The 72,089-nt window shown below is 45.2% G+C and overlaps 2 protein-coding genes across 2 annotated transcripts; both read right to left on the minus strand.

Annotated features, from left to right (window-relative positions):
• Positions 1 to 10,764: 10,764 nt before the first annotated feature.
• On the minus strand, positions 10,765 to 27,311 carry LOC125525419 (uncharacterized). Its single transcript, XM_087516299.1, is given in 5 exon segments — positions 10,765 to 10,817; positions 23,766 to 23,793; positions 24,590 to 26,893; positions 26,896 to 27,170; positions 27,173 to 27,311. Coding segments are annotated over 5 exon segments (2,799 nt in total).
• Positions 27,312 to 40,327: 13,016 nt separating this feature from the next.
• LOC125550262 (pumilio homolog 1) lies at positions 40,328 to 47,180 on the minus strand. Its single transcript, XM_048713221.2, has 9 exons — positions 46,478 to 47,180; positions 43,615 to 44,852; positions 43,281 to 43,422; positions 43,099 to 43,206; positions 42,385 to 42,597; positions 42,195 to 42,305; positions 41,208 to 41,402; positions 40,884 to 41,058; positions 40,328 to 40,790 (listed from the first exon to the last, which is right to left on the minus strand). The coding sequence occupies exons 1-9, from the start codon at positions 46,895 to 46,897 to the stop codon at positions 40,744 to 40,746; spliced, it is 2,649 nt and encodes an 882-aa protein (XP_048569178.1). The 5' UTR covers positions 46,898 to 47,180; the 3' UTR covers positions 40,328 to 40,743.
• Between the last annotated feature and the right edge of the window lie 24,909 nt (positions 47,181 to 72,089).

Genomic DNA, 72,089 nt, shown 5'->3' on the forward strand with positions numbered 1-72,089 from the left:
ACCCCAGTACGAGCTGTTCAAATCAAGGATCACCTCTTCCACCTCGAGATATTGGGCAGCAGTACACATCCCTCCCGTAAAATCAAACCAAGACCCAACAGAGGTCTCCTTCGTGGGGAAATCTATGCCAACCTCACAGATGGCCATAGAAGCTGTTGCATACGAAGCGCTTGCTCGCCTTTGATTCGCGGTACCCTATGCCAGCGAACGAGGGTATTATTACTTTCCGAGCCGTGCAGCACCCGGAGGAGTGACATCTTTTCCCGGTGGACGCATTGAGAGAGACCCAGTCCTGGCCAACCTTGTCCAGTACGTCATCGCTCAAGAGCATTTATCCCAACGTGTGATGGGTTATCTTCAGAGCCTCGCAGATGTAAATCCTCAGATCGCCATCGGCAGAGCACTAAGGCCCGACCAGGAGAGACACGTGCATCGACTGGTCAATCCACTTCCCCAGATAGAAGAGGAGTGTATCCCAGTACCAGAGACGTTTTCTAGGGACCCCATCCAGTTACCGTTTCCATTTTAGACGTTGCTACGGTGTTCATTATTGCGACATTTATTTATGTGTGTGACTTATGCATGATACCTTGAGTTTGTACGACAAGTCAATTAATTGGTTTCTACTAATGTGTGTAGTTTTTGTTGTGGTTTATACTCCTTTAAATTAACTATTTTTCCCTCGCAAAATTCTGGAGTGAGATTTCTTTTCCCTGAGTTGCTACATCTACACTTTCTCATGGCGTGGATTTATTAATTTCACACAGCACCACGGCAGCAGACTCACAACCATAATCTTTCGGACACCTACACTGTTTGCAAAACTTTGCAACAGTGTTACATCCAGCTAATCACCCCCTAACAACAGTTAGCACCCGGCACACCCCATCTACTCCTCGTGATCACCACTACCGCGGAGAGCCAACACCCGAGCAGCAGCGTCGCGACGATCGTCGAGGATCATCGTGCACAGGAGCACGGAGAGCCCCAGTAGTGTCGCCAGCCCTACGTATATCAGGATCGCAAACCAGTCCGGCATCGCCTCCGCCATTAGAGCCTCACCCGAGCTTCTGTAAGCAGTAATGGAGGGAGAAGGAGGAGGAGAAGTGAGGCCAGGTGTGAGGAAGAAGAGAGAGGCACCCCAGCCGTTTTATAGCTCGAGCTCGGTGTACGGTGGGCGAAGTCCACCAATGCCGCTCGTCGCCGATCGCCGGTGTTCGGAGTCGAATCCGCGAGCAGTGCCGACAGCGCACTGGCCCGCGAAGTGAGTGCATGCTGCACCGGCAGCTAGCACGCCACGCACTACCACGGTACGGCCTAGATGCCCTACACGCTAGGCGTCGCCGGTGGAGAAAGCGCGCGGGAGAGAGGAAGAAGAGAGAACCAGAGGGAGAAGAAGAGACTGACAGTGGACCCCGGGTCCACCTGTCAGCCAGAGAGAGCACTGTGCTCTCGGGTACGACCAGCGTATATTTAAATTTAGAAGTTATTCTAAATTTATATCTAGCATAGAATCTCACGATTTTATCCCGAACCATAGACTTTTCCACGCAGCACCAGTATTCACACTGTGGTTTTTTCACCACTTATTGCCCTCTCACTGTAGCCACATTTTTACTGCTTATTGTTCTTCTTAACACAGCTTTTATCAAATCTCGAGGACGAGATTTTTCTTAAGGGGGGTAGTGTTGTGACACCCCAAAAATTTGGCCTTGTTTTAATGAATTAAAAAATTTGCCAGGAATTAAAACTTTGAATTTCTGAGCTCCATTTTGATTTTTAAATCATTCCCTTCCCTGTTATGATGAGTTTTTCCCAAAGAGAAAACTTTTCAATTATGTTATTGGACTTGTTTAACCTCTCAAGAAAAAAATTTCCCTTTTATCAGTATAACTAATTACATAATTAAATTGCTTAATCTTTATTTTCTTGAAAAATGGTTTTTCAAGGTTATATGGCCATATTTGAACTACAACCATTTGATAAATTCACCTAATATTCCAACCAAAATTTGGAGATGTCATGTGATGTTATTCAATAACTTTTGTACAAAAATATCTTTTATTCATGTTATATTTTGAGCCCTACACTCAATTTTTCTTCTCTGGTCCAGAGTGCAATTTGCACTACAACCCATTTAAATAATTCTTTCTAGTCTCCACCAAAATTATGGGATATTGGTAATAGCCTATGGTTCAACTTTATGCAAAAACCTAGTGCTGTTCTTTGAAAAATTTGAGTGAATCAACCTCATTTTCATTCTGGTCCAGCCTTGTGATTTCTACTGCAACCCTATTTAATTTTGCTCCAATGATCTTGTGCTTTCTCCTACTTGTAGACGGCCCTACCAAACCCCTATGTCCAGGAGAATGCACCCATTGGATTAATTTTGGTTCATGAAAAAATGTCATTTATTTCCTGTCCAGAATTGATGTTTTGCAAAACTTGCACTAACAAGTTTCTGCTTTTGGCCAGCTAACCTCACCACTCTCTTGCATCTAAAGAGACCACCATCTGGAGTTTTTGGCCACTCCAAGACCTGCCTAAGTGCCCTTAGCATTTTGTCAAACACCTTATGGGCAGGATCTGTTTTGGCATGAATTTTTGGTTTGCACTGTGAACCTGATCCCCTGACCAAACCAGCATGTCCACTAGACTCCCTGTTACTCCTAACCTAGTCCTGTTTCTTCCCAGCCTCAACCTCGACCTCTAGCACGCTCTGGCATTGCGTCGAGCACGTCCCGCGCACGCCCGGAGCGCGAGCAGAGCGCGCGTATTGCACGACCCGCGCCCGAGCCGACACGCTGGCCCCACGGCTTTGGCTCGCTCCGCGGCATCACACCACGCACTCCCCTTCTCACAGCTATGCGCCAAGCCGCCCCTCGCCGCGCCCGGCAGGCCAAGCGCTAGCCGCCGCCGCCGCCCGACAGCCTCTGCCCATGTCGGCGCCGCCGAACCTTCCTCCGCTCGCCACCTGGCCCCTGGAACAGCGCGTGCTCATCCGCGAGTGTGTCCACTAGCGCTCGTCGCCGCCACGTCGCCCTGGCTACAGAGAGGCGGTTCGCCGGAGGGCTTATCCACGGCCGCCGCGGAACCAACCTCGACGAGCTATAAAAGGAGCCCCCCGAGCTTCCCCGAGCACACAGGCAACCTTAGAATGCTCCCCTAGTTCTCCCGTGGCAGCCAATTGATCCGAAGAGGTCTCCTTCCTCATCTCCGGCAACTGCAGCCACCGCCACTGCCCCGGCCAATTCGGCACCACCAGGACCTCCCACTCTCCGTTCTCTCCACCAAGAGCTTCCTCATCTTCCTGTGAATCATTCCCACTACTCGATGTTGATCAGGAATCACCATAGCCCCAATCACACTCTGCTCCCGAAGCTCCCCTCCGCCGCGAAGCTCACCGCCGACGACCCCGTCCACCCCCGAGACCATAACACCCACCGGCGGGACCGCCTCGACCCCCTGAGCCCGTGGATGGCTTCGGTTTCTCGAACAGAGCCGCCAATCGCCGGCGGCGATCGCCGGAGCTCCGCCTCCGCTCGGGACAGAGAAAGGAGACTGGTCAAACCTGACCAGTGGGCCCTCTGGACCCACTGTCAGCGACCCCGTGCCTGTCCACGTGGGATTAAGTGAAGGCGTAATCCCCCCAGTACGTTTTCCCCGCTCCGAAAGCGTATTCCCCTCCGAAACGTTTTCTTTTCTGTTTTAATTTTAAAAACAGATTTTTACCACAACTTTGACTGGCTATAACTTTTTAAATATAACTCCAAATGAATTAATTCTTTTTCCCACATCTCTCAAATATTGTCTAGTTTATTTTAAGATTTATTTGAAAATTTTCCAAACAACTTTTTTGTACTGTTTTTGAAATGTGTGTTAATTCAAATATATTTCAAAATAGGATTTTGGAGAGAGAAGAAACTTTCAAAAAAATTGGAGAGCACCCCACCTCTCCACACCATTAAAGGCAAGCATTCTGAACCCTGGCATAATGTTTTTGGTGTGTTTTTTGACACGTTTATAACACCACCTTATTTCAGAGGTCTTGTTATTTCATGTGACATGATCATTTGCATGGAGGCATATTAGTGATTTCCTTGCTGTTGGAATGAATATACTTGTGATGGTAATCACCCTCATGTGCCTTGCATGCATGCCGGAAAGGAATCCGGGAAAGCCTCTGCCTTGGGTAGGAGTGAGCTTGTCGCCGGTCCCCGTCGGGACGGTTATGTCCTGTATGGCATGGTAAGGTATATTGAGTGGTGATTTTGTTGATTGAAATATATTTGTTTACATGTCATGCAGGGAACTTATAAACCTCCTGAGTCGACCGTAGACCGAGTCTTGTTTCCAGTAACCCCCATACTTGCTATGTACTACCACTTGTCCCTGCTGCAGATAGGGTATGGTTCAGTAAGTCGTCAACCCCTTTCAAGCACACACCGTGCAGAGAGGCCATGGTGGAAGATATCGGTTGTAGCCGGTAGGCATGCCACCTGGTCCGGGGGCATGGGTGTTTCCGGTTGAGACCGAGAGGGGAGGCCACCCCTTAGAGCGCGCGATATAAATTTGATCCCATGCTACGCGAGGTTGTAGCCTCCCCACTTAGAGTTTGCTTGACAGGTGCCGTGGGTGATTCCAGACACCGGTGAGTTGAGCTGGTGTGTGCAAGTTAGGCGTGTTTTCAACTAAAAGACCGTAGACGGAATTAGTCCCGATGGACTAAAGGAATCCGTTACTCGTGGGTAAAGAGTACACCCTCTGCAGAGATTAAACCTATTCGAATAGCCGTGTCCATGGTTAAGGATTACAGTCTGGGATGGGTCAAGTGTTGGTCTTAGTGTCGGTCTTCGGAGGAGAGATTGTTAAACCAGAACTTGGACCATGACTTGTGACTTGTGAGAACCATGATTATTATTTTATGATGGACTAACCCGTTGCATTATTGTATTATCGAGTATCCCTGGGATGGTTCTACCTCCTGGATATTCATTGTAATTATTTATTTTCAAGCCCTTTATGTGGTGTCGCTAAGACGCCCGACTGTGGCATTTCTTTTAAGCCCTTTATGTGGCGTCGCTTAGATGCCCGACTGTGGCATTTCTTTTTAAGCCCTTTATGTGGTGTCGCTTAGACGCCCGACTGTGGCATTTCTTTTTAAGCCCTTTATGTGGTGTCGCTCAGACGCCCGACTGTGGCATTTCTTTTAAGCCCTTTATGTGGCGTCGCTTAGACGCCCGACTGTGGCTTTTCTTTTTAAGCCCTTTATGTGGTGTCGCTCAGACGCCCGACTGTGGCAATTCTTTTAAGCCCTTTCTGTGGTGTCGCTCAGACGCCCGACTGCGGCATTTTATTTCCCACTCCATTATTGCTTATTCATGTTGCATATAAATAACCTGCTTGCATGCATAAAAGATATTTTATTTGTGACTGACGATGTGATCTTAGAATATTTCAGTGCATGATTATCAATTATATTATCCCAGTGTTCATAATGTTTGCGAGTACATTCAAAGTACTCACTGGCTTGTCCCTGGCTATTGTCTTGGCCAGATTGCTTGCTTGGAGAGGAGCGTGGCGATGACAGCCTCGAGACCTAAGCAACGGTGATAGCAGCCTCGCGAAGATAGGAGTTAACCTGGTCAGCTGTTCCCGTGGGAAATGGAGTCCCATACACTGATGATTCACAAACCGCTTCCGCCATCGACCACTAGAAAACCACTTGTTGTACTCACAGGCCAGAATGGTCTTGTACTACATATTTTTGTACTTTTGCTTGGAATTTCTGTAACAAGTTGGTGCCTCATCAGCTAACAGTAATCCTGGGGCTGGTGAGCACAACGGCCATTTTCTGGAATTTTATGTCCGGAAAACCGGTCGTGACACAATCGAGAAAGAGGTGTTTGATATTTTCGTTATGATCGCAAAAGCTACACCTGGATGAGCCCATCCAGTTGCGTTTTGCCAGGTTATCCTTAGTCAAAATGACTTGTTTATGCACAAACCACATAAACACTTTGATGCGTAAGGGGACCTTAACTCTCCAAACATGGATCGAGGAAGGGAAAATGCTAGAGTTAATGACATCAAGATACATAGACTTAACCGAGAACACACCGTTCTTAGTAAGTTTCCAATACAGCTGATCTGGTTGCTGGGTCAGCCGAACCTCCATTAAACGTCAACAAGGTGTAGCCAAGCCTCCCAACGATTTCCAACAAGCGTCCTCTGAAAACTAATATTGAGGGGAGTGGATTGTAAAACAAATGCAACGTAGGCTTCTCTACGTCGCACAATGTTGTACAAAGTAGGATATTGAAGTGCAAGGGGAGTCTCCCCAAGCCACGTGTCCTCCCAAAACCTCGTAGTGGCTCCATTCCCGACAATAAATCTTGACTTGTTGAAAAAAAGTTGTTTGACTCTCATCAAACCCTTCCAAAAAGGTGAGTCGGAAGGCCTCACATTTACCTGGGCCAAGGTTTTAGCATAAAGATACTTATTACGCAAAATCTGTGCCCAAGTAGCTTCCGTCTCAGACGATAGTTTAAAGAGCCACTTGCTAAGGAGACAGATGTTTTTGACTTCCAAATTTTCTATGCCTAGACCCCCTTGGTCCTTCGGCCTACAGATTATATCCCACTTAGCAAGCCTATACTTTCGTTTGAGGTCATCATTCTGCCAAAAGAATCGAGATTGGTAGAAATCTAACCTTTTCCTGACTCCCACCGGAACCTGGAAAAAGGATAAGAGAAACATAGGCATACTGGTAAGGACCGAATTAATCAGAATCAATCGTCCTCCGTATGACATGAGCTTCCATTTCCAACAGCTCAGTTTCTTTTCAAAGCGATCCTCGATGCATTTCCACTCACTGTTAGTCAGCTTACGATGATGAATGGGTATACCTAAGTACGTAAATGGTAAGGAACCCAATTCACATCTGAAAAATTGTTTATATGTGTCCTGGTCCTCCTTTGCTCTTCCAAAGCAAAACAATTCGCTCTTGTGGAAGTTAATTTTGAGGCCAGATAATTGTTCAAATAAGCATAACAGCAGCTTCATGTTTCTTGCTTTCGCCAAGTCGTGCTCCATAAAGATGATAGTATCATCAGCATACTGAAGAATGGAAATCCCTCCGTCAACTAGATGTGGGACCAGGCCACCTACCTGCCCTGCATCCTTTGCCCGACCTATTAAGATAGTGAGCATATCAGCCACTATGTTGAACAGAATCGGTGAATCGGGTCTCCTTGCCTTAGCCCCTTGTGTGTTTGGAAATAGTGACCTATGTTGTCATTCACTTTAATCCCTACACTCCCTTTTTGCGTAAAGGAATCAATCTGGTTTCTCCAGGCCGGATCAAAACCTTTCATACGCAAAGCTTGTTGAAGGAAAGGCCATTTAACTTTATCATATGCTTTTTCAAAATCCACTTTAAAAACTACGCCATCATGTTTTTTTGAGTGGATTTCATGGAGCGTTTCATGCAAGACAACAACCCCTTCGAGGATGTTTCGATCAGGCATGAAAGCAGTCTGGGACAGATGAACCACAGAGTGCGCAATCTGCGTAAGTCTGTTTGTCCCGACCTTGGTGAAGATTTTGAAACTCACATTAAGCAGACATATAGGTCTGAACTGCTCAATGCGAACCGCGTCTGTCTTCTCAGGAAGAAGAGTTATCGTTCCAAAATTCAGCTTAAACAACTGTAGATGTCCCTCAAAAAACTCCTGGAACATGGGCATCAAATCACCCTTAATAAAAGGCCAGCACTTTTTGTAGAACTCCGCCGGAAACCCATCCGGTCCTGGAGCCTTATTATTCTCCATCTGTGCAATGGCTTCAAACACCTCTTTCTCAGAGAAAGGAGCAGTCAGGAGCTCATTCTCGGCATTCTCCAGTTGAGGAACATCCTCAATCCTAGACTCATCTAAGGACACAAAATTCTCTTCCGGGGGACCAAACAACTGCTTATAATAATTGGTAATGTAGACTTTCAGATTTTCTTGACCAACTATCGTCCCTTCGTCTTGTTCTAGCTGGAAAATTCTCTTTTTACGATGCTTCCCATTAGCAATCATATGAAAGAATTGAGTATTGTCCTCTCCTTGTATTATCTTGTGAACCTTAGCTCACAACGCCCACTTCAATTCCTCCTCGCGAAGAAGCTGTTTAAGTCGCATCTCCGCCTCTATCTTTGTTTCCAACTCACTGGAATCCAAGATAGAAGTTTCAGCTTTAACTTCAAGGTTTTGAATAAGTAGAAGAAGTCTCTCCTTCTCCGCCTTATAAATACCATGCGTGTGCTTAGCCCATCCTCGAAGGAACCTTCGGAGATGACGAATCTTACATTGCCATCGCTCGATAGGCGTCCTTCCTCCTGAGTCTTTAGCCCACTCCCGAGCTATCAACTCAAGGAAACCTTCTCTTTCAAACCAGGCAAGTTCAAACGAGAAAATGTTCTTGTTGCCAAAAGTTTGAACTCCTGAATCAACTAGTAACGGTGTATGATCAGAGACACCCCTTGTCAATGCCTGCACGGTTACCAGAGGAAACTTCTGTCCCCATTCGACACTTGCTAGGACATGGTCAAGTTTCTCAAACGTCGGTACCGGTAACGAATTAGCCCAAGTGAATTTCCTACCCGAAAGCTCTATCTCTCTGAGATCCAAACTTTTGATAATAGTGTTGAACATAAACGACCATCGGTCGTCAAAATTGTCATTATTCTTCTCCTCCTTCCTACGGATGATGTTGAAATCCCCCCCCCCCCCCACTAAGAGGGGAAGCTGTTCGTTACCACAAAAACGAACCAGATCCGCCAAAAAATCTGGCTTGAGCTCGGGTTGCGCAGCTCCGTACACCGCCACCAAAGCCCAATCAAACCCATCTGCCTTAGTTCGAACTTGAAACTTGACGGCAAAATCCCCCAAAACGACACTCCGAACTTCCAACGTTTCGCACTTAACCCCAAGTAAAACCCCACCGGATCTTCCTCGAGGGGGGAGGCAATGCCAATGAAAATCTACCCCCCCCCCCCCCCGACAAAGTGGCAAGAAATTGAGAAGTGAAGTTGCTTCTTCCAGTCTCAGACAATGCAATAAAATCTAACTGATGTTCAAGAGAAGCCTCCGCTAGAAATCTTCTTTTAGCCAAGTCTCTAAGACCTCTGCTATTCCAGAAAATGCCTCTCATAATTCATCATGAAATTTTTTTGCAGTGCGGATCCTGGCACTCCTACGTGCTGTCGAGATGGGATAAACCTTCCGTTTCCACGTCCGCTTTGGCTTAAGGTGACCATCAGCCTGGTCAGCACAGTCATTCTCTGCCTCTATCGCCTCGGGCTCATCTACATAAAGAGACACCTCAGGAATGGTATCCTCCTCTGTCTCGGGTAGTGCCGGGTCAAGATCGGCACACAAGCCATCAAGAACCCTAACCCCAAGCGCATCTATCTCCGAGTCGTTCATAGGTTTAATAGCAGCAAAGTGACGGATCATATCTACCGCACGATCAGCTTCCAAATCAAGAATGTCATTAACCGACCTAGAGACCTCAATATCATTTTTACCAAGCGAAACTCCTATTTGATTTGCATTATGAATAATTTCAACATCAGTAAAATGCAAAATGGAATTCGATTGATTAACCGACATACCAGTGGAGGTATCGACATCGCGCAGCTTGGTAGCTCTCAAAGCACACCTCAGCTGCATGTCATCAACGTCCGGCTGCTCCTGCAGCCTCCCGCTGACCCGCCTCCCCTGGGAGACCGGGTCCAGGATACCGCCAAAGGCGGTGACCTCCTCGCGTGAAGCTCTGCTAGGGGAAAGGCCTCCTGCCCATCCCCCAACAGCGGCACCCCGGGCCTTAGCCAGCGGAGCGGGAGAGCAACATGGAGACGACTCCCGCTGCCTATCCACGGGCGAGCCGCCGGTAGCAGGAGCCGGGGAGACCCACGCACGGTGCCCCGGAGAGGAAACCGGGGAGACAGGCGCGCCACCTGACCCGCCCGCGTGAAGGACGCCGCCGCTCTCTTCCGTTGTGCCACGCGGTGTGCAAGCAGTGGCACGCTCTCATCACCGAACCCTCTTTCCTCCGGCACCGCTGGCCAGCGGATGCCTCCTGCGCCTTGGTTGGCCTCTTTATCCAGGAAAGTCGAACCTGGGAAGAAGTGCAGCATAGAAGACGGCCTTATATTTTCTGGGAGCATTGCTTTGTCCCGGCGCCACGGTCGCCTTTGGGCCCGGGCCGCCGCACTCTCAGCTCCTTCGTGTCCAATGCCCGTGCTAGCCTCTTTGACCATGCAGTGCCGCTCGTCTCGCGCCATGGCCTCGTCGTCGTGCTTCTTCCAGTGCATGACACCCATGGAGACCGGGACAACTCCATCCACCAGTTGGCGGTATGCAACTTCCTGGTCGGCAGTTGTGACATGCTCCCTCCTCTAAAAGTCGGCTCGACCTTTAGTGCTTGCAACTCGAATGGCTATGCTATTCTAACTGGCACGGACTGTCCCTCCAAATATGAGTTGTCGCCACCCCCGACCAATTCGACTTTCTTCAAAGTGGCGATCATCAGCTGCGAAAAAAATGAATATAAGTATAATCTTCATGTGTTCTTGTCCGACAATGTAACCTGGAGCGTGCACACTCGTTGCTTCGGCAGTGATGCGCAATCTCTCAGCTACGGGCAGTTTACCGATGCCGTTGTGTGCCATGGCATGGTACACTAGGTATATCGTCATTATGTAGAACTGTACTGTTACATCATTAATCTGAACTCACAAACAGGATACATCTCCTGGACGAACCTCCCTGTTAGAAATATAATTGGGTTTAAGTTAGAGATAAGGAGATAGAGATAGAATTAGTTTAAACCACATGTAACTTGTCTTGTACTCCAAGTCTCTAACCCACCATGTACTATATATAATTCCCCACGAGGGTTTGATCAATACAACACAATATTCTAGGCATCCTACAATTTCTACATGGTATCAGAGCGGTTAGTCTCACGATGCCGATCCTAAGTTCCTCTACCACTTCCGCAGCGCACCGCCTCTGGGGAGATTAATCTTCTCTCCCCGGGGGCGTGGCATCCGATCTGATCAAAGATTAGATTGGTTCTTTAGATTAGTTTAGAATCAATTCTTCAAATTTCAAATTTCTAGTAGTGTGATAGATCAAATTATATTAGGTTGATTTCTTTCTGTGTGCCAAATAAATTCTTATTAGATTGACCCCAACTAGTGAAGAAAATCCAGCAGATCGATGCGGCGGCTGCACCGCCAACCTACCTCGACTCGGACGATGCATCGCCAAGCTGTACAAGCAACCATGAGCCGTTCGACCGCCCGAGTCTTCCTCGATCCGATACTGCGAGCGTCGTCGAGCAGGCCAGAATCACGTAGCTTCTTGGCGGCTCGATGTGGGTACGATGGTGTGTTTCCAGAGCAGCCACGCACCGAGCCCAGGCGCTGGAGCAGCCGGCTTCAATCAGGCGACGCCGCGCGCGGCACGGGGCTCCTTTCAGCCCAGTCGCACGTCGACTTCGATCAGCCAGGCAACAACAGCGTGCAACCCATCCACCACTAGACGTGGACCAAAGAAGATCAGGAGATTTCATGTTTGCATGCAGGTTATTTCATCGATACTCGACGCCGCTCTATGACGCACGCACGCTCTATGACGGCGAGCTCAAATGAGTGACACACGGGGCGACGCTCACATGAGTGACACACAGGGCGATGCGCTGGGCGGCGCGCCCGACGAGAGATGGCGCGTACTCTAAGCCGCCGATCTGCAGATGTGTTCGCTCACGTTCTATGACGGCGAGCTGATTCTCCGGCGAGATGCTCTCTGAGGGAGTCCTGGATTAGGGGGTGTTCGGATAGCCGGACTATACCTTCAGCCGGACTCCTGGACTATGAAGATACAAGATTGAAGACTTCGTCCCGTGTCCGGATGGGACTTTCCTTGGCGTGGAAGGCAAGCTTGGCGATGCGGATATTCAAGATCTCCTACCGTTGTAACCGACTCTATGTAACCCTAACCCTATCCGATGTCTATATAAACCGGAGGGTTGTAGTCCGTAGGACAGAATCAACTCCATACACAACAATCATACCATAGGCTAGCTTCTAGGGTTTAGCCTCCTTGATCTCGTGGTAGATCTACTCTTGTACTACCCATATCATCAATATTAATCAAGCAGGACGTAGGGTTTTACCTCCATCAAGAGGGCCCGAACCTGGGTAAAACATCGTGTTCCCTGCCTCCTGTTACCATCCGGCCTAGACGCACAGTTCGGGACCCCCTACCCGAGATCCGCCGGTTTTGACACCGACATTGGTGCTTTCATTGAGAGTTCCTCTGTGCCGTCGTAATCAGGAAGGATGCCTTCTCCCGTCTTCAAAGACGGCGCCCTTGCTAAGGGAGCCTTGGCTGTTGGCCAAACCCTCCGGCTAGGTGGTTTCCTCATGACCGCCTGTTCGGCTGTTGCGCCAACGGTGACCTCTCGGGTCATCAAAAGCAATCTACACGTCAGCTCGAAGCTCGTCGAGCAGTTAGATCCAATGGAGCTCTCTTCCGTAAACGAGCTCTTGGATCGCATCGCCGCCCTGGGGGTCGCCACGGATTACGACCAGGTTGGGCTTAAACCCGATCTAAGAGAAATTAACTCTCCCCAAGTCACCCACCATGTTGCCGTGGTAGAGGCGTGGTGCGGCGACCCTTCATCTATTTTAAGGACTAGTTACGTCCGAATTCCCGATCCCTCCAAGCCGGATACCAGCGGAGGGGAGGATGTAACTCAAGACCTGAGCTTAGAATCAGGCAACGGGCCGAATTCGTTGGATAACGTCCAGGAATCCGAACTTCAGAATTCGGAAACTCTTCGGCCTCCGAATCTCGGATTGGGTGAGGTTTCAGATTCAACGACACCCACCCACCCGAACATAAGCGATCTCTCCCAAGTCAGGAAGAGGCCCGACGAAACAGTACATCATTACTGGGCCAGATTCCTCCTGGTTATGAACAGGATAAAAGATTACCGCGAGGGAGACGCGATATCAATTTTCTGCAGTAATTGCACGGACGAGGGAATCCTTAACGCCGTAAGTCGTCGTGATATTACACGCTTCGCTGACTTGGCGTCCATAGTACAAAAATACTGTGCGATGGAAAGTGCTGGGAAAACCGAAACGAAATTTTGGGATAATCCGGCCTTGAATAGTAATCCTGTCCGAACTAAGAGGGTGCATCATCATAAGACACCCGGGATAAATAGCAAAAAGCCAAAACCCTTTGCAGGGCATGGAACTGTACTGGAAAGGTGGCTTGATGGACCCTGTAGAATTCATAGTACAGAGGACGCCACACCAACTCACAGCCTTAGAGCATGTTGGATACTCCGGCAGGTAGCCAAAATTGGCGAGGACCTCTTAAATCGGGAGGCCGCAGAAAGCCAGCCCGAGGACACCAGTACCGTTCTCACAGTCTTCGAGACTTTCGCATCAAACAATATGCGAAAAAGAACACTCCGCAACCTCGCCGAAGTCTATCAAGTTGCAACAATAAATCCATGGAGCGACACTGCCATTACTTTCAACGCAAGTGATGAACCTAGATTCCGAACAGCCCGAGCACCAGCCGCATTGGTCCTCAGTCCCATAGTGGACGGCTTTCGCCTTACCAAGGTGCTCATGGATGGAGGCAGCGGACTGAACCTCATTTATGAGGAGACCCTTCAAAAAATGGAAATAGACTGGAACCGCGTCGAGCGAAGCAGCACAACCTTTAGAGGAATAATCCCCAGTCGGGAAGTGCGCTGCACGGGAAAAATCACACTAGATGTGGTGTTCGGCACACCGGATAATTACAGGTCCGAAGAAGTCACGTTTCAGGTGGCCCCATTTAAAAGCGGACATCACGCCTTACTAGGGCGGGAAGTATTCACAATCTTCCAAGCAATACCCCATTACGGGTACATGAAGCTCAAGATGCCCGGGCCGAATGAAATTATCACTCTAGCTAGTGATCCGGACATAGCACTCCGCGCCGAAAACAAAACGGCCGCATTAGCCCTTGAGGCACTATCCGAAGCCTTAGCGGCCGAGGAACTGACGGCGCTGCGCTCCACGGTTAACGGGGATGATGTGATACTCGACAAAAGATCTAAATCCACATCCTTCAAGCCAGCAGACGAAATAATCAAATTCCACGTCCATCCAACGGACCCCAATAAAACAGCTTCCATTAGGGCACGACTGAACCCCGATGTAGACGCCGCACTACGAGAATTCCTACAAGAAAATTGGGACATTTTCGCCTAGCACCCTTCAGACATGCCAGGGATCCCACGCAGGCTGGTCGAACACAGCCTAAATATCCTAAAAGGATTCAAACCGGTCAAACAAGCCCTTCGGCGTTTTTCCGAACCCAAGAGACAGGCTATGGGAGAAGAGCTAGCCAAGCTATTAGAGGTCGGATTCATTAGAGACATAAAACATCCGGACTGGCTAGCAAACCTGGTGATGGTACCAACGAAAGACAAATCCTGGCGCCTGTGTGTCGATTTTAAAGACCTTAACAAGGCTTGCCCGAAGGATCCCTTCCCCCTCCCCCGTATCGATCAAATTATCGATGCCACCGCAGGACACGACTCGTTGTGTTTCCTCGGCGCATACTCCGGTTACCATCAAATCAAGATGGCAGAATCAGACCAAGCTGCAACAGCATTCATCACACCATACGGCCCATTCTGCTTCAACACAATGCCCTTCGGGCTAAAAAACGCCGGCGCAACATATCAGCGCATGATCCAGACATGTCTGGCAAAACAGTGGAGGCATACGTGGATGATGTGGTCATCAAATCAAGACATGTCGAATCTCTAGTAGACGACTTGAGGCTCACATTCGATAACCTCCGAAAATACGACATCAAGCTCAACCCGGAAAAATGCGTCTTCGGCGTTCCAGCCGGAAAGCTCTTGGGCTTCATTGTATCCGGTAGAGGAATTGAAGCAAATCCAGCCAAGATCCGAGCTTTGTCACAATTGGATATCCCAAAGGACCTCAAACAAATACAAAAATTAACCGGATGCGTGGCGGCTCTAAGCCGCTTCATCTCCCGCTTGGGAGAAAAGGCACTGCCCCTTTATCGCCTACTCCGGCGCACCGAACACTTCGAGTGGACGGATGCCGCCACGGCCGGACTCGATGAAATAAAAGCCATATTGGAAACAAACCCAGTCCTGGCCGCGCCTAACACGGCGAACCAATGCTATTGTACATTGCAGCAACACATCAAGTTGTCAGCGCAGTGCTCGTTGTCGAGCGGGAAACGGACGAACACAAATTCCCCCTTCAAAGGCCGGTCTACTACGTGTCCACTGTCCTCACTCCATGCAAATCACGGTACCCGCATTATCAAAAAATTGCATACGCGATATTCATGGCATCCCAAAAGCTACGACACTACTTTCAAGAGTGCTCCATAACAGTAGCCTCGGAAGTACCACTTAACGATATTATCAACAACCGCGATGCAACGGGCCGGATCGCAAAATGGGCCATCGAGCTCCTCCCGTTCGATATAACCTATAAGCCACGGCGAGCTATCAAATCGCAAGTTTTGGCCGACTTCGTCGTAGAATGGACGGAGGCCGAACTCCCTAAAGAGTACGGCACATACTCAAACTGGATCATGCATTTCAACGGCTCCAAAATGTTGGCCGGACTGGAGGCTGGCATCGTTTTGATGTCCCCAACAGAGACACAGTCCAGTATGTACTCCAAATTATGTACATGGACTCCAACAACGCAGCCGAATACAAGGCCCTTCTACATGGCCTCCGGATGGCAGTATCCATGGGCAGTCAACGCCTAGAGGTACGCGGGGATTCGAACCTCGCGATATCCCAAATAAATGGCGACTTCGACGCCAAGGACCCAAAAATGGCAGCTTACCGCAACGCCATCCTAAAAATGTCAGCTCGGTTCGAAGGGCTGGAGTTTCACCATATAGCCCGAGAAAACAATCAAGCAGCGGACGTCCTGGCACGCATCGGAGCAAAACGCGATGCAGTCCCCCCCCCCCCCAACATCTTTTTAGAAAGATTGTTCAAGCCATCCGTAGCATGGGAGGGGGAACCCGCAAATAACAGCCCGGACCCAGCCGCACCACCTAATGCCGAACAATCTAACACAATTGGAGGTTCTGCCAATGAAATTACACCTTTAGCCCACGTAATAATGGCGATCATCGCCCCGTGGACAGAACCATTCCTAGCCTACCTTACTAGGCAGGAACTCCCGGAGGACCAAAACGAGGCCCGCTGCATCGTGCGGCGATCTAAAGCCTACAGAGTCCATGAGGGAGAGCTTTATAAGAAAAGCACTACCGGAGTCCTTCAAAGGTGCATCTCCGAAGAGGAAGGGCGGAACCTTCTGGCTGAAATTCATGCCGGACTCGGTGGTCACCATGCCGCTGCTCAGTCCCTTGTTAGCAAGGCTTTCCGTACAGGCTTTTATTGGCCGACGTCCCGGGCAGACGCTCAGGACTTAGTCCAACGATGCGCTGGTTGCCAACTTTTTGCCAACCAAAGCCATATGCCACCCACCGCACTCCAAACTATACCAATCACCTGGCCTTTTGCGGTCTGGGGGCTTGACATGGTCGGACCTCTTAAAGGCGGGACCGATAGAAAGAAATACTTACTGGTCATGGTGGATAAATTCACCAAATGGATAGAAGCCAAGCCTGTTAAAACGGCCGAATCCGGACCTGTGATAGACTTCATATCCGGTGTTGTACACCGTTATGGCGTCCCCCACAACATCATAACTGATACCGGCACGAACTTTACCGCAGACGAGGTAAAACTCTGGTGCAAAAACATAGGCATCAAGCTCGATTATGCTTCCGTCTATCACCCACAAACCAACGGCCAGGTCGAACGTGCAAACGGTCTTATTATGAGCGGCATCAAACCCAGATTAGTGCGGTCCCTTAAGGAATCTAATACGCACTGGGTAGAGGAGCTCGACTCCGTACTCTGGGGACTGCGGACCACGCCAAATCGCACCACCGGATACACACCATTTTTTATGGTGTACGGCGCAGAGGCAGTTCTGCCCTGCGATATAATTCATGACTCACCTAGAGTGCGCATGTACGAAGAAAGAGAAGTCGAGCTCGATCGGCAGGACAACTTGGACGCCTTGGAGGAGGAGCGTGACGTGGCAAAAGCCCGTTCCGCATTTTATCAACAGCAGGCACGAGGATATCAAAGCAGAGAAGTACGGGCCAAAAACTACAATGTTGGCAAACTCGTTCTACGCCTGCCGGATAAGAAAAAGGACAAAGTCAAGCCCAAGTGGGAAGGTCCATTTATAATCGACCAAGTCCTGACTGGCGAGGCGTACCGCCTGCGAGATGCGTCGGATAACCGACTCGAGCCGAACCCGTGGAACGCCACCCGTCTCCGAAGATTCTACGCCTAGCGCCGAACTCTGTGTTCGTCTCCTTCCTCTGTCCATTTTTTGTATTTTTCTGTCTTACATTTCTCTCTTTCCCCTATTTTCTTTTACAGCCCTTAAAGGCTTATCTAGTGCCGCGCCACTCGCGCTCATTAAACCCGGGGGCTTCTTTAACAGAAGCTTATTTATACGGGCTTCATGCCCAACGCATGCGTCAAACTTCCGCATGTACCTTTTTTCACCATTATATGCATCGATATGACTTAAGTTTTGGCCAAGCTGGGTTGCCTGGCTCCTGTGCTTACCCCTACGTTCCCGATTGTTCGGCTAGGAGGTAAAGGGAGCACCTCTGCGATTGTTACTGCCGGGTCAGCCGGATGTGTACCTCAGACTGGGTGAAGCCGAAAGCTAGCATTCTTAAGGGAATATTCGGTCGGTGAGACAAAAGACGATCTTTTTACCCATTTTATGCGCCCCCAGATGCCTTTTTCTGCGTCCTTTTACGCAGTCCGGACATGCACTTTAGGGCATGCCTCCCAGCGAAAGGAACCCCTAACGGAACTATTCTCTCTGGAAGATGTTTCTTACTAACCATGTAATATAACATAACTAGTTGGGCACTTGTCTGATAAAGCACTAATGACCCCTACGCCTGGTCTCCACGCATACCACGGTTCTTATATAACCGCTATGGTATTCGGACACACTCCAGACCGTCAGGTCCCGAGGTTGAAGAGGAAAGGTCGGCAACGACAAACGATCTACAATCCGACTAGAAGGCATTACACATGTCAATTCAAAATTACATAGTCATTCTGACTGATTGTATTCCTCTTCTATACCATCTAACAGGCTGTCTAATTTACAGTCCTGCTGGGAATACTTCGTGGCCAACTCTACTTGGCCGTATACTAAGCTCACAGGGATCTCCTTCCCGTCAGGCCCCACCGGTCCAACCTCGGCCATGTGGTTTGGGTCAGACTTCGTAAAACGGGTCTTCACCATGGCCCAGGCTTCTCGAGCGCCTTGTCGGCAGGCCGATATCTTCCACAAACGGAAGCGCCGCCGAGCTCCCTTCAGCTTCTCCGCAAGCTCTCCAAGGCCCTCGGGCACGGAGTGGGCAGGCCATAAGGCTCGGGCAATGCCTCGCATCGCCTGCCGAACTCGCTCGTGCAGTTGCATGAGTTCGGGAATAAGGTCACCCGTAGAACCGGGCATCTCCTTTGCAGGACGACCTATGAGCACACCTACAGACATTACTCTGTTAGTCGACTTCCTCGCCGAACTCTTTTTTTTCAAAGTTCGTTCAAGCACTTACTAAAAATGCCGCGTCGAAGCCGCTGATTCTCCTTCGAGGAGTCCAAAAGCTGGCCACGAACATCTTTAAGTTCAACATCCAGCTTGGTGTTGGCATCCTGAAGATCATTCCTCTCTCGCCTCACCCTCGTCAACATACTCTCACCGGCCTTTAGCTGGCGTAAGAGTTGTTGCTTGTCCGGATCGAGTCCGGCGCCATCTGCAATCTGGTCTGTCAGATTTACACCCACACCGCACAATACTAATCTTTCGGAGTGTATTTTACCTAAGGGGGTCCCTTTGGGTTCCCCTGCTGCGGCTAGTGCGGCCTCTAGTTGGGCCTTGCACTTTTCCAGCTCCTGGGACAGTACAGTATTCTTATTTGTAAGAACCTGCATATTAAATGATCCTTAAATCAGTTGCTCTAACTGTTTCAAGTCTCGGGGGCTACTGGCATATATATATAATTAACCAAAATTTTCTTACCCGTATGTCTTTCACATACTGCTCCGTGGCTCTGGCTAAACCATTTTGAGCGGCACGAAGGTACGCATCTCCCGAATTAAAGGCATCTAAAGCCTCTTGGGAGAAACAAGCGTCGCGTAGAATTGTCCGGCGACGCCTGTGGTTCATGGCACTCTCCACTTCTGAATTTGTGGCGGACAGCCTGTCCACATCCTCTGTCGGAGGAACGTCCGGTGCGCGCCTTGTACTCACCTCCGCTTCCTGGCTAGACGTTGGAGCCTGACTGGTGGAGGCGCGATTGGCAACCTCTCCGGATGTAGTCCGGCGAGGTCTCTTCGTCCTGAAGATAGCACGGGCGTTAATATGCCCGGATAGAATAACTCCAGGGAAACAGAGGGTGCACTATACCTTTGCGCCGGCATTTCAGTCTGGACTTCATTCCTTTTTGCCCTGCGGGGCTCTGCGGCCCCTCGTTGGCTGGTCGCCGTAGGTTCGTCCTCCTGCCTCGGAAATCTCCCCTGCAAAACACGGTTGACGTCAGAAACACCGAAATACACGAAAGTGGAATCCCTCTCAAGGGAATGAGACTCCGGTTTCCGTCACCTGGGAGGCTGGGATTAACCCTGGGTAATCAGCCATGATGGCTACCAAGGTATTGTCCTTGCTTAGCTGATAAAACACCCCGTCGATAAGCTCCACCGATATGTCCGGATCCTCTTCGAAGTCCGGATCGAGGAACCGTTCTGGGTCCTTGGGCTGTGGAGGGTGGCTGCTTATATTCTTTACCCCCTGTCGCAGTTCCTGCAGTAAAGTCGTTAGACTACCTATCTAACCACGGGAGTATCAAACAAACGGGCAAGCATAATTGTTCACTTACCCAACTTGGGGGATCGTACATACTAAATCCGGCCTGCGGGTTGACGCGGAGGAACTCCTCCTTTTCTCCCTTGTACAGAGAGGATAAGATCTTTTATAGAGCAGCCGCTGAGTCCGGCCCTTTACGACCGTAACGGGTGGCGTCATCCTCCCCGTTGAATTCCCACATTGGGTGGCCTCTATATTGAAGCGGCTGCACCCCCCGCATAATGCATGCGGCCATGACTCCAATCATGGTTAGTCCGGAATGAGCCAACAATCTTATCCGGCCCATCAAGTAAAGGACGTCTCTGTCGCTTTCTCTCTGAGAGCTCCGCGCACGCCAGCTCAAGCGTTTCTTTAATGGAGCACTGTTGAACTCAGGGAGACCGACCCGGATGGGGTCCGGTAGCGGGACGTCATCTATATAAAACCATTCCGAGGTCCAGTCCTCGGATGCTTCCTTTGGGGTTCCGGATAGGTATCCGGTCCCAGCGATGCGCCATATTTCGGCTCCGCCCACTTGGTATATGGACCCCTTTTGAGAACGGGGTACCAGGCAGAATAACCTCTTCCACAGCGCGAAATGAGCCTCAACGCCTAAAAATAGCTCGCAAAGGGCGACGAAACCCGCAATATGCAGTACGGAGGCGGGCGTGAGATTGTGCAGCTGGAGGCCGTAGAACTCCAAAAGCCAACGGAGGAATGGATGAATTGGAAATCCCAGTCCCCTTATTAGATAGGGGACGAGGCACACCCGCTCTCCTTTAGAGGGATTGGGGGTGCTCTCTGCTTGCTCTCCACCGTTATAGGTGGCGAGTCCGGCTCGGACCGGGGCCATATAGGCCTGAGGGAGAAATCCCTTGGCCTGAAGCGACACTAGCTCGCTGTGCGGGATGGAGCACCTCTCCCAGTCTCCAGGTTTAGGGCTGCAAGGGCGAGAGGAGGAGCTGGGACGGCTGGCTATGTTGGAATGGACCTTTGCTGGAAGCGCTCTGATGATAACTCGCGGAAAGGAGAGGATGTGGTTTGGGCCTAAATCCCCATCCCGTTAAATAGGCGGCTCGTTTATACGGCTAGGGGTGTGGGTGTAAAAAACGCCCTGGCTTTTCGCATTCATTTGACACGTGGAAGACGGCCATTATTGGGCGTGGAAGCCGAGGAGCACTACATTACAAAAATCGGACATTATCCCTACAGGTACACAAGATTTGGAGAAGAACCCGCCTTGCAATGCCGAACAATCTGCGCGCCGGACTCGTCATCATTGAAGCCTGGTTCGGGGGCTACTGAGGGAGTCCTGGATTAGGGGGTGTTCGGATAGCCGGACTATACCTTCAGCCGGACTCCTGGACTATGAAGATACAAGATTGAAGACTTCGTCCCGTGTCCGGATGGGACTTTCCTTGGCGTGGAAGGCAAGCTTGGCGATGCGGATATTCAAGATCTCCTACTGTTGTAACCGACTCTATGTAACCCTAACCCTATCCGGTGCCTATATAAACCAGAGGGTTGTAGTCCGTAGGACAGAATCAACTCCATACACAACAATCATACCATAGGCTAGCTTCTAGGGTTTAGCCTCCTTGATCTCGTGGTAGATCTACTCTTGTACTACCCATATCATCAATATTAATCAAGCAGGACGTAGGGTTTTACCTCCATCAAGAGGGCCCGAACCTGGGTAAAACATCATGTTCCCTGCCTCCTGTTACCATCCGGTCTAGACGCACAATTCGGGACCCCCTACCCGAGATCCGCCGGTTTTGACACCGACGCTCTCCGTCTCATCCTGGTTGATGACCGCGGAGTCACGGTGGATGCACGATTTCTCCGCGCAGGGGAGTACATAAACATTGGCAACATCATGTTGCTGCCATGCCATTTTGCGAGGATTCGGGAGCGATTTCCGGTGACGTGCGCGTCCCCAGCGGGCGCTACGCATGGCACGTCTCGAGGTGCGGTTTTACCATATGCAAAAACTACATCTAAATTCATTTCAAATTTGTAAGTTCTAGAGCTCTTTTACTGTATCCATAAATTTACTATATAGGACGTTCATTTCTCTCAATCTAACGGTTAGATTTTATCCGTACTCCGAAACAGCAATCAGGGAGTACCGCTAACCAATGCCAGGGAGTACCATCGTTTTAGGGGTAAAATCGGGAAGGGGTCTCCTAATTTTTTTCCGTAAAGGGGTAAATGCCGATGGTGATGAGAATACAGTTAACTAACAACGAGCTTCGCCGACAATGGTACCCTATTAGACTCATAGTCCAGCGTGTAGAAGCCATGGCGGAGCTGGACTGCCGGCCAGCTGATGCAGTCACGTGCCGGTGCCGAAAACCAATCGAGCTGTTGCTCTCTGGCCAAAACTCAAAACTGAATCAATCCAGCCGCGTCTAAATTGAACCAGTACTCGGCACTGCAATACTACTTCATGCCGACGGGATTGAGAGGAACAATAATTTGAGTGATTATAAGGCCCATTGATTTACAGAAGTACAAGAAACAACAGGAAGAAAGGATCTATTTGAGTTGCAGGCATCAATCGGCCTTGTATGTGCGTGTGGTGCGATATGCGATGTGTTTGACCCTACTGCATTCAGTTCGTAGCCTAGAACGTATGTAGCTGTGCGGCTGCACCGGCAGATTAGGCATGCCCAGCGCGGCGGCATGCGTGCACAGCCCCATCCTTGAAGTAGATGCGATGATGGGTGACCGCCGGCCGGCACTTCATCCGTGCCGGCGGCGGAAGGCGTCATTAGGTTAAATAAAACTGTCCACTAATAAAAACAATAAAAAGTCTATAATACCGTTCTGCATCAAAGGTTAGATTTCATTGGTACTCCATCCACCTTCTATGAGTACCGGGGTACGGTAAAAACTCCCAAGTTCTAAAGTACCAATATATGTAGACTCTCTTGAATTTTCACTTGGAATTTTGGTTAATGTACGGAAGATCTGTTTTACCTTTTCTGTATATTTTGGAGGCCTTTTTTTAGGTTATACGTAGGATATTTTTTGTGTTTTATTTAAGATGATGATGTTGCTTCCCTGGTTGGATTATCAGATTCAGCTCAGCCACCGATTTACCTAGAGGAAATCACGTCCTTGTGGACAAAATTAAGGAAAAAGACACGGAGAGTTTAAGCGGCGTACGCACGTTGGATTTGTATTGGGCATTGAGTCGGAACCCAAATTAATAAAATAAAATAAAATGTATAGGAGTACGCACTATGTATGTTTTTCGTAATAACCTAACTAATCCCCTGACCAAACCATGGAAGAAGAGGCGATGGCCATGGCAGCACTCTCGATCCCGAATGAGGATGTCCTCCTCGAGATCATCGTCCGCGTTTTTTTTCCGAAAAGGGGGTTTTCCCCAGCCTCTGCGTCAGAAAGATGCATGCGGCTCATATTATTAAAAAATCAGTAACAAAGTCTCCAAGTATCGAGGTGCGAAAATAAACACAAGGCTCGAAAGAGCTGAAACCCTAAGCCACAACCGGCTGGCAAACACAATAGGAGCACTACATGTCTAACCTATTACATGACCGCCATCCAAACCGGTTAAAAATATCCCACACTACTATCTCCCATCGGGTAGACGCAGTAACCAAACGCTCCTTGGCCTCCGTCGGAGTGAGTAGCGACCACATACGGATGAATGCCGTGGCCCTGAAGATAACCTGCAAAAAGTGAATGTTTGTTGATCTGTTAAATACAAAATCATTTCTGCAGTTCCATACTGCCCAAAGTAAAGCACAAACGCCAACACGAATGTGTCTTGCAGTATCGGAATCAACCCCATCAAGCCATGTTCCGAATAACATATTGATAGAGGTGGGCTGATTAATATTAAACGCAATATGAATCGACCACCACAGAATCTTAGCCAACGGACAATCGAGAAAGAGGTGTTTGATATTTTCGTTATGATCGCAAAAGCTACACCTGGATGAGCCCATCCAGTTGCGTTTTGCCAGGTTATCCTTAGTCAAAATGACTTGTTTATGCACAAACCACATAAACACTTTGATGCGTAAGGGGACCTTAACTCTCCAAACGTGGATCGAGGAAGGGAAAATGCTAGAGCTAATGACATCCAGATACATAGACTTAACCGAGAACACACCGTTCTTAGTAAGTTTCCAATACAGCTGATCTGGTTGCTGGGTCAGCCGAACCTCCATTAAACGTCAACAAGGTGTAGCCAAGCCTCCCAACGATTTCCAACAAGCGTCCTCCGAAAACTAATATTGAGGGGAGTGGATTGTAAAACAGATGCAACGTAGGCTTCTCTACGTCGCACAATGTTGTACAAAGTAGGATATTGAAGTGCAAGGGGAGTCTCCCCAAGCCACGTATTCTCCCAAAACCTCGTAGTGGCTCCATTCCCGACAATAAATCTTGACTTGTTGAAAAAAGTTGTTTGACTCTCATCAAACCCTTCCAAAAAGGTGAGTCGGAAGGCCTCACATTTACCTGGGCCAAGGTTTTAGCATAAAGATACTTATTGTGCAAAATCTGTGCCCAAGTAGCTTTCGTCTCAGACGATAGTTTAAAGAGCCACTTGCTAAGGAGACAGATGTTTTTGACTTCCAAATTTTCTATGCCTAGACCCCCTTGGTCCTTCGGCCTACAGATTATATCCCACTTAGCAAGCCTATACTTTCGTTTGAGGTCATCATTCTGCCAAAAGAATCGAGATCGGTAGAAATCTAACCTTTTCCTGACTCCCACCGGAACCTGGAAAAAGGATAAGAGAAACATAGGCATACTGGTAAGGACCGAATTAATCAGAATCAATCCTCCTCCGTATGACATGAGCTTCCCTTTCCAACAGCTCAGTTTCTTTTCAAAGCGATCCTCGATGCATTTCCACTCACTGTTAGTCAGCTTACGATGATGAATGGGTATACCTAAGTACGTAAACGGTAAGGAACCCAATTCACATCCAAACAATTGTTTATATGTGTCCTGGTCCTCCTTTGCTCTTCCAAAGCAAAACAATTCGCTCTTGTGGAAGTTAATTTTGAGGCCAGATAATTGTTCAAATAAGCATAACAGCAGCTTCATGTTTCTTACTTTCGCCAAGTCATGCTCCATAAAGATGATAGTATCATCAGCATACTGAAGAATGGAAATCCCTCCGTCAACTAGATGTGGGACCAGGCCACCTACCTGCCCTGCATCCTTTGCCCGACCTATTAAGATAGTGAGCATATCAGCCACTATGTTGAACAGGATCGGTGACATCGGGTCTCCTTGCCTTAGCCCCTTGTGTGTTTGGAAATAGTGACCTATGTCGTCATTCACTTTAATCCCTACACTCCCTTTTTGCGTAAAGGAATCAATCTGGTTTCTCCAGGCCGGATCAAAACCTTTCATACGCAAAGCTTGTTGAAGGAAAGGCCATTTAACTTTATCATATGCTTTTTCAAAATCCACTTTAAAAACTACGCCATCAAGTTTTTTTGAGTGGATTTCATGGAGCGTTTCATGCAAGACAACAACCCCTTCGAGGATGTTTCGATCAGGCATGAAAGCAGTCTGGGACGGATGAACCACAGAGTGCGCAATCTGCGTAAGTCTGTTTGTCCCGACCTTGGTGAAGATTTTGAAACTCACATTAAGCAGACATATAGGTCTGAACTGCTCAATGCGAACCGCGTCTGTCTTCTCAGGAAGAAGAGTTATCGTTCCAAAATTCAGCTTAAACAACTGTAGCTGTCCCTCAAAAAACTCCTGGAACATGGGCATCAAATCACCCTTAATAAAAGGCCAGCACTTTTTGTAGAACTCCGCCGGAAACCCATCCGGTCCTGGAGCCTTATTATTCTCCATCTGTGCAATAGCTTCAAACACCTCTTTCTCAGAGAAAGGAGCAGTTAGGAGCTCATTCTCGGCATTCTCCAGTTGAGGAACATCCTCAATCCTAGACTCATCTAAGGACACAAAATTCTCTTCCGGGGGACCAAACAACTGCTTATAATAATTGGTAATGTAGACTTTCAGATTGTCTTGACCAACTATCGTCCCTTCGTCTTGTTCTAGCTGGAAAATTCTCTTTTTACGATGCTTCCCATTAGCAATCATATGAAAGAATTGAGTATTGTCCTCTCCTTGTATTATCTTGCGAACCTCAGCTCGCAACGCCCACTTCAATTCCTCCTCGCGAAGAAGCTGTTTAAGTCGCATCTCCGCCTCTATCTTTGTTTCCAACTCACTGGAATCCAAGATAGAAGTTTCAGCTTTAACTTCAAGGTTTTGAATAAGTAGAAGAAGTCTCTCCTTCTCCGCCTTATAAATACCATGCGTGTGCTTAGCCCATCCTCGAAGGAACCTTCGGAGATGACGAATCTTACATTGCCATCGCTCGATAGGCGTCCTTCCTCCTGAGTCTTTAGCCCACTCCCGAGCTATCAACTCAAGGAAACCTTCTCTTTCAAACCAGGCAAGTTCAAACGAGAAAATGTTCTTGTTGCCCACAAAAGTTTGAACTCCTGAATCAACTAGTAACGGTGTATGATCAGAGACACCCCTTGTCAATGCCTGCACGGTTACCAGAGGAAACTTCTGTTCCCATTCGACACTTGCTAGGACATGGTCAAGTTTCTCAAATGTCGGTACCGGTAACGTATTAGCCCAAGTGAATTTCCTACCCGAAAGCTCTATCTCTCTGAGATCCAAACTTTCGATAATAGTGTTGAACATAAACGACCATCGGTCATCAAAATTGTCATTATTCTTCTCCTCCTTCCTACGGATGATGTTGAAATCCCCCCCCCCCCGACTAAGAGGGGGAGTTGTTCGTTACCACAAATACGAACCAGATCCGCCAAAAAATCTGGCTTGAGCTCTGGTTGCGCAGCTCCGTACACCGCCACCAAAGCCCAATCAAACCCATCTGCCTTAGTTCGAACTCGAAACTTGACGGCAAAATCCCCCAAAATGACACTCCGAATTTCCAATGTTTCGCACTTAACCCCAAGTAAAACCCCACCGGATCTTCCTCGAGGGGGGAGGCACTGCCAATCAAAATCTACCCCCCGGACAAAGTGGCAAGAAATTGAGAAGTGAAGTTGCTTCTTCCAGTCTCAGACAATGCAATAAAATCTAACTGATGTTCAAGAGAAGCCTCCGCTAGAAATCTTCTTTTAGCCAAGTCTCTAAGACCTCTGCTATTCCAGAAAATGCCTCTCATAATTCATCATGAAATTTTTTTGCAGTGCGGATCCTGGCACTCCTACGTGCTGCCGAGACGGGATAAACCTTCCGTTTCCACGTCCGCTTTGGCTTAAGGTGACCATCAGCCTGGTCAGCACAGTCATTCTCTGCTTCTATCGCCTCGGGCTCATCTACATAAAGAGACACCTCAGGAATGGTATCCTCCTCTATCTCGGGTAGTGCCGGGTCAAGATCGGCACACAAGCCATCAAGAACCCTAACCCCAAGCGCATCTATCTCCGAGTCGTTCATAGGTTTAATAGCAGCAAAGTGACGGATCATATCTACCGCACGATCAGCTTCCAAATCAAGAATGTCATTAACCGACCTAGAGACCTCAATATCATTTTTACCAAGCGAAACTCCTATTTGATTTGCATTATGAATAATTTCAACATCAGTAAAATGTAAAATGGAATTCGATTGATTAACCGACATACCAGTGGAGGTCTCGACGTCGCGCAGCTTGGCAGCTCTCAAAGCACACCTCAGCTGCATGTCATCAACGTCCGGCTGCTCCTGCAGCCTCCCGCTGACCCGCCTCCCCTAGGAGATCGGGTCCGGGATACCGCCAAAGGCGATGACCTCCTCGCGTGAAGCTCTGCTAGGGGAAAGGCCTCCTGCCCATCCCCCAACAGCGGCACCCCGGGCCTTAGCCACCGAAGCGGGAGAGCAACATGGAGACGACTCCCGCTGCCTATCCACGGGCGACCCGCCGGCAGCAGGAGCCGGGGAGACCCGCGCACGGTGCCCCGGAGAGGAAACCGTGGAGACAGGCGCGCCACCTGACCCGCCCGCGTGAAGGACGCCGCCGCTCTCTTCTGCTGTGCCACGCGGTGTGCAAGCAGTGGCACGCTCTCATCACCGAACCCTCTTTCCTCCGGCACCGCTGGCCAGCGGATGCCTCCTGCGCCTTGGTTGGCCTCTTTATCCAGGAAAGTCGAACCTGGGAAGAAGTGCAGCATAGAAGACGGCCTTATATTTTCTGGGAGCATTGCTTTGTCCCGGCGCCACGGTCGCCTTTGGGCCCGGGCCGCCGCACTCTCAGCTCCTTTGTGTCCAATGCCCGTGCTAGCCTCTTTGACCATGCGGTGCCGCTCGTCTCGCGCCATGGCCTCGTCGTCATGCTTCTTCCAGTGCATGACACCCATGGAGACCGGGACAACTCCATCCACCAGTTGGCGGTATGCAACTTCCTGGTCGGCAGTTGCGACATGCTCCCTCCTCTAAAAGTCGGCTCGGCCTTTAGTGCTTGCAACTCGAATGGCTATGCTATTCTAACCGGCACGGACTGTCCCTCCAAATATGAGTTGTCGCCACCCCCGACCAATTCGACTTTCTTCAAAGTGGCGATCATCAGCTGCGAAAAAAATGAATATAAGTATAATCTTCATGTGTTCTCGTCCGACAAAGTAACCTGGAGCGTGCACACTCGTTGCTTCAGCAGTGATGCGCAATCTCTCAGCTACGGGCAGTTTAACGATGCCGTTGTGTGCCATGGCATGGTACACTGGGTATATCGTCATTATGTAGAACTGTATTGTTACATCATTAATCTGAACCCGCAAACAGGACACATCTCCTGGACGAACCTCCCTGTTAGAAATATAATTGGGTTTAAGTTAGAGATAAGGAGATAGAGATAGAATTAGTTTAAACCACATGTAACTTGTCTTGTACTCCAAGTCTCTACCCCACCATGTACTATATATAATTTCCCACGAGGGTTTGATCAATACTACACAATATTCTAGGCATCCTACAATTTCTACATGGTATCAGAGCGGTTAGTCTCACGATGCCGATCCTAAGTTCCTCTACCACTTCCGCAGCGCACCGCCTCTGGGGAGATTAATCTTCTCTCCCCGGGGGCGTGGCATCCGATCTGATAGCTGGACTATACCTTCAGCCGGACTCCTGGACTATGAAGATACAAGATTGAAGACTTCGTCCCGTGTCCGGATGGGACTTTCCTTGGCGTGGAAGGCAAGCTTGGCGATGCGGATATTCAAGATCTCCTACCGTTGTAACTGACTCTATGTAACCCTAACCCTATCCGATGTCTATATAAACCGGAGGGTTGTAGTCCGTAGGACAGAATCAACTCCATACACAACAATCATACCATAGGCTAGCTTCTAGGGTTTAGCCTCCTTGATCTCGTGGTAGATCTACTCTTGTACTACCCATATCATCAATATTAATCAAGCAGGACGTAGGGTTTTACCTCCATCAAGAGGGCCCGAACCTGGGTAAAACATCGTGTTCCCTGCCTCCTGTTACCATCCGGCCTAGACGCACAGTTCGGGACCCCCTACCCGAGATCCGCCGGTTTTGACACCGACATTGGTGCTTTCATTGGGAGTTCCTCTGTGCCGTCGCAATCAGGAAGGATGCCTTCTCCCGTCTTCAAAGACGGCGCCGTTGCTAAGGGAGCCTTGGCTGTTGGCCAAACCCTCCGGCTAGGTGGTTTCCTCATGACCGCCTGTTCGGCTGTTGCGTCGACGGTGACCTCTCGGGTCATCAAAAGCAATCTACACGTCAGCTCGAAGCTCGTCGAGCAGTTAGATCCAATGGAGCTCTCTTCCGTAAACGAGCTCTTGGATCGCATCGCCGCCCTGGGGGTCGCCACGGATTACGACCAGGTTGGGCTTAAACCCGATCTAAGAGAAATTAACTCTCCCCAAGTCACCCACCACGTTGTCGTGGTAGAGGCGTGGTGCGGCGACCCTTCATCTATTTTAAGGACTAGTTACGTCTGAATTCCCGATCCCTCCAAGCCGGATACCCGCGGAGGGGAGGATGTAACTCAAGACCTGAGCTTAGAATCAGGCAACGGGCCGGATTCGTTGGATAACGTCCAGGAATCCGAACTTCAGAATTCGAAAACTCTTCGGCCTCCGAATCTCGGATTGGGTGAGGTTTCAGATTCAACGACACCCACCCACCCAAACATAAGCGATCTCTCCCAAGTCAGGCAGAGGCCCGACGAAACAGTACATCATTACTGGGCCAGATTCCTCCTGGTTATGAACAGGATAAAAGATTACCGCGAGGGAGACGCGATATCAATTTTCTGCAGTAATTGCACGGACGAGGGAATCCTTAACGCCGTAAGTCGTCGTGATATTACACGCTTCGCTGACTTGGCGTCCATAGTACAAAAATACTGTGCGATGGAAAGTGCCGGGAAAACCAAAACGAAATTTTGGGATAATCCGGCCTTGAATAGTAATCCCGTCCGAACTAAGAGGGTGCATCATCATAAGACACCCGGGATAAATAGCGAAAGGCCAAAACCCTTTGCAGGGCATGGAACCGTACTGGAAAGGTGGCTTGATGGACCCTGTAGAATTCACAGTACAGAGGACGCCACACCAACTCACAGCCTTAGAGCATGTTGGATACTCCGGCAGGTAGCCAAAATTGGCGAGGACCTCTTAAATCGGGAGGCCGCAGAAAGCCAGCCCGAGGACACCAGTACCGTTCTCACAGTCTTCGAGACTTTCGCATCAAACAATATGCGAAAAAGAACACTCTGCAACCTCGCCGAAGTCTATCAAGTTGCAACAATAAATCCATGGAGCGACACTGCCATTACTTTCAACGCAAGTGATGAACCTAGATTCCGAACAGCCCGAGCACCAGTCGCATTGGTCCTCAGTCCCATAGTGGACGGCTTTCGCCTTACCAAGGTGCTCATGGATGGAGGCAGCGGACTGAACCTCATTTATGAGGAGACCCTTCAAAAAATGGAAATAGACTGGAACCGTGTCGAGCGAAGCAGCACAACCTTTAGAGGAATAATCCCCAGTCGGGAAGTGCGCTGCACGGGAAAAATCACACTAGATGTGGTGTTCGGCACGCCGGATAATTACAGGTCCGAAGAAGTCACGTTTCAGGTGGCCCCGTTTAAAAGCGGACATCACGCCTTACTAGGGCGGGAAGCATTCACAATCTTCCAAGCAATACCCCATTACGGGTACATGAAGCTCAAGATGCCCGGGCCGAATGGAATTATCACTCTAGCTAGTGATCCGGACATAGCACTCCGCGCCGAAAACAAAACGGCCGCATTAGCCCTTGAGGCACTATCCGAAGCCTTAGCGGGCGAGGAACTGACGGCGCTGCGCTCCATGGTTAACAGGGATGATGTGATACTCGACAAAAGATCTAAATCCACATCCTTCAAGCCAGCAGACGAAATAATCAAATTCCAGGTCCATCCAACGGACCCCAATAAAACAGCTTCCATCGGGGCATGACTGAACCCCGATGTAGACGCCGCACTACGAGAATTCCTACAAGAAAATTGAGACATTTTCGCCTGGCACCCTTCAGACATGCCAGGGATCCCACGCAGGCTGGCCGAACACAGCCTAAATATCCTAAAAGGATTCAAACCGGTCAAACAAGCCCTTCGGCGTTTTTCCGAACCCAAGAGACAGGCTATGGGAGAAGAGCTAGCCAAGCTATTGGAGGTCGGATTCGTTAGAGACATAAAACATCCGGACTGGCTAGCAAACCTGGTGATGGTACCAAAGAAGGACAAATCCTGGCGCCTGTGTGTCGATTTTAAAGACCTTAACAAGGCTTGCCCGAAGGATCCCTTCCCCCTCCCCCGTATCGATCAAATTATCGATGCCACCGCAGGACACGACTCGTTGTGTTTCCTCGACGCATACTCCGGTTACCATCAAATCAAGATGGCAGAATCAGACCAAGCTGCAACAGCATTCATCACACCATACGGCCCATTCTGCTTCAACACAATGCCCTTCGGGCTAAAAAATGCCGGCGCAACATATCAGCGCATGATCCAGACATGTCTGGCAAATCAGATCGGCAAAACAGTGGAGCCATACGTGGATGATGTGGTCATCAAATCAAGACATGTCGAATCTCTAGTAGACGACTTGAGGCTCACATTCGATAACCTCCGAAAATACGACATAAAGCTCAACCCGGAAATATGCGTCTTCGGCGTTCCAGCCGGAAAGCTCTTGGGCTTCATTGTATCCGGTAGAGGAATTGAAGCAAATCTAGCCAAGATCCGAGCTTTGTCACAATTGGATATCCCAAAGGACCTCAAACATTCACTTTTTGCAGGTTATCTTCAGGGCCACGGCATTCATCCGTATGTGGTCGCTACTCACTCCGACGGAGGCCAGGGAGCGTTTGGTTACTACGTCTACCCGATGGGAGATAGTAGCGTGGGATATTTTCAACCGGTTTGGATGGCGGTCATGTAATAGGTTAGACATGTAGTGCTCCTATTGTGTTTGCCAGCCGGTTGTGGCTTAGGGTTTCAGCTCTTTCGAGCCTTGTGTTTATTTTCGCACCTCGATACTTGGAGACTTTGTTACTGATTTTTTAATAATATGAGCCGTATGCATCTTTCTGATGCAGAGGCTGGGGAAAACCCCCTTTTCGGAAAAAAAAAACGCGGACGAGGATCTCGAGGAGGACATCCTCATTCGGGATCGAGAGTGCTGCCATGGCCATCGCCTCTTCTTCCATGGTTTGGTCAGGGGATTAGTTAGGTTATTACGAAAAACATACATAGTGCGTACTCCTATACATTTTATTTTATTTTATTAATTTGGGTTCCGACTCAATGCCCAATACAAATCCAACGTGCGTACGCCGCTTAAACTCTCCGTGTCTTTTTCCTTAATTTTGTCCACAAGGACGTGATTTCCTCTAGGTAAATCGGTGGCTGAGCTGAATCTGATAATCCAACCAGGGAAGCAACATCATCATCTTAAATAAAACACAAAAAATATCCTACGTATAACCTAAAAAAAGGCCTCCAAAATATACAGAAAAGGTAAAACAGATCTTCCGTACATTAACCAAAATTCCAAGTGAAAATTCAAGAGAGTCTACATATATTGGTACTTTAGAACTTGGGAGTTTTTACCGTACCCCGGTACTCATAGAAGGTGGATGGAGTACCAATGAAATCTAACCTTTGATGCAGAACGGTATTATAGACTTTTTATTGTTTTTATTAGTGGACAGTTTTATTTAACCTAATGACGCCTTCCGCCGCCGGCACGGATGAAGTGCCGGCCGGCGGTCACCCATCATCGCATCTACTTCAAGGATGGGGCTGTGCACGCATGCCGTCGCGCTGGGCATGCCTAATCTGCCGGTGCAGCCGCACAGCTACATACGTTCTAGGCTACGAACTGAATGCAGTAGGGTCAAACACATCGCATATCGCACCACACGCACATACAAGGCCGATTGATGCCTGCAACTCAAATAGATCCTTTCTTCCTGTTGTTTCTTGTACTTCTGTAAATCAATGGGCCTTATAATCACTCAAATTATTGTTCCTCTCAATCCCGTCGGCATGAAGTAGTATTGCAGTGCCGAGTACTGGTTCAATTTAGACGCGGCTGGATTGATTCAGTTTTGAGTTTTGGCCAGAGAGCAACAGCTCGATTGGTTTTCGGCACCGGCACGTGACTGCATCAGCTGGCCGGCAGTCCAGCTCCGCCATGGCTTCTACACGCTGGACTATGAGTCTAATAGGGTACCATTGTCGGCGAAGCTCGTTGTTAGTTAACTGTATTCTCATCACCATCGGCATTTACCCCTTTACGGAAAAAAATTAGGAGACCCCTTCCCGATTTTACCCCTAAAACGATGGTACTCCCTGGCATTGGTTAGCGGTACTCCCTGATTGCTGTTTCGGAGTACGGATAAAATCTAACCGTTAGATTGAGAGAAATGAACGTCCTATATAGTAAATTTATGGATACAGTAAAAGAGCTCTAGAACTTACAAATTTGAAATGAATTTAGATGTAGTTTTTGCATATGGTAAAACTGTAATTTTTCGAAACTGTAGTTTCTGGATTGATTATGTGCAATTATTTATGCTGGCCGTGGTATAAAGAAAATTAGGCAACGAGAAATATTAACAAAATATATGTAGAGTCTCTTGAATGTTCTTGTGCTTTTCCTATGAAAATCCAGTTACTTACGCTGCGGCACCATGCTTTGTCTTCTTTCATGTGCCGTCGCAACCCTTACCGCTCCTGCTGCCTCTTTCCATGTGTAGCCTCTTCCCCTTTGGAGCTGTCTCGCCATTTATGATTTATGACATTGAGAGTTTCTAACAAAAATAGAAACACTATCAGAACCCAAACATTGAATATGCGACCAAATTGAACAACAACAACGGCGGTTCATCAATCTCATAGTACTCAGCATGACAATTTATTTGACCATACTTTTTAAAAGAACCAAAAAAAGTAGTATATGTGTATTATCATAATTGCCAGCTATTACTACCTGGTTAGCAGAGAAATGAAGATCATGGGCCAATCAATCTCCAAGGGCATGGCATTCGAGGGGACGAATGGCCCTTGATGCCAATCCACCACCTCCTCCATTGTCCTGGTTTCGAGGTTGGCAGTGTAAACATGCATGTTGTTATCGCTGATGAGAAGTGTGCCACACTTCTCTCTCAACGCACATAGTTGAGTCTCCTTCTCAGGTTGCTTTAGCTCGATCATTCAAGTGCATAGCCATTCTGATGTGACATCCGTGTTGTGTTGTTTCTCTTGTTGTTTCCAGATCACTAGTCCGGACCCTGAACTTTGCAGCCATAGCAGTGATAGCGCCCCATTGGCGGATAAAGTAAGGCATGGGTGACTCAAGAATTGGTAGTATTCCTTGAAAGGGAGCTTCGTCAAGGAGATGTGCCCAGTTCGGGCGTTCAGATTAATGACATCACAATGTTGTTCTCCGTAATAGTGAAATACCCAATGTACCATGCCACTGCATACAATGGCATCGCTAAATCGCGCGACTTGGTGTGACTGCGGACCACTATCGAAGCAATTGGTATCCACGCTCCAGCTTGCTTTGTCGGACGAGATCACACGTAGGCTGTAGTTAAGGTCATCATTGGCCGAGCCGATGATTACCACTTTAAATAAACCCGAATTGTCGGGCAACACTGGCGGCAACGGCTCGTCTTTGGAGCGGCAATCCGCACCGGTTAGAATGGCGTAGCCGCTGTAGTTGCAATTGAAGAGCGAGCCGAAATATATAGTAGGGAGCATGTCCCAAGTGCCGACAAGCAGGTTGCATACCGCAAGTTGGAGGATGGTGTGTTCCATGTTTCCAAGGGTATCGTACGTTATAAGGCGCACGAGGACGAGGCCATGACGCGCGACGAGCGGCACCGCACGGTCGAAGAGGCCGTCGCGGGCGGCTGGTGGTGCCCAGAGGCGATCGTGGCGCCGGGAAGAAGCAATGCTCCCAGGAGGGAGCCCCTTCTGGACGGCGACACTCCCGGATGAAAAGGCCGACGAAGACGGCGGGCGCGTCCTCCGGCCAGCGGCGCCGGAGGAAGGAGGGTTCAATGACGAGACGGCGCCACCTCTTGCACGCCATGGCACAGCGGAAGATATCAGCGGCCTCCTTCACGCGGACGAGGATCTCTAGTAGGACATCGTCCGGGATCGACGCTGCGGCCATGGCCGCAGCCTCTTCTTCCATCGATCTTCTGTTTGATTAGGGTGTGATTAGTTAGGTCAAACATACGTAAGTACGTTTTTTAGGTTGCCGACTCGATGCCCAATCCAACGTACGTACGCCTAATCTATCTCCGTTTCTCATTCAGGCACGTCCAGATACTCTTTGAATATGACAATTTACCACCTTGTGATATTATTATCCTTGTTTAAGCTAATCATCTCTAATTTTCAGTAATTTCCTTTCATAGGCTCTATTCAACTTAAAATTTACTTGTGTGGAGTTAAATGCCAAAAGGCTCGTAAGGAGGAAGAGGAAGCATCTTTTTTGTGTGAAAAAGGATCCAAATCTATTATAAAGATTCATAAGAAAAGTACAAAGCACTCTAAACATAATACACATTACACCAAGGATGCTACATCACTGAACAACCACTTGGTCCACTTACCACCCAAAACGAGGTGCTCACGCGTTGTTGTCGCCACTTCCCTATCTGAGCCGGCTTGACCTTGTCGATGACAGTCGAGAAGTCTTCATGCAGGTGTCCTTAAAGACCAATGCCGCACCGCAGTCGTTGTCATTGAACCCTTGACTTAATCTGAAGCGCCTTACACTAAATCTTGTCAGCACACACGCGCGGAGAGAAACCTTAACCTTGCCGCCCCAAGGAGACGACGGGAATCTATGTCGAAGCTCCGTCGACTCCGTTCCAGTGGACCAACCCAAGGAGGATGCAACCCAAAAGACCAACTCAAAGATGAAGCGTCGCCATCCGCTAGAACGTCGTCTTTGAAAAGGAAAAAACCTAACCTAAAATACCGGCTGAAGTTGAGGCACTGGAAACCCCCTCCCACCACTAGCTGCCTGAGCGGGATCCACGGGCTCGCCGGCGAAACTTGAAGGGGATGAGTGCCCTGGCATCCACAAGCGGGAGTGGGAAAGACAAAGCATGAGGAAAGAGAAGCAATTTTGATCTCTTAACTATTAATTATGAAAGTCTATATTTTGTGTCCCATTTTGAAACCAGTCATAGATTGTTCCTCAACTACCAAAATGGTCTAGGTTTGGTCATTGTCATGATTCAAAGTGATCTTAGGGTAGCGTAAGTGCGACTTTACACACATGGTGACCTAGCGAGCAAAAAAATTGTGGTGGGACAAGAGGATATATTTTCAAGAGAAATCTTCCTGGAAATTCTGGGAATGGGAACACAAAACTAGGAAACAAATTTATGAACTTCAAAAATATGGAGAATTATGAAGAAAATATTTTGCCAAAATTTCAAACTTGTTTGAAAATATATATTTCTAAAAATAAACTAATAATCATATGATAGGGCAAAAGGTAAAACTAAAATACAAATACAAATACTTAAGAGAATAGGATTAAGCCTCATCTTGCGGACTATATTGATCCTACACAACAAGCATCCATTGAGGGTAGAAGAATTAGCGATAACATCATTATTTCTCAAGAAATTACTCATCCCTTTGCTCTTAATTCGTGGAATCATCATGCTTTCATGCTCAAGATAGATCTTGCTAAGGCTTTTGATCGTCTTGAATGGAGTTTCATTGTGTCTGCTCTTGCACGTAAAGGACTGCATAGTCATTTCATTAATTTGATTCGTGCTTGCATTTATTCTCGTACTTTCTCTGTACTTATTAATGGCAACCTTCTCATAAATTTAAAGGCTACAGAGGTATTCATCAAGGATGTCCCATGTCGCGTTATTTGTTTGTTATTGCTATATGAATTGTATGTTGCTCTTAATGAAGCTCTAGCTGCTCATCATCTCCAGCGTATTTCACTTGGTCCAAATTGCCCTTCTATTCATTCCCTGTTGTTTGCAGATGATCTGTTGGTTTGTGGTCAAGCCACTTGCAGGAAGGAAATCCGATGGCTCAATTCATCCATCACTTTTGTTCTATTTCAGGTCAAACCCCAAATTGGGCCAAATCTGCTATTCTTTTTAATACTCATGTTAGTCAAACCACTATTCAAGAGATTAAGCAAGTTTTTCATGTTTCTACCATGGATATCAATTTCACCCACCTTGGCCATCTGCTTATTCTTCCTGCAGAAAATAGAACTACTGCTTACAACTTTGTTCTTGATAAATTTTTGAATAAATTGCTTGCTTACAAAGCTAATATGCTCTCTCATGCTGCTAGGCTCGAGCTCATTAGGTATGTGTTCTCTACTATTCCTGTGTAATACATGTCTAACATTTTGTTTACTAAGAAGTTTATAGCCAAACTCACTGCTATTATAAGGAACTTTTGGTGGACAGGAATCAAATGAAATAATTCTAACAAGAGCCTTTGTTTTAGGGCTTGGAAGGACATTTGCAATTCCAAACAGGAAGGCGGTCTTGGCATTAGGAACTTGCAAGCAATTAATGAGGGTCTGGTTCTTGCAGCTGCTTGGAGGCTTGCTAAAGACCCTTCCTCCCACCTTCATCTTGTTCTCAAATCTATATACTTCCATGATGCCTCTATTTGGACTGCTAATTCCTACTCCAAAATCTGCTTTCTGGTCCTCCATTTTAAAAATGTTGCCTAAACTCAAAGCTCACTCTTTCTACCAACTCACGAATATATCTCTTTGGAGTACCCCCTTGGTATTCTCTTTGGGCTTCTATTCATGACGATCTTATTATTCAGTCTCCAGGATACATATATCCTTCTCTTGTTAAGGATCTTTGGATGTCGGGTCAGAAAGTCTGGAACAATAACCTCATTAACTTTTTCTTTCAACAGCCTCTAGCCTCTGTTATCATTCAAACTGATATTATTCACCAAGATTGCCCGGATATATTATGTTGGGATCCAACTCCTAATGGTACTTGTTCTTCCAAATCTACTTATAAATTGTGTTTGCAGGATATTCATGCCAATCCAATAAATACTCCTTCTCAAGTTTCTTTACAGGTGAAAAATCTTCTCAGGTTGATTTGAAGCAAAAGTTGATGATCACCAGAGTTCAAACTTTCGCTTGAAGACTCCTTCGGAAAGCTCTTCCCACAGGTTTGAGGGTCGGGCGCTTTCCATACATATTTCTCAATGTTGTTGCAGATGTGGTCAGCGAGAGGATGAGATTCACCTGTTTTTTCTTTGTGACTTTGCTAGAGCTGCTTGGTTTTCTCATCCTTGGTTCATTAGAACAAATGCTTTAGTTCAGAACTATCCCAATATTCAAAGTATTATTCTTGATTTACTTAATATGAACCATCCACATGCTTCTGTTGTCAACATTCTAAATTTTATGTGATGTCTTTGGAAAGCGGGGAATGATTATCTTTTTGATAGAAAGAAAGTTGCCCCTCACCAAGTTAATATAATCAATACTTCTCTATCTGCTGATTTATGTGATCTGCTTAATAATTCTTCACACCATCAGTCTCAAAACTCCAGTTGTATCTTAACCCATACTAATCAACTTCTCTTGCAGGGACAAACGCTTAAATCTGATCTTCTTATCACAGGACCGAAAGTATATACTTATGCAGCTTTTAAGTGCAAAAAGAAATCCAGGTTTATTGCAGGGAACAACAGCCACTGGAGTTGGTATCTACATTCTTTGCCGCAGGATCAGAAGGAAGTCAGCGTGCAGATCCAAACTTCCACCGCCATTACAAGTATACACCTCTGCAGGCTGAAGCTTTTGCTCTTCTCTTGGCTGCACAAGTGGCCAAATGTCTCAGCATCAGCCAGCTGACCTTCCTTACAGACTGTCTCTCTCTGGCTTCATTTTGCGGCTAGTAGGAAGATTACTGAAACTACTAATCCTTGGACTATCAACCTAGGGTGTTTCATATTTCGAGGGAAATTAATGGTATTGCTCATAATGTCGCTCATCAGGTTCTTAAATCAAATGTAGAACCTGACATATGTTGTTTTGCTTCAGCTCACATGAACATGACTTGCCTGGTAGTTTCTCTCATATCTAATTTCCAGTTCGAGGGCTTTGTAATCCATGTTGTACATTGCTATTGAGCTGAGCTGAATGGAAAGTTTGGCGCTTCATGCGCCTTTTGTTGTTCAAAAAAATAAAATAAGAGAAAGCCTTAATTTTGGAAAATTCAGAATATTCGAACTTGACAGAAAACTGATAACTATAAACAAGGTTCTCGATTCATTTTGTAAAGTACAAAGATATTTTTCAATTTCTACTAAGATATTTTTACTTGGAATTTTAATTCATGCACAAAGTATATATTTTATCTTTTGTTGAATATATTGTCAAGGCTCCTTGTGGAAGGTTACATACGATGTCTTGGTGTTGTAACATAAAAGTTGCAACTGTTTAGAACCAATATATATTCTACTAAAGCCAGAGAACAATTTGAATCTGTCATTTCTGGAGTTTAACAGGCTAATTATCCCTGAAGACAGAACATTTTTGTTCCTATATTTCCCTGAAATTTTCCATAAGGCGATGACCATGCACAATTAATTATATTGTTATTAAAAGAGCGCAAACAATCAGCAAATAAAATAAAAGGCAAAGCTTAGATAAATAGCTCCAGCTTTGCAGAGAAAACAGTTGAAGTACCACCATCCCCATCTGTATATGTTATGCTACAACAACATGCCATTACATCTGCCACAGGACAGAAAATTAAAAGGGCTAACGGCTTTCAGTCTCAAGTAGGTTACAGCTAACAGCTTTCTCTTTTCCCTCTCTCTCTAGTTCTAAATTTCTACAGCAGAGTAACAACAAGCCTGTAATTACTCATTCTCCACATCTTTACTCAGCTAGCTACAGAATCTACATTCTCCTCGGCTCCTATTACTCATTTTATTTCCGATGACAAGGCGCACACATAGCCCTGACGCCTTGTAGATGGAAAAACGAAGACGCCAGCATGCAAACCTAGCCACTGTTAGCTGTACAGCTAGAGATGCTTTAGTCTTCAGGCAGCACACGGGACGGTTGGAGCCCGAGTCGCTTTTCTGCGCACAGAAGAGAGCGTCTTTGGGTTAGACACAAACCTTGAGTAGATGATAACCTAAGCGTATAGGGCTCATGGCCGATAGAGAACATACCTCCCGCTGCGACGAGCTTCTCCACACGTGCTACTATGTGCTTCCCATATGTGTATTTCTTCAGCGTGTTAAGATGTGCTTTGATCCTTGTGAGGATCGCCTCCCTCTGCTGGTCGTCACAGGTCTCTAACACCTTCTGTACCACGTAGTTTGCAAACTGGTCTTTCATCATCACCTTCAAAGTTCAATACAAAAAAACACGTCAGCAAAGCAACGAAGGAGCTTGAATCATGAACTACAAACTGGTCATCAAAGATACCACGGAACTTTATGTTGCACAACAATAACCAAGCATATATGTCTACAAATTGAAGGGCAACAGACCTCAAGATGTTCACTTTCCTCCGTGGATCCAAGCATTTCACCAATTAAGATTTGGCGCTCCACAGGATTCCCAAAGGATAAACACTTCTCAATGACATTCGAGGCAAACTTTTGCTGGCTCATTTGTACAATCTGCCCAATCAACTTCTCAATGATAGCAGATCGCTCATGGGGTTTGCCGTGTTCCATAACATGCTGTGAAATAAGCTCGGTTATTGAAGAATGAAGATGGGAGAGAATAGTGGTAAGAACAAAACACGTTTTGTAGAAAAAATGCATCCATAAAATAGGGAAAGTGTAGGCATCAAAATCGTCCATTTCAATATTCAGGCTTATTGTGTCACTTGTGCAACTGTCAAAACAACTTACTTGAGCTTGATTGTATTTTAATCTAGACTAAAAAGAAGTGATCCCAGAACAATAGGAGAAATGCATACCAGTTACAGCATGTATAACATTCACCTTATTTCCAGATATTAATGCAAAAAATATTGACTCGAGTCAGTAAAGGTAAAGGGGGAAGGAAAATCATACTCACTTTGCTGAGCACTGATGAAAAAACAGTCGAGTAAGGAGAAAACTAATATTATTTTTCCACGCAGGAATTTCATCCCAGCTGAAACCATTGAGATTACTTGTAATCATTTTAAGATGATAATATGGTCCTATTCCAGTTACCAAGAACCTTACATGTAATTGTCAAATATTTGGATCAGTTCCATTTAGCCCTATGGCTTGTGTTTTGCACGAAATAGATAATACCAGGTTTCCATTAATCAATCGCATCAAGTCCATAATTCATGAGATGTGGATTGTTTCGGAGACAGGTACCCACCAAAAGGTGATAATCCATAGAACAACGACCATCAATAAGAAAATAGCAAAAACAGTACTACCTCTGTAAAAAATGCAGATGTTTTACTGACCTAAAACGTCTTATATTTGTTTACAGAGGGAGTATCTTCCAAATATGTTTATGGCACTAACCTGGACAACATAGTTACCATACTGGTCTGTAGCAAGCAAGCAAACAGACTGGAGGACCTCATCCATCATTATTTGCTGGGTTTTCGGATCGTCACAGTGCTCCAGCACCCTCTGCACACAGTGAAAATGGTTAGTGAAACTGAAATAATGTGAGTATATTGCAATATACCACTACAAAGTACAAACATACCTGTATAACCCGACATCCATATGGATGAGTCGATAGCACCACAACTTGACCATAGAAGGTTGAAACAATGAACTCGATGACATTCTGTGGGATGCATTCAATGCATTTCTGTATAACGTGGTTGCCATTTTGATCACGTACACAACGCATCACATGCCCATCAAGCTCAGCAACCATTTTAGTCTGCTGATCTAAATCAACAACTTCTATGGCCTGCACAAATATCGCCCATCACATAAGTTAAAGAACATATTGTCTGCATATTTATGTCCTTCATGTTTTATATGAACATGTAACGGGTTTCCTTTTGTGCATGCAAAGTGGGTAGAATCAAACATGCCTGCAACCATCCAATATGCATTAGATAATCAGAAATGCATGCATATAATTAAACATAAGGTACTTTTTGTTCTAAGAGTTCTGTTGACATAATCAGACAATTTCCTGCCAAACATAAGGTAGCTTCTAACTGTATTATAGGTGCTGTCATATATTCCATACTCAAGCAATCAATTTATCATATGTTTGAATATCATGGTGCAGTTTCATCAAGAAGAATAGTTCCAGCTGAACATATTAATAGAAAGTACAGCAGTTCAGAGGAGAGTGTTACTTTCAAGATGACAATTATTAATTTATTTTACTACAGGGATATTTTCTAGTCTTGAGTCTTGACTAAAGCACAGCTAATAAACAGGTTCTAATTTTCCATACCTTTTGTATAACTCGGCAACCGTACATTTGAAGGCTGAGTGCCAAGACTCGCCCAATTAGCTGATCAGCCAACTCCTTTATCTGAGCCGTGCTCCCATGCTCAAAAAACTGGTTCAAAAGTTTATGGTCAGGCCAGGATGTTTATAGCCTGGGACAAATAATTGCTATGAATAGTTCAATACCTTCTGAACAACATAATTTCCAAAGACATCAGTCATCAATGTGAGAGCTTGAGGCATGATCTCAGTGAAAACCATGTCTTTTTCTTCAACACTGGCAGTTTCAAGCTTTTGCTGTATGAACCGACTCCCGTATTGATCAGCACTGGATAAAGTTCAATAGACAAGTTAGACCAATAACCTAAGTCTGTGAGACAAGAGATCATTGCGCATGATTCCTCGACAAAATATGAAAGGTGGATGGCCAATAATATAGGTAACTCTATGAAATTACAGATCTTGGATTTGCAGTTTAGTAGGTTAGCATATATAAGAACTCAGTGAGTACAAAATTTACCTGAACTCAACAACATGGCCAGCAATTTCACAGAGCTCATATGATCGGCTTTTGTTGCTCTTGAATTCTTCCAGAAGTGATGGAACCAAATTGGCATTCATCTTACCACCAAAATCTGAATTCCAGGAGCCATAGGAACCACCAAAGTTTCTCATACTGGACTGAAAGCGCATGCTGCGATCCACATGCCTCAGTGGACTACCAGGTCCACCTGGCGAAGTGGGAAATACAGGACTTGTCAAAGAGTTCCCAGCATAACCAAGACCAGACCCAAGATTCCCATAGTAGTCGTACTGCTTCTGTGACTGAAGCAATGGACCAAGATAATCATTCTGATGACCAAATAGATCCATGTAAGAACTTCCCAGGTTACCCCTCTCCATCAATGGGTCCTCACAGTTGGCTGCAAAAGCAGCAATTTCTGCTGCCCGAAGAAATTGAGCATATAGTGGATCAACAGGCAACTGATGACCAGATGTCGCAGTTGGACTTCCAATTCCACTGTAGTTTGCAAGGTTAGCTAAATTATGTCGGGAAGATAAACTCCCACCGGGCGACCGGGAACCAATCCTTGGGGAAGAAAAGCCGGATCCCAGGGATGAGTTGTCAAATGATGTGAATCCACCAGCATTGATCTGATTCCTCATAATAGAAGAATTCATAGAAGCTCCAGAATATTCTTGAGGCCCCTTGACATGACCTTGTTCAGAATGTTTCATGTAGGAGTGCTGTCCATTACCATGTTTGTGGTCCATGTATTGTTCATAGAGAAATTTACGGACACTATCTACATCCTGATGGAGCTTGGATTGGTCAGCATGTCCATTGACTGGCCTTGATGACGACAGGTTCATACCAGATAAAGCAGACACCAGATCATCAGATCCACCAATACTGGGAGAGTTGCGGTTGAAAGAAGATGAACCACCATTGTTCTGGTTATTGGTAGCACCAAGTTTCACACCAATCGGGGGAAGACAAGGACTAGGAACTCTCCTCACGAGCTCAGGGTCAGGAGATGCACTTCTTGAAAGTGATGACCCTATAATTGATGCATATGTATGTGTCGACTCATTATTCTGATTGCCTGGCAGGTGGGGTGCTTTGCTATCATACTGTAGGCCACCAATAGCTCCAGACTCATGATGAAGACCATAACGATTTCTAGAAGAACCCGACAAGTCAGTAATATTGCGGTTTGCACCCTGCCTGCTTGTATCATGTTGATAGGAGTCATCCTGCAAAACAAGTTACCTTGAGAAAAATGACAACTGAAGGAAAGACGGATTGAACTCTACACAAAGATTATGCCACCCACGTGCTTGCATAAGAAACCTGACCTAAATGTTCAGTTTAAATAGTAGTATTGTGTAAATGCAATGTCATATGCTCATGAGTCATGACCAAGCAAGTATTACAATGACATTCATATCAAATCCATTCTATATGTATAAATCCACAGAGGTAAGGCATTTATCATACCGCATTATTCTAGTCACAGATTTATACTTTCAGATACATCACTCATGCGTAGCAATGGAAAGCTTTCCAGGTAGGAAAAATCCCCAAATAGTCAAATATACAGGCAGAAAATTTTTGTATAATAATATTATGCAGCCTATGTGGAACCAGACTAAAAATAACTCCTACTAAGATGTATCTTATTGAACAGATGGAACCTAAGTCCAGTAACTTCCTATTCAACCAGTTTGCATCGTATTAAGATTTAAGACCAACATACAAGGAAAGAAAGCAGCCACCATTTCACCAATGTAACAACATCCAACAAGTTGAAAGTAGGAACATAATGCTTTTGGCTCTAAATAGTCCATTGGTCGACAACTTTTTTGAAGAAGGGCAGCCCGGTGCATATAGCTCCCGCTTGCGCAGGGTCCGGGGAAGGGTCCGACCACTTCTTTTGAGAGAGAGAGAGTGAATTGGTCAACAACTTGCGCAGCTGGAAAACCAAGCTTTTTGCATGACCATACCAGAAATACATTTGTTAACAGGTCCAAAACTTAACAAACATAATCAAAGAGTCAGAGCTTGAACCATCTCCCACTTCATCCGCTAAACAGTCCACACAGATATAAAAATATACGACATATATCACTATCAGTAACACCCGAACAATCCGATTCAGAGACAAAAAGAGCAGCTGACATATATCAGTATCAGTAACACCCAAACAATTTGATTCAGAAACAAAAAGAGCAGCAACACAAGCATATACCCCAACACCAGCTCAAACAGTAACATACCTCAGATGAGCATGAACTCAGCCACTTGACTGAATGCTAAGAGGCAACAAAACCAATCAAACTAACTGAAAATCTAACCACACGCCACAACCTCTCTAACATGAGCTTAATAAGACAGGAGTTCAGACAGGGAGATGTTCTTCAGAAGCATCACCTGAAAGAGACCGGAGAAGCTATTCTGCCTGCCAATCTCGAGCACTATCATGCATATAAAAATCTATGGCATATAGCACTATCAGTAACACCCGGACAATTCGATTCAGAAACAACAAGAGCAGATGGTATATGTCACTATCAGTAGCGCCCGAACAATTCAATTCAGAAACAAAAAGTGCAGTGACAGAACCATACACCCCAATACCAGCTCAAACAGTGACCATAACTCAGACGAACATGAACTCTGGCCACTTGACTGAATGTTAAGAGGCAACAAGAGTAATCAAACTACACGTCGCAATCTCTCTAACAGTTAGCAAGACTTACTAGACCAGAACATTAGCATCACAGCATTGACACAATCCAATAGCATATACAGAACACTGACATGTCCTTAATAAGACAGGAGTTCAGACAGGGAGATAGGTAATCTTCAGAAGAACTACCTGAAAGAGACCGGAGAAGCTGCTCTGCCTCCCAATCTCGAGCCCAGGCATCCCAATGAGCCCGTCTCCGGGCCGCCCCGTCCCGGCGCCGCCGCCGCCCCCGGGCCTCCTCCCGTCGCCGATCCCGCCCAGACCGGGGCCGGGGCGGAGCCGCTGCGCCGACCGCCAGTCCTCCCGGGACAGCAGCGGCGGCGGGAGGCGCGGGTTGACGCTGCCGCTGGAGTAGTAGTAGGAGTGGTAGGCCGGGTCGGCCCGGAGGTCGTCGTCCAGGAAGGCGTCGGCGCCGTGGAGCGCGCCCGCGGAGCCCTCGACCGTGGGCGGGGCGGAGCCGCTGCGGAAGAGCTCCATCTCCTCCTCCAGCCCCCGCTCCCCCTCCGGGCGCCGCCACGGCTCCCCCCGCGTCGCCATCTCCGTCACCATCCCTATCCCTCCACAGAAACCCAAACCCGGCGGCGGCGCCGTAGGAAGCTGCTATGCCACCGCACGGAGCGCCCCCAAGAAACGAAAAAGGACTGAACTTGGTAGGATTCAGCAGGGCTAGAGACCGGATTCCGCCATGGATTGGGCGGCCATTGCCGCGCTCGAGGGTGTGGGGGAGTGGGGGGAAAGGAGGAGAGCGGAGCGGAGCAGAGCAAAGCCGCTGTCTTTTTTTTAAACAGGGAAGGGAGTGAGCTGGGGCGAGAGAAGTCGCTGTCCGGGTGTGCGGCCGGGGTTAAGTACGACGGCCGGCGAGCTGGGCGCCGTCGGATGGGCAAGCGGACGGGCGGGATCTCGCCGGGGGTGGGGGTGGGGGTGGGGTTTGGGGGCCTAGGGTTTTGCGGGCCGCGCACATGCTGCACGCGCGGCTCGAGCCAATGGCCGGCCGACGAGCTTTGTTTGCCTTTGCTGCTGCTCCCGGCCGTGGGTGGGGTTTGGTTCCCTGGTTTTGAGTTTTCTTGTTTGAGGCCTTTTTCAGGTTGACCGGCCTCTTTTGTATTGTGTGCGAAATTTGAAAAAATGCATATAGTTTTCGTATAACCATATGCAAGCATACCGTGTTTGAGAAAGAACATTGCTTCTGCCAGAAAACCGGGCACGTGTCTACGGTTCGACGGCCTAAAGGGTCGTGTTACTGGATATGAAAATAAAGCCTTATCTCGGTCGTCTACAACCGTACGTGGCAACGATGACGTGAGGACGTCTTTCCTTTTTAAAGGCGCTGCTGCGAAAAAAGCCAATTTAGTCATTAGGTGTTTTTTTTCATATCTTATAATGGTTCGGTCGTAGTTTACTTTGTTATGTACTTTGCCAATAATTAATAAAAATGGTCGTGTGCATCACACTGATGTAGAGGGCGGGGGTTTTAACCTTTTTTTGAAATAAAAATATGTAAGAAAGCCAAGATGACGAAGAATTCAAATTATGGGATGAATGTTTTGTCTTTATGAGTGTCTTTTTTCACATGCGCATACCAGTGTTATACTCTTTTTGCTAGTAAAGCCAGATGATTGTTCCTAAAAAATAGGTGAAATTAAATTATGTTCATTTTTTACCAAGAAAATCATGTGAAGTAAACCCCAAAATCAAAACTAGATTTTTCCTGACACATGTCTTTTTAATACATCATGGGGGTAAAACACCCTCCCGGTTCCATATATTCATAATGTGATATGAAACCAAAGTTGGTGAAGGTCCCAAACAAGGTTCAAAAACTAAAAACAGAAGTAAACCTATAGCGAGCTATGCAGAGCTGCCAAGGTTCAAGGTTCAAGTTTTGAACTCTGTTGGTTTTCATAGCAATCTCGAGCATTGTGCTCCCGCCAGCTTCCACCCTGCTTCTCTTCCTGATAGCTTGAAAAGGTTCCTAGTTCTTCTTGTGCACCTGTGGAAGTATCGTATAGCATTTCGAACAGGTGGTGCTTTTGCAGGCGCGATGATATCGTGTTGTAGGAGATATGCCCTAGAGGCAATAATAAATGTTATTGATTATGTCCCTGTTCATAATTATGATTACGTTCCATGCTATAAATGTTGTGGTTCTCGAGTCTACAATAACCACGACGCTCAGAGGAAGACTCATATGCACGTATGGAATAATAAACGATAAATTGTATTCCTAATCTGGCCTTTAAGACTAGTGTAGGATCGGAAGTATGTCTAGAGGGGGGTGATTAGACTACTTGACCAAATAAAAATCTAGCTTTTTCCCAATTTTAGTTCTAGGCAGATTTTAGCAACTTAGCACAAGTCAAGCAATCAAACTACACATGCAATTCTAAGAGTATAGCAGCGGAAAGTAAAACAATTGCATATGAAGGTAAAGGGAGGAGTTTGGAGTGTGCAAACGCAATTGGAGACACGGAGATTTTTGGCATGGTTCCGATAGGTGGTGCTATCGTACATCCACATTGATGGAGACTTCAACCCACGAAGGATAACGGTTGCTCGAGTCCAGGAGGGCTCCACCCACGAAGGGTCCATGAAAAAGCAACCTTGTCTATCCCACCATGGCCGTCGCCCACGAAGGACTTGCCTCACTTTGGTAGATCTTCACGAAGTAGGCGATCTCCTTGCCCTTACAAACTCCTTGGTTCAACTCCACAATCTTGACGAAGGCTCCCAAGTGACACCTAACCAATCTAGGAGACACCACTCTCCAAGAGGTAACAAATGGTGTGTTGATGATGAACTCCTTGCTCTTGTGCTTCAAATGATAGTCTCCCCAACACTCAACTCTCTCTCACAGGATTTGGATTTGGTGGAAAGATGATTTGAGTGGAAAGCAACTCGGGGAAGGCTAGAGATCAAGATTTATGTGGTTGAAGTGGAATATCTTGACCTCAACACAAGTGTAGGTGGTTCTCTCTCAGAAAATGTATGTTGGAAGTGTAGGCATGTTTTGATGGCTCTCTCCATGAATGAAGAGTGGCTGGAGGGGTATAAATAGCCCCCGCACAAAATCTAACCGTTACACACAAATCACCAAACTTGGTGGGACCGAATCATACAACTCGGTCAGACCGATTTAGTTCAAATTGTGAACGTTAGGATTTTTGGTGGGACCGACATGTCAACTCGGTGGGACCGATTTTGTTAGGGTTAGGGCATAACGTAATCTCGGTGAGACCGATTACACAAACTCGGTGAGACCGATTTTGGTAATGGACTAACAGAGAGTTGGTCAGGCAAACTCGGTGGGACCGATTCGCTCATCTTGGTTGGATCGAGACGTTACAAAAGGGAAACAGAGAGTTTGCATTGTAATCTCGGTGGGACCGATCGCTCATCTCGGTTTGACCGAAACGTTACGAAGGGAAACAGAGAGATTACAATCCCATCTCGGTGAGACTAAGATCCCTATCGGTGAGACCAAAAAGACTAGGGTTTCTGGCAGTGGCTATGTCAACTGAACTCGGTGGCGCCGGATAGAAAATTTCGGTGGGGCCGAGTTTGACTGTTGGTTTGGGACATATGTGGATGTGAGAAAGTAGTTGAGGGTTTTGGAGCATATCACTAAGCACTTTGAGCAAGTAAGCCATTAGGAAACACCTCATCCCCTCTTAATAGTATTGGCTTTTCCTATGGACTCAATGTGATCTTGGACCACTTAAAATGAAAAATGTAGAGTCCCGAGCTTTGAGCTTGAGCCAATTCTTTGTCCTTAGAATTTTGAGGGATCCACTTTTCTCATCCATGCCATGCCAATCATTGAGCTTTCCTGAAATGTTTATCTTTGAAATAGCATTAGCTCAATGAACTATATGTTGTTAGGAATTACCAAAACCACCCAGGAATAGTTGCACTTTCAATCTCCCCCTTTTTGATAATTGATGACAACATATAGATCAAAGCTTCGACAAATGATAAATAAGATTGAAAAACATCGTCGCTTTGAGAAGTATATGATAAGCAAGAGCTCCCCCTAAATTTGTGCATTATTTAAAATTTGCTTTTGAATGCAAATGCATAATCGATTAGGATCATGGGTTACTTTTCCATGTCACATACATCTTGGTGGAGCGCTCAAAATGATAGAGATTAAAAGCATGCACTCATCGCCAAGCAAGTGAATGATCATATATGGAATATAAAGGATAGCATCATTCAAGCAAACATTAATGTAGCATATGATCAAACACATGATCAACAAGTATCTCACATGGACATAAAGTATCTCACACAAGCACTCAATAAAGAAGTTCAACCAAAATAGCAAGAGAGATGAAAAGAACAACACTCTCTCTCTCGAAGCCTATGATCTATACATTTTTATCCCCCTTTGGCAACAAGCTACCAAAAAGTTCAAAAATGCATAATGCTAAACGACTCTCAGGCTTGATCTTTAGGAGGTGGTGTAGAGAGAACTCCAATGACGAAGGCTTCCGATGAAGTAGTTGGAGCTGATGGAGTGGGTGCTAGAGGTGGCACTGGAGTTGTGGCTGCTGGTGCTGACACTGAAGCTCGAGTATCTGTCACAGGCACTGCAACAGACCTTGGACCTCGAGGCACTCTCTTGAAAGCATCAGTAGTAGACTTGCCCTTCTTCTCCTCTGCTTCCTCCTGTAGTTTCTCAACTGTAGTTTGGATCTCAGTTACCTTGACATCCAGATCATAGAATTTTTGCTCAACGATCCTCTCCAAACTCTCCTGGTTCTTAGTCAGGGTGGCCAAGCCCTTCTCAATCATCAGGGTGGATTGGATCAGATATCCATGCTGGTCTTGCTTGCTCTTCAAGAATACCTGAGATGCCTCTTCAACAGTTGGCATCTTTGCAGCTTTCTCTGCCTTTGCCTTCTCTCTCTTCTCATGTGCTTGAGCTGAAGATGGTTCATTTTCATCCATCATCACAGTGTTGTCTTCAAATTCAGGGTATATGGGAAGGTGCTCCTTATCCAAAAGATATGTGCCTGTGCTCCATCTTTGAGTTGATGAGCTCCTGAATTTGTGGGGCATACCCACAACTCTCTTCTGGTCAGCAGCAGTCCTCTTGATTGTCTCAACAATCAAACTCATGACCTTGAACTTCTGTGGCACATCAAATATGTGCAGCAAGTTTATGGCATGTCCTCTGATCATCTTGTGATCACCTAACTTGGGTAACAGTGTGTGCCTTAGAATCCAGTTTATGGTAGGCAGACCAGACAACAAGTAGTGGACAGATCCAAACTTATGTGTATCCAAAGCAGCATATGGGATCTCTTTGTACATGTTGGCCATTGTGTTGTGGTCTTTCTTCTTCTCAGTATAAACATCCAAGTCATCTTCATGCTCTGCGGGGGTATTGATCAACTGAGCCCATTCATCAACAGAAGATTGGTACCTAGTACCCTCAGACATCCAAATGATCTTCCCATCTGGATAGAAATGGGCAGTGGAGTAGAACTGCATGATCAGCTCATCGTTCCACTTGATGAGCTTCTCGGCCACAAAGGCATCAACTCCACATGCCTTGAAGCTGTCATATACACTTGGATAGTGATCCTCATTCTCTTGGATGTATTTCCAGTCAACCCATTTCATGTCACACACAATGGGCTTCTTGTCAAGCAACACTGTCTCATAAAAATCGTGTTGTTCCTTGGTGTGAAACCTGTAATCCACAGCAGTTCTCCTCCTAACAGCATATGGATCAGACTATCTCCATAGCCTCAGTCCTGCATGCTTCCTGATTTTCATGTTTTCTGCCACAGGGTGAGCATCATTATGGTCAGAGATCTTAGGCTTCAGCTTCCTCAACACAACTGAGTCATCTTCTTCTTCAGCAGCTTCAGGCACTGGGGCCTTGTTCTTCTCCTCAGCAGGAATGTTTCTAGTGCTTCTCTTGGGTTTAGGCTTCTGAGCTGGAGCAGTGGCCTTGGGAGCAGCTTTGGGCTTAGATGGAGCAGCCCTTGAGCTAATTGCATCTCCCATGAGCTTTTGTGCCTTAGGAGCTGGTGCAGCATCCTCTTCCTCTTCATCATCGTCTCTCATAATTGATGATCTGCCAAGCACTCTGGCAGTGTTTCTTGACCCTTTCCTTCCTTTTATTTCCTTCTCCAACTGCATCTTCAGATGGCTTAGAGGTTTTAGCAGCTGATGCTCTGGCCTTAGACATGGGGACTCTCTTTGCTGGTGCCTTCTTATGCATCCCTGGCTTGACTGTAGCAGCTGAGCCATACTCCTTTTTCAGCACCTTTTTCTTTGAAGTGGCCTCATCCTCAATGGCCACATAATCTTCATCCTCTGAATCAGAAGTTCTCTTCTTCCTTGTCCTGGTAGCTTCCTTTGGCAAGTTGCTTGGTGTGCTCCTGCTGCCATCATCGGAAGAACTGGAGGGACTAGTGCCCCCACTCAGTTGAACCTGCTCCTCAGACTTGTTCTGGCTATCACTTTGGTCAGACATCGTGCAGGCAAACTGTCAGCAGACCCTGTGAATGGATTATAGATGAGGTAGAGAATATGAGCATCACAAAGTACAGGAGTTTTGCAAAATAATTGACTCAAAAACTTAGTTTTGGTTCTTCACAGAAAGCATTTCAGATCTACCGATTTGTAAACTCGGTGATACCGAAGCAACTTTTGGAACCTAAACTAGTGAACTCGGTCAGACTGAGTCACAGTTCAGTGGCACCGAGACTGCTAGGGTTTCACAGAGAATTGAACTCAGTCACACCGATTTGCAATTTTCGGTCAGACCGAAAACGCATGTGCAATGGCCTAAGCCAAATCGGTGAGTCCAATTTCTAGAACTCGATCGGTCCGAGATGAATTCGGCGGAGACCTAACCCTAAATTTTCAAATCAAAACTAATCTACGGGACGTTTAGCACAAAGATCAACTTCGTACCCTAGTTCGGCGGTGAACTTGCTACGGAGGCAACGGCGGGGCAGATTGCCATTGACGGTGGCGGAGACCAGCGGCGGGAGATCGCTGGCGATGAGAGGATGATCCGAAGACCCGAAGAGGCAGAGTGGGTTATGCGCGGGCGAAGAGGTTTCGGAAAAATTTCCAAAATTTGACCCGTCGGTATATATAACCTGACCCTGTCGGTGTGACCTAGTGGAACGACTCGGTGGCACCGAGATGCAAAATTGTGAGCAGTTACGGCAACTCAGTGTGACCGAAAAGTTCTAATCAGTTGCACCGAGATTGAAAACCTAGATCAACTAAGTGATCTTGGTAGGACCAAAAAGGATGAATCGGTCAGACCGAAATGCACAAAGAGGTTTTGGAAGTTTAAGTCTATGACGAATTGGGAACTCCGAGTGCTCCTCACACAGAGTGGTTCGAAACTGACTTGATCAAACGTTGTGATGTAGCATGAATAGAGTTTGAGACGAGAAAAGCATAGATAGCTAGAGGGAGTTCTTAGGCATTCTTGTCCATCCATTTGGCAAAATAAAAGACCAAACAATCAAAGCAACAAATGGATGTCCTCGAATGAAAAAATATGCATTCAACATGCTCACACAATAAGATGGCAAAAGAAATATGTGACGAAGCATGCACAAACACTCTAGCATCTATCAAGCAATTGGCGATGAGTAGGTCATCTATATATGAGTATATTGACTTAGGAGTCAAATGAGACCATTTGATCATAGGTCATACTCATCGTTTAAGCACAAGCAGGGTTACCACTTTTTCATAAAGCATTGTTGTGTTCACACCATTAGAATTGCTTTAGCTCAATTGATTAGAGTAAAGCTCCCCCTAGATGTGATATACCCCCTAAGAGGGATGAACTAACCTTCGGTTTTGTCGATGATGACTTCATGTAGGTGTTGAAGATGTGGATGCTAAATGTTGATGTAGATCATTCGGAGCAATCCTTTGGAGTGAGTTGCACTTTCAATACCTACATGGGTTAGTCCCACCAGGAACAAACAAGGATATCCATAGACATAGAGTGATGTGTACACAAGATGATGTCCATGGAAGCATTAGGTTACCTTGTCCCTTGTCTTACCAACAAGAGGGTTTGTGACTCCTTGAACTAGTGCAAGATATGGAGGTTGTTTGCACTTGTCCTCGCCAAAATGATATGAGTGAAGTATGTTGGCGGAGTCACCCTCAAGAACTCTCTAGTTCTTCTTCTTCGGGATCCACACCATCTTGATGGGAATCCTTGGAATTGTAGTCGTACTTGATGAAGTAGAACTTGATGTAGTCTTGGGAACCCACTTGACCAAGGCCTTGGGTGCTTCTTCAAATGCATCAATCTCCTCTTGAAGCTTGTCCTTGCCTTTTAGCTTGTGGTCTTGTGGTGGAAGATCATCTTGAGATTGTGTTCCTTTGAAAGAAGTAGGATCATACTTGTCTTGTTGAGGAACAAACTTTGTCTTGGGGTATTGATCTTCTTCCCACTCAACTCCATTGGCATTAAACTTTCGTTCAAAACCAACACCTTGATTCTTCCGGTGTCTTCCTTACTTGAGTACAATTTTCTCAAATTGCTTACTTCCGGCAAGGCTCTTGTAAACACCTTTCTCTATAATTCCCTTCAATAAGCAATTTTCTTGCTCAAGTGTAACTTGGCTAAGAGAATCATTAGTGGAATCAAGAGAGCTACTAGAAGCAACAACATTGGATTTAGTATGATTGTTGTTACTACTAGATGAAGAATCTTTCTTGTTCTTGTTACTAGATTTAACTTGTGGCATGTAAGTAGACAAGAGTAAACGCTTGGCAATGTAAGAAGAACTTTTCTTGCGAAGATCATCATTGATTGCCTTTAAAACTCATGTTCTTGCTCAAGGTTGAGCTTTTCAAAGCGTAGCTTATCATGAGTCTTTAAAAGTTCTCGATGATCTTCCAAGGTAGTTTCATGAGCTAACTTAAGAATGTTTAGTTCTTTAGTTAGACGCTCAATCTCCTTCTTATCATCATCATTCGTTTTATCTTGATTATTATGATTAATAGCAAGCTCATCATATTTTTCATAACTAGAGTTGTCAACAAGTAAATCATCATCTCCTAGCAAATCATCTTCATCACTATTGAAATCAATATACTCGGGGTGTGTTACCTTTGGACCTTTGGCCATGAAGCATCTCCCAATTCCTTCATTTGGTGAGTCAAATATGTCGAAGGAGTTGGTTGTCACAAGTGCTAGTCCGGCAACACCTTCATCTTGAGTATAGTCAGAGTCGGAGTGATAACTTCTTTCGGAGTGATTGTCGGAGTCGGAACCGGATACCCATTCACCAACATGATCTTGATGTCTTCTTTTTGTGTAGCTCCTTGATGACTTGTCCTTACCTTTCCGAGTCCTTGCTTCTCCGAGAGGGTCTTCGTTCATAACGATCATCTCTACTCCTTCTCTCTCTTGATGGTGATTCTTCTCTTCTACTCCTTCTTTTGGGAGAATCTTCTCTTCTTTTGTAGGGAGCCGTACACTCATTGGAATAGTGTCCAGGTCTTCCACAATTGTAGCAATTGCACTTACGACTAGAAGATCTTTTGTCATTAAAGGACCTTGACTTGGAACTTCTTTCCTTGCTTCTACTATTGTAGAACTTGTTGAAGTTCTTCACCATTAGACTCAATTCTTCATTGAAGGTTTGCTTCTCACTTGATGATGTGGGAGCATCACACGAGGCTTTGTAAGCACCACTTGACTTGTTATGAAGCTCTTCCTTATCCTTGAGTGACATCTCATGAGCAACAATTCTGCCAATGACTTCTGTTGGCTTGAGATCTTTGTAATTGGGCATCATTTGGATCAATGTGCACACGGTATCATATTTTCCATCCAAGGTTCTTAGGATCTTCTTGATGATGAATCTATCGGTCATCTCTTCACTTCCTAAGCCGGCAATCTCATTTGTGATGAGAGCAAGCCTAGAGTACATTTCAGCGACACCTTCACCATCCTTCATTTTGAACTTGTCAAACTGACTTTGAAGCACGTCCAATTTGGATTCCTTGACAGATTCGGTACCTTCGTGCATATCAATAAAAGTATCCCAATTTCCTTTGCATTCTCAAGACGGCTGATTTTGTTGAATTCTTCGGGGCATAATCCGTTGAAGAGAATATCACAAGCTTGAGCATTGTGTTGTAGCATCTTCAACTCTTCCGCGGTGGCTTCACGGTTTGGTTCTCTCCCATCGAAGAATTCACCTTGCAAGCCAATACACACAATAGCCCAAACGGCGGGGTTATGTCCAAGAATATGCATTTTCATCTTATGCTTCCAACTAGCAAAATTTGTACCATCAAAGTAAGGACCTCTACGGTGGTAATTTCCCTCTCTAGACGCCATACTCTCCTAGGTTGTGAAACCAAGGCTATGACCATCAAAAGCTATGGAAATTAAAGCAAATGGAGACCAATGCTCTAATACCACTTGTAGGATCGAAAGTATGTCTAGAGGGGGGGGTGATTAGACTACTTAACCAAATAAAAATCTAGCCTTTTCCCAATTTTAGTTCTAGGTAGATTTTAGCAACTTAGCACAAGTCAAGCAATCAACCTACACATGCAATTCTAAGAGTATAGCAGCGGAAAGTAAAACAATTGCATATGAAGGTAAAGGGAGGAGTTTGGAGTGTGCAAACACAATTGGAGACACGGAGATTTTTGGCGTGGTTCCGATAGGTGGTGCTATTGTACATCCACGTTGATGGAGACTTCAACCCACGAAGGGTAATGGTTGCGCGAGTCCACGGAGGGCTCCACCCACGAAGGGTCCACGAAGAAGCAACCTTGTGTATCCCACCATGGCCATTGCCCACGAAGGACTTGCCTCACTTGGGTAGATCTTCACGAAGTAGGCGATCTCCTTGCCCTTACAAACTCCTTGGCTCAACTCCACAATCTTGACGGAGGCTCCCAAGTGACACCTAACCAATCTAGGAGACACCACTCTCCAAGAGGTAACAAATGGTGTGTTGATGATGAACTCCTTGCTCTTGTGCTTTAAATGATAGTCTCCCCAACACTCAGCTCTCTCTCACAGGATTTGGATTTGGTGGAAAGATGATTTGAGTGGAAAGCAACTCGGGGAAGGCTAGAGATCAAGATTTATGTGGTTGGAGTGGAATATCTTGACCTCAACACAAGTGTAGGTGGTTCTCTCTCAGAAAATGTATGTTGGAAGTGTAGGCATGTTCTGATGGCTCTCTCCATGAATGAAGAGTGGGTGGAGGGGTATAAATAGCCTCCACACAAAATCTAACCGTTACACACAAATCACCAAACTCGGTGGGACCGAATCATACAACTCGGTCAGACCGATTTAGTTCAAAATGTGAACGTTAGGATTTCCGGTGGGACCGACATGTCAACTCGGTGGGACCGATTTTGTTAGGGTTAAGGCATAACGTAATCTCGATGAGACCGATTACACAAACTCGGTGAGACCGATTTTGGTAATGGACTAACAGAGAGTTGGTCAGGCAAACTCGATGGGACCGATTCGCTCATCTCGGTTGGACCGAGACGTTACAAAAGGGAAACAGAGAGTTTGCATTGTAATCTCGGTGGGACCGATCGCTCATCTCGGTTTGATCGAAACGTTACAAAGGGAAACAGAGATATTACAATCCCATCTCGGTGAGACCAAAAAGACTAGGGTTTCTGGCAGTGGCTATGTCCGCCGGATAGAAAATTTCGGTGGGGCCGAGTTTGACTTTTGATTTGGGACATATGTGGATGTGAGAAAGTAGTTGAGGGTTTTGGAGCATATCACTAAGCACTTTGAGCAAGTAAGCCATTAGGCAACACCTCATCCCCTCTTAATAGTATTGGCTTTTCCTATGGACTCAATGTGATCTTGGACCACTTAAAATGAAAAATGTAGAGTCCTGAGCTGTGAGCTTGAGCCAATTCTTTGTCCTTAGAATTTTGAGGGATCCACTTTTCTCATCCATGCCATGCCAATCATTGAGCTTTCCTGAAATGTTTATTTGTGAAATAGCATTAGCTCGATGAACTATATGTTGTTAGGAATTACCAAAACCACCCAAGGATAGTTGCACTTTTAACTAGCTCAAGTGTTGCATGATGGTTTTGTTTTCCTAATCATGGGCATGTCTATGCCAGCAACTTTGAGGGCACAATGTTAGAAGAACATTTGTGTCGAATCGACCCGAATTGATGTTTTGCTATGAGATACATTCGTCAGAAGTTAATGGTTAATAACACATAAAGAGTTAATGTTTGCATAATTCCTTAGACCATGAGAGTATCGAGTTTCTTCATACTTTCTTCATGAACTTTGGGGTTTGTTAAACGTCATCCGTAAATTGGTGGCTATTACGGCGGCTTACGGGTTCATGGAAAAGTGTGTCAAGTAACTTGATAGCTCAAGATTGGGATTTGCTCCTCCGACGATGGAGAGATATTCTCGGGCCCTCTCGCTGCTACGATATCCATCATCGTCTGGCCAGGCACAGTGTGATTTGGTCACAGAGATGCCAGAACACGGAAACGAGAAAAGAGAACAAAACCGGTAATGACGTAACTAGCATAGTGGACAAGTTGTTGATTGATGTCTACTACACAACCTTCTTCTTGTAGACGTTGTTGGGCCTCCAAGTGCAGAGGTTTGTAGGACAGTAGCAAATTTCCCTCAAGTGGATGACCTAAGGTTTATCAATCCGTAGGAGGCGTAGGATGAAGATGGTCTCTCTTAAGCAACCCTGCAACCAAATAACAAAGAGTCGCTTGTGTCCCCAGCACACCCAATACAATGGTAAATTGCATAGGTGCACTAGTTCGGCGAAGAGATGGTGATACAAGTGGTATATGGATAGTAGATAATGGTTTTTGTAATCTGAAAATATAAAAACAGCAAGGTAACTAATGATAAAAGTGAGCACAAACGGTATTGCAATGCGTTGAAACAAGGCCTAGGGTTCATACTTTCACTAGTGCAAGTCCTCTCAACAATAATAACATAATTGGATCACATAACTATCCCTCAGCATGCAACAAAGAGTCACTCCAAAGTCACTAATAGCGGAGAACGAATGAAGAGATTATGGTAGGGTACGAAACCACCTCAAAGTTATTCTTTCCAATCAATACGTTGGGCTATTCCTATAAGTGTCACAAACAGCCCTAGAGTTCATACTAGAATAACACCTTAAGACACAAATCAACCAAAACCCTAATGTCACCTAGATACTCCAATGTCACCTCAAGTATCCGTGGGTATGATTATACGATATGCATCACACAATCTCAGCTTCATCTATTCAACCAACACATAGAACCTCAAAGAGTGCCCCAAAGTTTCTACCGGGGAGTCAAGACGAAAACGTGTGCCAACCCCTATGCATAGATTCCCAAGGTCACGGAACCCGCAAGTTGATCACCAAAACATACATCAAGTGGATCATAGAATACCCCATTGTCACCACAGGTATCCCACGCAAGACATACATCAAGTGTTCTCAAATCCTTAAAGACTCAATCCGATAAGATAACTTCAAAGGGAAAACTCAATCCATTACAAGAGAGTAGAGGGGGAGAAACATCATAAGATCCAACTATAATAGCAAAGCTCACGACGCATCAAGATCGTACCACCTCAATAACACGAGAGAGAGAGAGAGAGAGAGATCAAACACATAGCTATTGGTACATACCCTCAGCCCCGAGGGAGAACTACTCCCTCCTCGTCATGGAGAGCACCGGGATGATGAAGATGGCCACCGGAGAGGGATTCCCCCTCCGGCAGGGTGCTGGAACGGGTCTAGATTGGTTTTTGGTGGCTACGGAGGCTTCTGGCGGTGGAACTCCCAATCTATTGTGCTCCCCGAAGTTTTTAGGGTATATGGGTATATATGGGAGGAAGAAGTACGTCGGTGGACCTCCGGGCTGTCCACGAGGCAGGGGGCGCGCCCATGGGCGCGCCCCCACCCTCGTGGGCAGCCCGGGACTCTCCTGGTCCATCTCCGATACCCCGTGGGCTTCTTCTGGTCCAAAAATAAGTTCCGTGAAGTTTCAGGTTATTTGGACTCCGTTTGATTTTCCTTTTCTGTGATACTCTAAAACAAGGAAAAAACAAAAACTGGCACTGGGCTCTGGGTTAATAGGTTAGTCCCAAAAATAATATAAAAGTGCATAATAAAGCCGATAAACATCCAAAACAGATAATATAATAGCATGGAACAATCAAAAATTATAAATACGTTGGAGACGTATCAGCATCCCCAAGCTTAATTCCTGCTCGTACTCGAGTAGGTAAATGATAAAAACAGAATTTTTGATGTGAAATGCTACCTAACATATTTATCCATGTAATTCTCTTCATTTTGGCATGAATGTTCAGATCCATAAGATTCAAGACAAAAGTTTAATATTGACATAAAAATAATCATACTTCAAGCATACTAATAAAGCAATCATGTCTTTTCAAAATAACATGGACAAAGAAAGTTATCCCTACAAAATCATATAGTCTGGCTATGCTCCATCTTCACCACACAAAGTATTTAAATCATGCACAACCCCGATGACAAGCCAAGCAATTGTTTCATACTTTTGGTGTTCTCAAACTTTTTCAATCTTCACGCAATACATGAGCGTGAGCCATGGACATAGCACTATATGTGGAATAGAATGATGGTTGTGGAGAAGACAAAAAGGGAGAAGATAGTCTCACATCAACTAATCGTATCAACGGGCTATGGAGATGCCCATTAATAGATATCAATGTGAGTGAGTAGGGATTGCCATGCAACGGATGCACTAGAGCTATAAAGTGTATGAAAGCTCAAAAGGAAACTAAGTGGGTGTGCATCCAACTCGCTTGCTCAAGAAGACCTAGGGCATTTTGAGGAAGCACATCATTGGAACATACAAGCCAAGTTCTATAATGAAAGATTCCCACTAGTATATGAAAGTGACAACATAGGAGACTCTCTATCATGAAGATCATGGTGCTAGTTTGAAGCACAAGTGTGGTAAAAGGATAGTAGCATTGCCCCTTCTCTCTTTTTCTCTCATTTTTATTTTATTTTTTTTTTATTTGGGCCTTTTTATGGCCTCTTTTTTTATTTGGGCTTCTTTGGCCTCTTTTTTTTCTTCGTCCGGAGTCTCATCCCGACTTGTGGGGGAATCATAGTCTCCATCATTCTTTCCTCACTGGGACAATGCTCTAATAATGATGATCATCACACTTTTATTTACTTACAACTCAAGAGTTACAACTCGATTCTTAGAACAAAATATGACTCTATATGAATGCCTCCGGCGGTGTACCGGGATGTGCAATGACTCATGAGTGACATGTATGAAAGAATTATGAACGGTGGCTTTGCCAGAAATACGATGTCAACTACATGATCATGCATAGCAATATGACAATGATGGAGCGTGTCACAATAAAAGGAACGGTGGAAAGTTGCATGGCAATATATCTCGGAATGGCTATGGAAATGTCATAATAGGTAGGTATGGTGGCTGTTTTGAGGAAGGTATATGGTGGGTTTATGGTACCGGCGAAAGTTGTGCGGTACTAGAGAGGCTAGCAATGGTGGAAGGGTGAGAGTGCGTATAATCCATGGACTCAACATTAGTCATAAAGAACTCACATACTTATTGCAAAAGTCTATTAGTTATCAAAACAAAGTACTACGTGCATACTCCAAGGGGGATAGATTGGTAGGAAAAGACCATCGCTCGTCCCCGACCGCCACTCATAAGGAAGGCAATCAATAAATAAATCATGCTCCGACTTCATCACATAACGGTTCACCATACGTGCATGCTACGGGAATCACAAACTTCAACACAAGTATTTCTCAAATTCACAACTACTCAACTAGCATGACTCTAATATCACCATCTTCATATCTCAAAACAATCATCAAGTATCAAACTTCTCATAGTATTCAATGCACTTTATATGAAAGTTTTTATTATATCCCTCTTGGATGCCCATCATATTAGGACTAATTTCATAACCAAAGCAGATTACCATGCTGTTCTAAAGACTCTAAAAATGATATAAGTGAAGCATGAGAGTTCACTAATTTCTATAAAATAAAACCACCACCGTGCTCTAAAATGATATAAGTGAAGCACTAGAGCAACAACAAACTGCTCCGAAAGATATAAGTGAAGATCAATGAGTAGTCGAATAATCATGAAACTATATGAAGACTCTCTAACATTTAAGAATTTCAGATCTTGGTATTTTATTCAAACATAAAGAAAAACTAAATAAAATAAAATGACGCTCCAAGCAAAACACATATCATGTGGCGAATAAAAATATAGCTACAAGTAAAGTTACCGATGAACGAAGACGAAAGAGGAGATGCCTTCCGGGGCATCACCAAGCTTAGGCTTTTGGTTGTCCTTGAATATTACCTTGGGGTGCCTTGGGCATCCCCAAGCTTAGGATCTTGCCACTTCTTATTCCATAGTCCATCGAATCTTTACCCAAAACTTGAAAACTTCACAACACAAAACTTAACAGAAAACTCATAAGCTCCGTTAGTATAAGAAAATAAATAACCACTTAGGTAATGTTGTGAACTCATTCTAAATTCATATTGGTGTAATATATACTGTATTCCCACTTCTCTATGGTTCGTACCCTCCGATACTACTCATAGATTCATCAAAAAAAGCAAACAACACATAGAAAACAGAATCTGTCAAAAACAGAACAGTCTGTAGTAATCTGGATCAAGCGTATACTTCTGGAACCCCAAAAATTCTAAAATAAATTTCTGGACGTGAGTAATTTATCTATTAATCATCTGCAAAAATAATTAACTAAATACCGCTCTCCAATAAAAAATGGCAGCAATTCTCGTGAGCGCTAAAGTTTTTGATTTTTATAGCAAGATCGCAAAGACTTTCCCCAAGTCTTCCCAAAGGTTCTACTTGGCACAAACACTAATTAAACACAAAAAACAAAACCAAAACAGAGGCTAGATAAATTATTTATTACTAAACAGGAACAAAAATAAAATTGGGTTGCCTCCCAACAAGCGCTATCGATTAACGCCCCTAGTTAGGCATGATGATTTCAATGATGCTCACATAAAAGATAAGAATTGAAACATAAAGAGAGCATCATGAAGAATATGACCAGCACATTTAAGCATAACCCACTTCCTATGCATAGGGATTTTGTGAGCAAACAACTTGTGGGAACAAGAATCAACTTGCATAGGAAGGTAAAACAAGCATAACTTCAAAACTTTAAGCACATAGAGAGGAAACTTGATATTATTGCAATTCCTACAAGCATAAGTTCCTCCCTCATAATAATTTTCAGTAGCATCATGAATGAATTCAAAAATATAACCAACACCTAAAGCATTCTTTTCATGATCTACAAGCAGAGAAAATTTACTACTCTCCACATAAGCAAGATTCTTCTCATTCGGAATAGTGGAAGTATCATAAGAAACTCGAATACTATAAATTGTTTCCACATTAAAAGAGTAATGTTCAGAAAAAGGGTAATCATAATCATGACAAGTTTTAAAATATAATCATCACTACTTTTTATAGCATATGTATCATCACAATAATTATCATAAGTAGCAACTTTGTTCTCGTCATAATCGATTGAAACCTCTTCCAAGATAGTGGAATCATCACTAAATAAAGTCATGACCTCTCCAAATCCACTTTCGTAATTATCATAATAAGATTCAACATCTTCCAAAATAGTGGGATCATTACTTCCTAAAGTTTACACTCTTCCAAACCCACTTTCATCAGTATAATCATCATAAGTAGGAGGCATGCTAGCATCATTATAGATTTGCATATCAAAACTTGAGAGACTAAAAATATTATCTTCATTAAACATAGCTTCCCCAAGCTTGGGACAAACATTAATTGCAGCAAATATATTCTCAAAAACATCATCTTCATCAAACATAGCATCCCCAAGCTTGTGCCTTTTCATATCATAAGGATAATCACTCTCATCATTAATAGTATGGATAGCACCAATGGTATAGCAATTATCATATTATTCCAAGAAAGTGCCAAAAAGATTTTCAAGATTATAAGAAGTATCATTATCTTCCACAATTATATTTTCATGAGGCACAACAGTAATAGGAGCAACATTATTTGGGAGAGATATCTTTTTACCTCTCTTCCTTTTTCTTTTCTTCTTCTTCACCACATCATGTGTGGGTTCAATCCTCTTTTTGGAGCTCCTTATTAATGAGATTGGTTGAATAGGAGGCTCCTCCTCATTACCTGATTCATCATAAGAAATAATAGGAGGGTATTGGGAAGTCTCTTCCCTTTCATTAGTATTCTCTTCATCTTCTATTTGTTTTCTTTTCTTTATGTAGTTGGCAATATAACGATTTTCAATACAATTCACCGCACAATACATATAAATTTCCTCCAAATCAAAGCCAAGAAGTTTATCACGGGCAAATACTGGAAGATAGTTAGTTATACGTTTCATTTCTTCGTAACCCATAAGCAAACTAAGTTCATTATGATGTGCAAGAGAAATCAAGTCATCACAATTTTTGGAAACGATTAGATCATGAAACAATTTGCATCGGATGGTTAAATGACCACGTTCATTGCAAAGTTCACAAGTACGGCCAAGAAAATTTAAATTTTCAGCACAAACATCTAGCCTTTCTTGCAACCATTTAGTTTCTAAATGCTTATGCCTCTTGCAATATCTATCTTCCCTATTTGATATGTACTTGCAAACCCAATGCACTCCACAAAAATCGACATGTTTATAGGAGACATTTTCATCATAACTAGTAAAATCATCATTAGTACTATGGATATTCAAGGAGTTCATACTAACAACATTGCAATCATGCTCATCATTCAAATATTTAGTGCCAAAATTTTTAATGCATTCTTCTTCTAACACTTTGGCACAATTTTCCTTTCCATCATACTCACGAAAGATATTAAAAAGATGAAGCGTATGAGGCAAACTTAATTCCATTTTTTGTAATTTTCTTTTATAAACTAAACTAGTGCTAAAACAAGAAACAAAAAGATTTGATTGCAAGATCTAAAGATATACCTTCAAGCACTCACCTCCCCGGCAACGGCGCCAGAAAAGATCTTGATGTCTACTACACAACCTTCTTCTTGTAGACGTTGTTGGGCCATCAAGTGCAGAGGTTTGTAGGACAATAGCAAATTTCCCTCAAGTGGATGACCTAAGGTTTATCAATCCGTAGGAGGCGTAGGATGGAGATGGTCTCTCTCAAGCAACCCTGCAACCAAATAACAAAGAGTCTCTTGTGTCCCCAACACACCCAATACAATGGTAAATTGTATAGGTGCACTAGTTCGGCGAAGAGATGGTGATACAAGTGGTATATGGATAGTAGATAATGGTTTTTGTAATCTGAAAATATAAAAACAGCAAGGTAACTAATGATAAAAGTGAGCACAAATGGTATTGCAATGCATTGAAACAAGGCCTAGGGTTCATACTTTCACTAGTGCAAGTCCTCTCAACAATAATAACATAATTGGATCACATAACTATCCCTCAACATGCAACAAAGAGTCACTCCAAAGTCACTAATAGCGGAGAACAAACGAAGAGATTATGGTAGGGTACGAAACCACCTCAAAGTTATTCTTTCCAATCAATCCGTTGGGCTATTCCTATAAGTGTCACAAACAGCCCTAGATTTCGTACTAGAATAACACCTTAAGACACAAATCAACCAAAACCCTAATGTCACCTAGATACTCCAATGTCACCTCAAGTATCTGTGGGTATGATTATACGATATGCATCACACAATCTCAGATTCATCTATTCAACCAACACATAGAACCTCAAAGAGTGCCCCAAAGTTTCTACCGGGGAGTCAAGACGAAAATGTGTGCCAACCCCTATGCATAGATTCCCAAGGTTACGGAACCCGCAAGTTGATCACCAAAACATACATCAAGTGGATCATAGAATACCCCATTGTCACCACAAGTATCCCACGCAAGACATACATCAAGTGTTCTCAAATCCTTAAAGACTCAATCCGATAAGATAACTTCAAAGGGAAAACTCAATCCATTACAAGAGAGTAGAGGGGGAGAAACATCATAAGATCCAACTATAATAGCAAAGCTCGCGATACATCAAGATCGTACCACCTCAAGAACACGAGAGAGAGAGAGAGAGAGAGAGAGATCAAACACATAGCTATTGGTACATACCCTCAGCCCCGAGGGAAAACTACTCCCTCCTCGTCATGGAGAGCACCGGGATGATGAATATGGCCACCGGAGAGGGATTCCCCCTCCGGCAGGGTGCCGGAACGGGTCTAGATTGGTTTTTGGTGGCTACGGAGGCTTCTGGCGGCGGAACTCCCGATCTATTGTGCTCCCCGAAGTTTTTAGGGTATATGGGTATATATGGGAGGCAGAAGTACGTCGGTGGACCTCCGGGCTGTCCACGAGGTAGGGGTCGCGCCTAGGGGGGTGGGCGCGCCCCCCACCCTCGTGGGCAGCCCGGGACTCTCCTTGTCCATCTCCGATACTCCGTGGGCTTCTTGTGGTCCAAAAATAAGTTCCGTGAAGTTTCAGGTCAATTGGACTCCGTTTGATTTTGCTTTTCCGCGATACTCTAAAACAAGAAAAAAACAGAAACTGGCACTGGGCTCTGGGTTAATAGGTTAGTCCCAAAAATAATATAAAAGTGCATAATAAAGCCCATAAGCATCCAAAACAGATAATATAATAGCATGGAACAATCAAAATTTATAGATACATTGGAGACGTATCATTGATCCACGGAGATGCAAGTAAATCTCACCTCGTGTATTTGTAACATATCACGAAGCAACAGGAATAGCACACGGCAACTGGAGGTTCACTCGAATATTCATTCGTGTGGGTATAGGGGTCAATATGGGTGTCCATGGCTCCGATGTTGATCATTGAGCAGAAAGTGTTCCGGTCATGTCTATGCTTCACTGAACCTATAGGTTCACACGCTTAAGGGTCATCTATCTGCTGAATACTAGACAAGGAGTCTGAGAGAAATTCGCCAAAAAAGTTTCAGACACAATGGAAGAGTTCCTGCGAGAGAACAACGAAATAGTTTCGTAAAACTGAAAAGTTGTTTTGGGGTATTCCATTAAGTCAAATTGGTTTTGTAAATCCAAAAATGTTCCGGAGCTGCCTAAACCACTTCATATGCTTTTCGCAGATGAAAATCACTAATATGGAATTGTCTCAGAACGCATTGAAAATTATTTTAGTTGGTACTTGAAATGTTCTAAGGCCACATAAATATTTTCAGTTCGAATGGACGCTGAAAAATGTCGTCATGAATAGTGAAAGTGCTTTTTGGGTTACTTTTTAAAAAGCCACCTTTTGGGCTTTTGCTCCAAAATATCTTGGAGATGACATGGATGGATGTGGCTGAAATTTCAGCCCCTCCACCCCTCCTTCTCCTATAAATAGAGGTGGAGGGGGCTGCCCAAACTCACACTTTCTGACATACAAGTTCCATGCATGATCTGGCTGTCTCTCTCCCTCCCAACGAAATAGTTTCGTAGAGCCGGAAGGCTGTCTGGGTTCTGGTGGGGACAAGTTCTGGACGGCGAAGCCCTACCAGATAGATAACACAATATGTGTGCAACTCTATAGAGAGATCGTAGTTTCGGTCTTAGTTCAAGAGTGCCTCCCGAAGGGCTGGCCGAGTGATTGTCCGAGATTCGAGTGTGCCTCCTGACAAAGGGGTGTCCGAGTGACCGTCTGAGTTTCGAGTGTGCCTCCCGAAGGGCTGTCCAAGTGATCGTCTAAGATTCTGAGGTCCTCCCGAAGGGCTGTCCGAGGATCTGTCCGGTGGGACTATCCGAGGGACTGTCCCGAGGTCTCCTGAAGGGCTGCCCGGAGATCCGTCCGAGGAACAGACAAGGGAGTACATCCTCGCGGTTGAGAGGTTGTAAATCCTAGCTGCGGGGATCTGCACCACCGATCGTTATCGACTCTACTTCCGCTGCGCTACGAGTCGGTAACGAAAAGTTCAACCCTTGTATGCAGTCTCCATAGTGGTCATGGGCTAGTGCGTAGGTCGGAAATTTTTTGTTTTCTGCTGTGTTACCCTACACGTGTGTGGGGCTGAAGGCAACATCTTCACCATCATTTTTAGAGTCACTCTGAATCTTCTTCTACAAGTTCTATTTCTGCAAGTAGATTAAAGCAATTTTTGTTTGGGAGAGGATCCTCCAGTTGATGGAGAAACTGTTGTGCAGCATGTTTAAACCTGAATTGGTTACCAATTGAGGAGGTAGATTTAAGACTATCAGAGAGAAATGAAGGAAACAAAGGGACCATTCTCTCCAACTCCATTGATGTTTGGTGGTGCATATTCCTACCATTCCTTATTGGCATCGTCCTACTTGTCCTTATTGACATCTTCTTCTAGCACCTCAACGTCAATTCGATCCAACTTAGTAAGTTCCATAGTAACTCTGATTGGAATAGTTTTTCCCCAGTCCCAAACAATCTATCATGGTCGATTTTAGTATAGTCTCTACACCTTAAAGAAGGATCCTAACCACCTGAAAGAAGGATTTGAAATTCCTCTGGCAGCACACATCTAGTAGAGAGCCATAGGATGAGGCTATTTATTCTAGAACTGGAAATTCTTCCCACTTTAGAGTCAATACCCTCAAGCTAAAGCCAAACATGTTGGAGTTCTTCATAACATTCCAATTATCCTTTCCAGACCTCTACATTATAACATTCACACATTCTTAGCAGGGAGTCCAAAAAGAGGTTATCTAGGAACATGCACAGCTGGGATATGAGGTAGAAATTTGACTAGGAAGGTCCATTCATACAGGCTTATGGTTTTCCAAGGCCATGTGATTTTGTAGATAGCATAAAGTTGTGTAAAAGTTCAAATTTGTTAACTCGCCCTAGTTCCACATATACAATTCCAACATTCTTCATATTACCACATATTGAGCATTGATATCAGGGACTTCAATGGTAGAAGCCAAGCCCTGAGGGTGCATTGCCCACAAAGTTTGTTATCTTCCAAGGATTCTTCCATTTGATGAGTGAACATTTATAGGTTTATTGCACTGGGCCTTGTGATGTATAGGATCACCACAAGTGTAACATATGACATCAGCATAAGGTTCATTATATCTAGGAGTAGTGAAACGTTTTCCTTGGGAAACTTCTTGTTTGGTTTGGCAACAACTTTATCTCTTCTGTTTTGCTGCATGTGTTGTTGGTTATTGTTTAGGTGTCTAGGCCCTCACCTTGTTGTTTTTGAAGTTCACAAGGAGCCATGATCTGCCGTTGTTGGATATGATATTGATTTACAGGAAAACTTTGGGTATGCATCATGTTGTTTTGGCCAGATTGATGAGGTGCATGCATTGTTTACCCTCCGAAATGTTGAACTTGTTGAGCTCCTTCCCACAGTCCAAAGATCATCCATTGATTGAAAGGAGGGTATGGAAAAACTTCCCCTAGTATGCCCAAGGGGTGGTGCATTTTGGAAGCCAAATCCATGCGGAGCCTGTTGCTGACAAAATTGTTGATCAAAGGGAGGCGACCAGATACCATGCAAAAGATCAATTGTGATGGAGAACCCTGCATATGTCGCAACACAAGAGGAAGTAAATACATCTATATAAGGACTTCACGATTAGCATACAAGCAACAAGCATATATCCATGGATGGTCGACGAAGTATAAGATATATCCATGAATCCTGCATATGCTGCAGGTGTTGTTGGTTATTGTTCATGTGTCTAGGAAAAAACTAATCAACTGCTTTATTCGGTTTTGTGTAATATTGAGATAGGTCTGTATATTAAAAAATAAATCCCGCTGCAACGCACGGGCATGTTTCCTATACCTGCTAATAAAACGATTAGTGCTTCAGCCCGACCGTCACGAAATTGCCCCCAAAATAATACCCACTGATGTGATCTATAGGTGACAAAAAATGTCTCGCACAGGGAAATCCCCCTTCTGGGCGGCACGCGCAGTAAGGACCTCCTATACGCGCTCTGCGCGCTGGGAGAAGAGGCATCGCCCTTTTGGGCTGGCGGCCTGTTTTATAATTTGATTTTTTATTTTTATGTTTTTTCTAGTTCAAATAAATTGGAGATTCAAAAAAAAGATCTGAAATTTAAAATTTTGATAATTTCTAAATAAAATGATCAATAGATCATATAATATTTGTGGATTCAAAAAATATTCATGATTTTTTTTAAAATGTTCACGATTTTGAAAATAAATGTTAATGAAATCAAAAAAGTTCAACATTTCGTTAAAAAAATCGTGTATTAAAACAAGTTAACGAAATTGAATAAAATGTTTGCCAATTCAAAACAATTTCATGAGTTTTGAAGTATTTCCTAAAATTCGTAAGCTATTTGTGAATTACAATATAGTTCATTGATTCATAAAATATTCTCTGATTCAAAAAATAATCATGCATTTTAAAAAATGTTTTTTATATCAAAAAAAGTTTGTGAATTTCCAAAATTGTTCCACCAATTTCCAAAAAAATGTTCCTCCATTCTAATTTTTTGCCGATTCTCAAAAATGTTCACAGTTTATGAAAAATATTTTAAAATAGTATTAAATGTTCATGAATTCACAATGTTTATGATTTTAGCAATGTTAGCAAATTTGTAAAAATGTTCTCATCTTATGCGGAGAGAGACACACGCCTTAGAATTGGCTACACTCGAACATATTGTGATTGTGTGAGTACTGAGGCCATCATGGAAGAGGGTGGAAAGGAGGATAAGCGACAACACAGATGGAATGCATGTGGACCTGTTGGGTCTTCGGTCATGGTTATTGTGTTCAGGATCGGCCCTGAGGGGGGGCAGGGGGGGGGGGGCGACCGCCCCGGCCCCCAAGTTGAAGGGGCCCCCTCCCGGAGGCATGCATATGTAGCCAGCCCAGCGAGGCAGGCCGGGGATGCAGGGATCACACAGCCCGCAGACGTAGCTTTCCTTCATTATGCTAAAAAACCATAGCTCTCCTTCAATCTCGCAGACGCAAGTCACGGGCGCAGACGCAGCTTCCCTTCTCCTATTGTGGCTACACCTCAATTAGTGGATCTGCAGGCGTATGTCCTCATCTACAGATGTAGCCCATTCTCCCTTCAAAATTGAGATCGGTATTCCATATCTCCAAGCCGGCAAGCCCCGATCTAGCGATTTCTTTTTGTATCGGCCGCATCGGTCGTTGAATCGATGGATTGCTAACGCTTAGGCTATGCCTATTTTAGGCCCTAATTGCTGGAAGCCATTGCACATGGCCGAGTGCCTCCCTCCTCCCGCCAGGGCCATGCACCAGTCCACAGTGCGTCATTGTCGAGCACCATCGTCCGAGATCAATCTCAGGTATATCATATTACTGTTTTCTCACAATCTCACTTATATTGCTAACTAACTAATTTACTATCGAATACACGATGCATATCTTGTGTCATTCAACCAATAAAATATATTTTTGGTTTTATCTCATTGTCTCTTCGTATGATTTTGTATTTGTGTATATTAATTAGAATCCAAATACAATGCAAGGGACGAGCTACATGCTACCGCAAAATTCCTCAGTTTGAATTTATTAGGCCCCCGGAATGTTTTAGCCTAAAGTTGGTTAGAATTTAATTCACAAGAAATATTATTTATATGCCCAAAAAACATTTTGAATGATCTTTATTCTG

Source organism: Triticum urartu, chromosome 3A, assembly GCF_056163025.1.
Source record: "Triticum urartu cultivar PI428250 chromosome 3A, HENAU_Tu73, whole genome shotgun sequence".
NCBI classification, from domain to species: domain Eukaryota; kingdom Viridiplantae; phylum Streptophyta; class Magnoliopsida; order Poales; family Poaceae; genus Triticum; species Triticum urartu.

Coding starts and splice junctions, on each gene's coding strand:
- LOC125550262 (XM_048713221.2), bottom strand. CDS start 46,897: ATGGTGACGGAGATGGCGACGCGGGGGGAGCCGTGGCGGCGCCCGGAG. Junction 42,306..42,384: donor ATGGATGTCGGGTTATACAG/GTATGTTTGTAC, acceptor CACTGTGTGCAG/AGGGTGCTGGAGCACTGTGA. Junction 40,791..40,883: donor GAAGCTCGTCGCAGCGGGAG/GTATGTTCTCTA, acceptor TTCTGTGCGCAG/AAAAGCGACTCGGGCTCCAA.